Source organism: Lygodium microphyllum, chromosome 30, assembly GCF_053477565.2.
Source record: "Lygodium microphyllum isolate KBCC chromosome 30, Lygodium_microphyllum_v1.1.10, whole genome shotgun sequence".
Lineage (NCBI taxonomy): Eukaryota > Viridiplantae > Streptophyta > Polypodiopsida > Schizaeales > Lygodiaceae > Lygodium > Lygodium microphyllum.
The window spans coordinates 49,501,983-49,574,071 of NC_141164.1; the positions used below are offsets into that span (position 1 = coordinate 49,501,983).

Genomic DNA, 72,089 nt, shown 5'->3' on the forward strand with positions numbered 1-72,089 from the left:
TAAAAATGATAACTTAGCAGTGGGGAAGCTAAAACTCTCATGAGAAAGCTATAGAAAGCCCAAATCTATTTTGTGCCAAGGCGCACAAATAGCGACGTAGATGCTCTAGCAGCTGAAAAATTGAAAGAGGTAATGGTGGGCATCATTGCAGTAAAGCTTCCCTTGTTTCAGGGTAAGTTTCAACTATAGGATGTGCTTTATTTTCTTGAGCATGGTGAGGCACCTACACATATGAGTAAGAGTCAGAAAAGGTGGCTAGCTACAAAGGCCACTAAATATCGCTTGATAAATGATGTGTTGTATTGCAAAGGAAAGGATGCAGTGCTTAGAAGGGTGCCAACAGAAAATGAGATTATGGATGTGATTAAGAGCTGCCATGAGGGGGTTTGTGGCGGACATTTTGCTCAAGAAATAACTAGCAGGAAGATTCTCCAAGCTGGTTTTGTGTGGCCTAGTCTACATCGAGATGTGCAACATTGGTGCTGCACTTGTGATGATTGCCAAAAGGCCGGGACCAAGGAAGCTAGTGCATGAGGAACAAAATCCCATAACTACATATGGTCCATTTGAGAAATGGGGGATTGATGCAATAGGGCCACTCCCACGAACACAATCTGGCAAGGAATATATCATAGTGGGTGTGGACTACATGACGAGGTGGGCAGAGGCTTTAGCAACTAGTAGGATCACAGCCCAAGAAGTGGAAAAAATTTTGTTTGAAAATATTTCTTGCAGGTTTGGCACACCTTTGGAAATTATCTCTGATCGGGGTCCTGGTTTTAAGGCGAACCTAGTAGGGAAGCTAATGGAAAGGCTAAAAATCAAGCACAGGCATTCTACTCCCTACTACCCACAGTGTAATGGTTTGGCTGAAAAAGTGAATGGGCTGATTTGTAAGATAATTACCAAGCAAGTACACATGCACCCCAAGCACTGGGATAAAAAATTGAGTGCAGCTCTTTGGGCCTATAGGACTTCATTCAGAACCTCACTTGGCTATACTCCATTTCACCTCGTCTATGGCCAAGAGGCTTTGCTTCCTATAGAGGTGGAACTGGCCAGTTTGCGTATTTTGGTAGCTAGTCAAGAGAAGAATCAAGATAAGAAGTTAGAGGAAAGGATCTTGGATCTAGAGAGGCTAGAGTTAGACAGAGAAGCAATAGTCCAACACTATTCCATGCAGGCTGAAGAGAGAAGGAAGACATTTAATAAGAAGCTGGCTAGCAAACACATAAGGGAAGGATCACTTGTGCTATGTTATGATAATCGCTTTGATAACAGAAAGGATGCTAAACTTGTGTTCAAGTGGGAAGGGCTATTCATGGTCATAAGGAGATATCCAAATGACAGCTATAAGCTAGGTGACATGGATGGGAAGGTTCACAAGACAAGGGTAAATGGATGGCGACTGAAGCCTTATTTTCAAAGAAATATGAACACTTTGGAGCAATCATTCAATGAAGAGCCACCAATGAGGGGGTGCAGTCCTCCTTGCTCTATTGGACCATCATTATCAAGATAGAGGCATGAATACCTCTAGCCTAAGGGGAGGGCTAATAATCCAGGTTTCTACAACCCGGATTATTACCACAAAATTTGGCCAAAGCCCCTATCAAAAGCTTAACATATCACTTTGGGTTTACTCTTCAAGCACTATGTATGCTACATTGCTTCTCGATTATGATAACTCTAGCAAATGGGGGGAACAAGTTCTTAGGAGGCATGTCAATGTAAAGGGTAAAAGGGATGGTTATCTTAGTGAAGATGAAAATGGATTATCTAGGAGTTGAGTGAGTGCATAGATTTTTCAAAGGACTAGCCTCCAACTACACATGGGCTTCGTCTGCATCACTAAGATTTGGAATCTATCACTATCATTAGAGGACACCTCACCCTAGCACACAAGTCAATATCCACATCATGGTGTCATTTGGATCTTACATAAAAGCTTACAAGCATGGACCCCTTCTGTCACATGCTTATATGTATTTATATATATATGGGGGACTAAAGTCAAAGCAGCTTTTGAAAGTCTTTTTTTATAATCTTGATAACTCCTAAGAAAAAGCGAATTTCAAGAAAATTCTCGCGATACCCAATTGGTTTTGACCTGGTCTACAAAGTTTCAGAAGAAACTTTTTTCAAATTCTTCACGGAATTGAAGTTACGAAGGCACAGACTGCTGGCTACATGCAATTTGCTTCTCTCTTTCACCACACCAACTTTTCACTCTATCCTTGTAAATATATTATAATAATGTTCTTTGGGTACCCACCTCTTGTAATCTAGCTCCATTTCTCTATTTTGTCTACCACCATCCTTGGCTTCTTGCATGATGACCAAGGTGGGGACTTGTTCCATCCACTATTCTCCATATTTTCAAAGATGTCATACATAATCTAGGATTATGTTAATCAAGAGGATTAGCTTAATCTAATCCCTCATGGAGGCTATATAAAGAGCCCATCGAGAATGAAGAAAGGGGGAAAGACAATAACAAGCCCATGAGAGCACTTTAGAACACTTTACAAGTTCTCAAAATACTCCATCTCATATATAATTGTCTTTGGATCTGTTGCTTGTCGTCAACTCTCTTGCTCGAACTTTGCTATGATATCGCAATCTATTGTGGAGCGCATTTTGTCGATACGCTCCACGTGAAAATGCCGTTCGTGTGACCATGCCGCACTATATATTTTGTAATGTACATTGAAACACTCAATTAGTTGTCTTATATAAAATGTAGATATGAAAAATCCTAAACATATCGTCACCTTTGGACTACATCCCCTCGAGAATTTCCACTCCTTGGTTGAGACCTCCACCCCTTCGCAAGATACTGTAATCAAAGCTCCATGAAACCATTGCATTGACATAAACCGTGACATCTCCTCCATGCCCTCAAGATATCAAATTAGTCGATAGCACGTACTATGTCAAAATTCAGATTGTGCTTCTTCCCGATCTTTCTTGGCTTGCTCGTACCTAGCGAGCCACATCTCCATGAAGACATGGTGCAACATACAAAAGAGATTCACTTTCTCCTCCATTGTAGCATCCATTCTTTTTTCTAGCCCATTTCCAACCACCACATCTCCGGTCAGTCTATCATTGTCCTTCAGTGACCATAGCATACAGTTGTTTGAATCCACTATTGGTAGCCACTATGAAATATGCACTAACGCCTCAGACATCAACCAACCTTCAGCCATGCTACCTTTTGGCCGACTTTGTTGTCACACAAAGCCTTTCAAGGTTTTCATGAACCGCTCCAAGAAGAACATCTATCGCGTATGGACATGTCTAGCAATCTCCACTTCATCTACAAGATGCAGAAGAAGGTGGATTTGTATCGTGAGCATGCTGGTGGGCATGTATTTCTCAAAGAGACGGACCATCTCCACTGCTCCCCACCTTGTGGATTCAATAGAGGATGTCTTGATCTCCTTCTATGAGATCCATTGCACTAAATTTGACAACCTGTAAATCGCCCTACATATTTCTGGAGTAAGGCATCCTGTGATCGCAATTGATTGTACAAACTGCCACAAATAAGGAAGCATTATGAACAATGACTACACTCCAAATAGCAAAATACGCAGGCTTTTTACAATCCATTTGTAGTACAAACCTGACATATCTTATGCCAATCATGGGATTTTAACCTTGATAATTGGTCGCCTTTAGAAAATGCTGACCTGAGAGAACACATCATACCCGTCAGACTGCAGATAGACTTAATAATTTGCTTCACAATGTGCTCTTCTTTAGTGGACAAAACCCAAGGAGTGTGAGGTTGCTGCAAGTGACCATCAACCCTCCACTGCGGCCAAAGCACCTCCATCTTGCCTATCTCCTTTAAATCTATTAGAGTGTCTCTCTTTCCTGTGATGTGGTCCCGTAGTAAGCTATCCATATTCTTGAAAATATGCATGGGATCCAACAAGTGGTTGATCTGTAAGTGGGTCCAATACAGCAACTCGTAGAAAACTAAGAACCATCGCATTCCATTTGGATGTGACTCCATATGGACCATTTTCAGCTCGTACCAACTTTGGGCGTTCATATGTGCTGGAGGTCGTTCAAGAAAACCTTCCCTGAGTTCATGACCCTTTGGCAAGAAAGTGGCATGTCCTTGATATACCATCTTCTTCATGGTTCGTGACCTTCGCGAGTCTAACTGTGGCCCACATAATGGACATGCATGATAACCTGAGGTAATCAGACCTGTTCCAACACCTCTATCCAGTGAATACAAACTTGAATGAGCTATGATAGATATTACCAACAAGAATGAAATCCTACTTACCTGAGCACTCCCCGAATCCAAAAAGTCATCGATATTACCAACAAGAATGAAAGCCTACCTACATGAGCACTCCCCGAATCCAAAAAAGTCATGCATGGTCCACATGATAATGGCTCGAATATTGGTGGACCATTGACCATCGTGCTTCCACATATCTTCCACAGTGACCCCCTTCTCCCACAAAATCTTAACCTCATATACTAATGGATGAAGATACACATCCATATTTTTGACTTTGTAGTGGCCGAGAATGAGCAAGATAATAAGGATGAGATGTCATTTCTTTGTAGAATGCCATGGAGGGATTTAGACAAGGACTATAGGCCACACATTGTAAGAAGTTGAGTGTAGACCGAATGGGTTCATGCCATCCATGGCAAGACCAAGCCGAAGATTCCTTGGCTCTCGGACAAAGCCTGGAAAGGTAGAGTCAATGTGGCTCCATGCGCATGAATCCACTGATATTCGCACCATGCTGGACGTATGAAACATGTGGTTTATGTGGAGGATAAGCGGAAAGTGTCTAAGAACTTTTTGAGCGATAGTTTGTCCTTGCAAGTCCTGTCGATACCTGTAAGCACCACACTTTAACATGTCTCCATAGTCTCGTATTCTCCTTAAAATAGAATCCAATCATTGATACATGTATGGATGCTATTGTAGTGCATGCCAAGCTTCGTAAAACATGCCATGCATCATCACGAGACTTAGACATGGTATTTGCAAGTGGTAATATATGATACTTCAGTAACCTTTAAAAAAATCATAAAACACCTTGAAAAAACACATTTGTTTTTTATGATAGTGCCAAAAAGAAATCAACGAAGCATATGTACAAGGTACCTGAGAACAACTCGATCGCACTCGTATCACTCCACCCGTATTTTGCTTGCATACTTAGGAGTGCAAGCAGTGTCTTCAAGCGAGATACTCAGCACCCATCATAAAATGGTATGGATGCTTCCTCTCTAAGCGGATCAGATGTCTCGACATCCATGAGCATCAATGCATCGATCATTGCCTCCATCTCAGGCTCTAAGATTGTAGGAAAGTTTGGAAGGCTCCCTGTCTCCTTTAGTATTGACAATATAGATTGGATAGTACCTTCCAAGTGGTGGATTGGCTCAAGCACTCCATCCATCGCCTCGAGGGGGTCACTCATGAATATATGTATATATAACGTGAGTTCAAAATAAGGGGTTTTTAAAACACAATTTTTATAAATTTTATATATACAAAAGGGTGTCATATAAAGGGGTTACTTACAGATTGAATAGAAAATGGTTGTTTTTAATTCAAGAAAAATTCATAGACTAGGATATTTATAAATAGGCCATGAACGCACATTATATAGAGAACATATATATATAGTGAATCTCTCGAGTCCATCACACACCCATGAACTCTTCTAATTGGTCGCAAAGGGTGCACTCCTCATTTGGACAAGATGTCACCTCCCTGTAATAAATTTTTCGGCCACACCCAATGTTTTTGTATATGATATTCAATTAGTTTACGAATACAATGCATGATTGATATACACTTTTCTTACCATTTGCTCAAAATCTCAGATCGCCTGATCAATGATCTCTGATTGAAACTTGCCGAAACATCGTACATGTTCTATAGACAATCGACGTTTCGTCTAATTGCCAACTTACATTGAGAGCAAGGATATGGGACATGCTGATTAAGATATGCCTCGCGATCTTGAACATCACAACCTTCATTGTTTTCCATTTGGTCTACATTATGACAAACAATTTGTTTTTGTTATCATTCTTTTTTTCTTTCTTAAATTATTTGAGAAGGGATTTTTTCTCTTGTAGCTCAACAAAATTAATGTATATAAAGTCTCCACCCACCCACAAATTAATGTATGTCGGAGTGTTTCCCGTCTCGTGGTATTGCATCAGACCTCACCACCACCACCACCACCACCACCACCACCACTACTACTACTACTACAAACAAGAAAAGAATAGATTAAAGAACTACTACTACCACCACCACTATTACTACTACCACTACAAACAAGAAAAGAAGAAATTAAAGAACTACTACTACTACTGTTACTATTACTACTACTATAAACAAGAAAAGAATAAATTAAAGAACATGATCTTAGCCTCTCTTTGTTTTTTATCCTTTCATTCTGCTCTCTCTTTCTCTCTCTCTATAATGTTTAATGTTTTTTCCCTCTCTCCCTCGCTCCTTCTTTCTTTTTCTCTCTTCCTGTTCCTCTCTCATTTCCTCTCTTTCTCTCTCAATACACATCATTTTTAACAAAAACAAGCAAAAGAAAAGATGAAAAAATAAAAACAAGTAAAGAGGAAACAATGCACTCACCACAAAGGTCATTTGAGGATGGATTCGATGGCTCCTCTTCCCGACGACGGCTCCTCTTCACCCTCTGTACACTTCCTCCTCTTCTTCACAAATGGCAGTGTTGAGACTTGGACTCATGCTTTATAGGAAAGTAGGAAACTGCAGTAGGCACCATTGTGCATATGGGATGAGTTAGCCTGCATATCCTTGACCCTGAAGCTCTATACAAAGAGGCTGTTTTGTTGAGTGTGATTGTTGATTCTCAACACATAGCACAAAGGTTGTGAAGCACTTTCATTAGCTTCTTTCCTACTTCTTGATGTAATAAGGCTTGTAACATAATCTCATCATGATGTGCAAGGGAAGTGAACCTGTCTTGCAATGCTTCCTCTTCACCAAAAGAACAGTTTACTGAACCTTATTATTAGAAAAACTTATGATACCATAGGCACTTGTTTCTACCCTTAATGCTGCTAAGATCCAAGAAAAGAAGTTCCTGCTTAAGTAAATCAAATCACTTGAGTTTGATGGCCAAGGCAAAAACGTCGAGATTGAAGCAGAAATATGGATCGCATCCATAGAAGATTATTTCATTGCTATTAGAATTATCCCAACTAATCAAGCAATGATCGGCAAGTTAAAGCTAAGAGGAGAAGCCCAAATTTGGTGGAAACAATGGTGTAAAGACCAAGGAATCTCCAAAGCATCTATTAGTTGGGACATATTAAAGGATGCAGTGCAGGGCTAGTATCTTTCACCAACATACCACACACAAAAGATGAATAAATTCTTCGGTCCAAAGAAAATTGGAATGACAATGGAATCCTATTACTCGAAGTTTGTAACACTTCTCAAGTATGCATGGTCTATGGATATTGTGCAATAACTATCCAAGTTTTGCCACAGATTGGATGATCCCCTAAATACATGACTTGAAGCAAATTGTCCATCCAACCTCCACACTGCATTGATAAGAGCAAGACCTATTGTACATGAACTCCAATCCAAACCAAGAAATAATAAGCCTTGGAATAATAAGTTCCAAAATAGAAATATAACTAGCGGCTATGCAAAAAGAGCCCAAGGTCAATTCCAATATACTAATAGCAAGAAGGCTAAGATGTCGACGGTGGAGAACTTTACTGGTGGTAAGAAGGATAATTTCAGGTGCTATTATTGTTACGACCACATCCAAAGGTGATATCCAAAATTCAAACAAAATAAATGCCAAAGCAAGTTTTGTAATGACTAGAGCCGAGGGATAACCATAGCTAGAGGAAGAGTTGCTGGCATAACCCTCAAGGAAGTAGAAGATGATGAAGGTCCCACCTTGGAAACCAACATGGAGAGAGTGAGAATTCACGCCTCTCTCAACAAAGGACCAAATCGACAGTTCTCAATGATTCAAATACCGTCAACCTATAACAATAAACCCTTTAAAATTTTGATTGATTGTGGAAGCACAAATTCATTTATATCCCCAAGAAATGTTAGAAAACTAGGCATAGACACAATGCATGCACTTGGGTTGATAGTTGAGTTAGTTGATGGAAAAGAAGTTTCCTCAACACAACAGATAGGTAAGGTGGAGTTTAATCTAGGTGGCAATCAAACCAACATGCAATTCAGAGTGATGAACCTGGGAACCTATGAGTGCTTGTTATGAATGGACTGGTTAACTCCCAATGACACTCATATTCATTGTGAAAAGGGCCAAGTCGCATGCTTGAATCTTGTAGGACAACAAGTGACTACACAAGGAGAAGCAAGGAAACCAAAGATTCAATTAGCAAAAGCTTCTCAAATTGCTAAAGGTTTAAGAAAAGGGTCACTTATATACCTAATCAAATTAAATAAGATTAAACATGATAAAGAAGCCAAAGTTGAATCATCGTGGCTTAGGGAATATGTTGATATATTTCCTAAAGAATTAACTAAACTTCCACCATAGAGAGAAGTCAACCACGAAATCAAGCTAGTACCAGGATCTACACCAGTTGCAAAGCGACCATATCGAATGTCCATTCCAAAAGCCATAGAACTAAAAGAACAACTCAAAAAACTCTTAGATTAGGGATCCATTAGACACAGTAACTCACCCTCGGGAGCTCCAATGTTATTTTAGAAAAAGAAGGATGGGACTCTCCGTCTCTGCATTGATTATCGAGGGCTAAATAAAGTAACAATTGGGAATAAGTATCCCATTTCAAGGATTGACAAACTACTTGATCGACTACAAGGAGCAAATATTTTCTCCAAGATTGATCTCAGATCAAGGTATTACTAGATCAGAATCAAGCAAGAAGATATCCCAAAAACTGTTTTTACCACAGGTACACTCATTATGAGTTTATCGTAATGTCACTTGGATTATCAAATGCCCCTACTACCTTCAACAGATTAATGCAAGATATATTCAGACCTTATCTGGATGATTCCGTCCTTGTATTCTTTGATGACATCTTAACATATTCTAAGGATGAAGAAAGTCACGAGTCACAACTACGAATAGTTCTTGAGACATTGCAAACTCACAAGCTGTATGCTAAAAAGAATAAGTGTGTGTTCTTCAAGAAGAAAATCGAGTATTTAGGGTTTATAGTTTCAGCAAAGGGAATATCAGTAGATCTTTCCAAGGTCAAGGATGTACAAGATTGGCTGCCTCTAACCACTGTAAGTGAAGTTCGTAGCTTTTTAGGTTTAACAAGATGGTATCGGGTCTTTATCAAGAATTATGCCTTGATTGTTACACCCCTCACTAACCTACTCAAGAAGTAAGTTGCCATTAAATGGACCCAAGTTGAACAGTCTAGATTGACATGCTCAAGCTAAGTTTATTAGTCATAGCTGCGATCCTAAAACTACCTGATCTTAGCAAAGAATTTGAAGTGGTGACCGATGCGATCTCTCTTGCTTTGGGATGCATACTCATGTAGAAAGGACATCCAATAGCATATTCCTCCAGAAAATTGAAGACTCACGAGAGAAAATATGCTACTCATGACTTGGAATTACTTGCAATTATCCACACTCTTAAGTTATGGAGACATTATCTACTTGAGAAGAGATTCTCAATGGTAACTGATCATAAAAGTCTTAAATGGATCTTCACTCAACCATATCTAAATGTGAGGCAACATCGGTGGATTGAAGTCTTGCAAGAGTATAATTTTGTGATCATGCAAAGAGAATGTAATTGCAGATGCTTTAAGTTGCCAATCATTTCTCAATGCACTTATCTCAGAATAACCGCTTAGAGCTCAAACACTAGCTACAATTATATCTATGCCTAGCAATCCCATCATCGGGTTAGCCAAGGAGAAGGTGAAAAATGATCCCAAATATCAGCAAATGTTGAAGGAAATTCAGAATACAGAACAAAAATCCCAAGCTTAAGACAAAGTATCTTAACTTCTCTATTGACAAAGGGATTGTCTACTTCAGGACAAGATTATGTATTCCTTTGAGTCAAGAACTTAAGAAGAAGATACTATGGGAAGTTCATGATTTCCCATTTTCAAGATATCCTAGCTATGCCAAAACTCTCAATGCACATAGGAAAAGCTATCGTTGGGAAAAGCTCAAAAGTGATATACTTAAATATGTAACCAAATGCTTGATTTGCCACAATGAATAAAAGCTGAACAAGTTAAGCTACCAAGAAAGCTACAACCACTTGATATTCCTCAGATGAAATGGGAATCCATTAGTACGGATCACCCTCAGTTCAAGGAGAATACAACTCAATCATGGTAATCGTGGACATATTGACTAAGGTTACCCACCTTATTTCGGTCAAAACCAGCTACAAAGCCTCAGATATTGCCAGGTTATTTGTCAAATAAATCTTTAGACTTCATGGACTGCCAAAAAGATTTATCAGCGATCGTGATTCTCTATTCACTTCGCATTTTTGGAAGGGATTGTTTGAAGCTCTTGGTACACGACTTTGTTTTAGTACAGCTTATCACTCTCAAATTGATGGGGAAACAAAATGTGTAAATCAGGTCATTGAAGACATACAAGTTAGGGCATATTGTTGCAAAGAACCTAGATGGTGGATACAATATCTACCTTTGGTGGAAATTTCTTACAATGCATCCTATCATCAGAGCATTCAAATGGCCCCATTTCAAGCTCTATATGGGCAAGAATGCCTAACTTTGGTAAACTTCTCTGACCCTACCTTGAAGGTTGAAGCTTCTAAGAAGATGCTTAAAGATATGGATGAACACATCAAAACCATCAAGCAAGATATACAAGCTACCAAGGATTGCCAAAAAGCCTATGCTAACCTAGGGATAAATGAGTGAATCTTCCAAGAAGGGGAAAAGGTTTTTATTTGTGTACGCCCAAAGAGGAGTTCTTTATCCTTGGGAAAATTCAAGAAATTAAGCCCAAGATACTGTGGACCTTACAAAGTTATCAAGGCTCTTGGATGTAATGCTTATAAGTTGCAACTTTCTGAACCCTAAAAGTTCATTATGTATTCCATGTTAGTCTCTTGAAGCCCTATGTACCTAATCCTGATCATATTCTTGATGATCAATAAGTTGTAATGCTGAGCCAAGGTTTACCTAAACTTCAACCTAATAGAATCTTGGATGTAAAAGAAAGAATCCTTAGAAATAGGACCCTAAGAGAATATGTCATCCAGTGGGAGGATTATCTTGAAGAGAATGCCACTTGGGTTGATGAGATAACCCTTATGAAAGAATACCCCTAGTTTATCTCGAGATGAGGACATCTCGATTTCTCTAAGGAGGGAAGAATGTAATGTCCCCATTACTTAGTTTATTTTAATGAGCGTATACATTCCAAATAAAATCAATTTATTATGAAACTGACTCAAATTATGAAGATAATAATAATTATCATTAAGGTATTATATGCTGGTTCATGGAAGAAAGACTTGGGAGACCCTCCCAAGACTAGCTTATTAAAACTATGTTTGTAGTATAGAACAACAAAAAAAGAACTAGGCTAGTGGATAGTCACTTGGCAATTAAGCGCACATGGGTGACGACACTGCTGGGATGGGTGACCTCTCGAGAAGATTTTCATATAAGCTAGTGGGAGCTTCTCGTACGTAGCCAATGGCACCAACAAAGCCTTCATAGCTTGTTGCCAAGTATGCCAAGGCCAAGATGCCAAGGTCTATGCCTTGGTCACCGCCTTAGAGTGACGGCCACCCAACGATGCACCACACGGTGCTCCCCCATAGATTCATAAATTTTTATCTTCGCACTACAAAAATGGAGCTCCCTCTCTCACATCATCAATGATGTCATCATAAGTACTAAAAGAAAGCGTTCTCTCTTTGTCATCGAAAACCGCTAAAAAGAAAGCGTCCTCTCTTTTATCCCCCCTTACAAAACTATAAATTTAGGGCTTGGGGATGACCAGGGAAGGGGAACAAGAGCAATCTTGATGAGAATGAGAGGCTGATCGAGAAGAAGGAGACTCAATTCCACGAGATGAAGAGACATCATTCCATTCAACCCAAGGAAGGGGATACACAAAAGGTCTCTCATCCTCTTCTACTCTAACATGAGAAGAGAAGACATTGAAGAACTTTATCCTATTCTATTAATCTAGTTAGGAATCATACCTCTAATCTTATCTATTCTATCTACTGAAGAGAGAGAACTATTGCTCTCCACAATGCAAAAAGAACCATCTTCAAGGCCTACATCATTGAATCCCGCAATAACCATCATCATCATCGAGATTCTTATACCCTTGCCAACTGGTATTACTGTCATGTTCTTCTTATTCTACGAATCATATTTTCATCAAGGCCCCCCTGAAGAAATAGATTTCAAAAGAAAAAATCATGAATGACCCTACTAACGTGGAAGCAAAAGTTGAAGTTTCAAGCATGGGAGTCACTAACAGAGTCATGAACGTGGATGACAACCCTTTACCAATCGCGATACCACATGTTTTTCTAAAAATTTCTATCTGAAATCAATAGAAATTTGATAAGTCTCTTGAGAAATACTGCAATCTTAGAGTATTCACTTGGTAAATTATTAGAACATCTTATAGGCTAGAAACTGCTAGGGGAACTATGAAATCCTAGACCTCAAGAGAAATCATGATGAATTTTAATGTTAACCCCATAGAAATAAAGACTAGTAAATTCAATATGAATTTACTAAGAAAAAACCCTGAAGAAACTAGCCAAGGATATAGTTTTAATCTAGAAACTCTGATAGAAGGTTTTTTTTAAAAAATCAGAAATAACTCTAAGTTAAAGAAACTAGGCCAAGAAACTTGGTTACAAGAATAAACCTTAAACTAGGAAGTTAGAGACCCCAAAATCTAGATACCCTTAGTTAAATTACAAGGGGAACAATTCATTATGTGAAATTCAAGTGTCGATTGCTACTAGATTAATCATCACTTGAAAGTTGCATGATTGATTGAAGTCATAACTGCTTGAAGATATCAATCTTGTTTGTGATTTTCTAGATTAGATCCTGATTGAATTAAGTATTAGAACAGATAAAATTTGAGCCCTATACCTCCCCCAAGGATAGGTGTTAAATCCCCCATACCAAGAGGGGATGTTTTTACCACCCTGAAAGCATGGACCGCCGACTCCAATGGTGAGAGGTCTCCCAGTAGCAGGGATCAAATTAAGTAGGAGGAGGTTAGGGTGCGAGGGGGCTCTGGGTAGTAAATCCTTTACGCATCTAAGGACTACTTGGTCCCCTATATGGCCCAAGTTCTACTTGGGACACCTAAAAATGCTAGCTATACGTGGATTTGATCTTGGTGATATGCAGATGTGCCACATGAGGCAGCACGTGAAATTGTAATTTTTCTCCTGTATGGATGGGAGAACACACATTATGGAACATAATCAATGAGTTTACTTTATTTTGATTATATATTCGTGAGTAAATTACGCAAATGAAAAACTGTGTATAAAAGGATTCTTTTCAATTAACGAAGCTGTTTTTATATGTTTCAGGTAATGCGGTAGGTAATTAGATAACTAAGAACTTCCATAGAGGAAAGAGAGTGGATGGATTCCCAATGAATCTAGTCCTATGGCAAGGTGGTCTCAGTTAGTCGAGAGGTTTCCCAAAAAAAAAAAACGCTAGGAAGAAACTCTAGGAAGGGTCGATTCGCTGACTTATCTAGGGTTTGGTCTTAGAACTAGAATTGTATATTATCTTAGGGAAATGTATGGTGGTTGTGCTAGAGCACTGCGAGGGATTTCATAAATCCTTAGTCTGCTACTAGAAAAAATTGTTGTACTCCATGAACCAAGGGTAATGGCAGTCGCTCCTTCCAGAAAAGAAGATTCTCGAAGGACGCCTTCGAATGTGAGCTAGTTGTTGATAGGTGACTATTGGGTCAATTAGGAACCTTCACGGGTCCTCCATGGGTAATGGCAAGACACTTCCCATCCGAGGTAGACCTAGGGTTATAGAACAGAACAAAATCTAATCATTCAAGTTAGAGTATGGATGGCGATGGCTGGAAGATAAACTTTGGGTGACTACTAAAACATTACTTGTCATGAAATAAAGGCGAGTACGTTACAACCTTGCATCTTAGTGTACATCTACAACTACCCTTATACTTGACACTAATATGACATGGGACTATGGCTACACCTAGCATATGCCATGATGAAAATCCCCAACACAAACTCCAAGAAATATACATAATTTAGTGAATCACAACAAAAATTACACTTTGTGCTTCACTCATCACAATATATATCACACTTCTCCTAGCATTGTGGGATTATCCCACTTCTACACTATCTTCATGTAATTGGTTCAAGTTCCAGTTGTGGTCACTGGGCACAAGCTGGTTGCATTAACTCTATGGGACAACAAAGATTAGGAAAGGTTAGGACCCAAAAGAAGGGTTGAAGATGAAGTAAAGAGGAAGAAGGAAGAGTGGAGTGTGGAGAGGCTATGATGGAAGAAACATAACACTTCTTCTCTCATCATTTTATAGCTTCTAGTGCTTAGATGTCATAAAGTCCATCTGCCATAATCCATGGCTAATCTACTGCCTTTTATTATTATGTTATTACCATTGGTATTGATGGCCTCTTTTAGACACCATTCCATAAATGTTATTTCATGCTGCCAATAGGGCCATCTTGCACTTGACACATGGTATGCACAGAGGACTCAAACCCATAAGAGTTATTCTTCAATGGCACCTTCATCTTCCAAAGCAAGTGCATCTTTTGCATATTTTGGGAGCATGCGCAGTAGTTTAGGACTAGGATTTGGTGAAGTCGAAAGTGGTAGACTGAACAAAATGGGTAGACTTGGCTGAGGAGGGTGACTAGTTTCAAGTAGAGTGTGGTCAAGATATGGAGATAAGGGCAAGAGCGAGGAATAGTGGAGGTGGTTGTTGTTAGAGTAAATCTTGCTCAACCCTTGCCACTATGAGCTGCAGCATCATATGCTCAATCCTCTCATCTTGGTGGATAGCACCATCTTGGCCTAGGGAGATATGTATGTATCACATGGGTATAGACCTTCAATGCATGTGATATAGAGGGTATACATATGGTGAATTTCCGGAGTATCTTGGAGAGTGTAAATGCACATCATCCACTTAGACACTAGGGCCTTCACCTTTGTCACTCTCTCTCTTAGTTTCTCCACTTTGACATATAGTTTGATGTCAACCTCCACCTCTTTTGTCTCTATGCACAAAGCCTTAGCCTCTTTTACATTTGTGTGCTAGTCTTTGCCCTTGTCCTTGGACTTCTTCTACAAAGAGTGCTTCTTTGGGACTATACTAGTGTCAGTGAATGTTTGAGCTTGCGTGTGGGCTCGTAATGTGGATGTGACAGTGGAATGGGGACAAATTAGAAGATAAACACGTTGGTCCATCATTTGGTCCAAGGTATTTTGGGCTAATAGTGAAATGTGCTCATATAACTACTCAACCTCCACATTTGGATCAACCAACAATTGGCACTGATCATTTTGGTACACTTGGACCTGCTACAATGCCTTGTTATGCTATTACTCAAGGGCCTTGTAGTGCTCCATAAGAAGAAGACATTTGGAATCCTAAGAGGAAGTGCATATTACAAAGTCAAAGAAGTCCCAGGCAGGACTTCCTTGGGGGGCTTCATCATCACTGAAGGGATGGGTTCTTTTTTTATGATGGACTTTCCTTTGCCGAGCTTATCACCTAGGTAGTTCTAGGTTGTGCAAAGGGTTTTTTAGTTTGCAAGGCATGCTTCCTTTCTCCTTGTGTCTAAGCTTTAAGGATGAGAAGGGGTTTGAGACCTCCTATATCTTGAGTTGCAACATCTATGGCAACAAGACTAGGAGAAGGAGCTACTATCACCTTACCAAGCTTTATGTGCACACCTTGGGGAACATGGAGTTCCAGTGAAGGTTACAACATGTTATTGAAGTACTACTATCAAGTTACTAGTGGAAGGAGAGGCTATAGGGGTGCAAGAAGAGGGTCCCATGGCCTCTAGGTTCATAGTAGCCAATAAATAGGAGTTATCAAGGTGAGTTGGGTCAAAGGATGGGATTGGGTGTGATCATCTGGACTATCTTCTAGAGTACAAGGGTGGTAGCTAGGTGTAAGGACTCGTCTCGGGTAAGTTACTCATGAATATATGTGTTCATCAAGTGGGTTCAAAATAAGGTATTTTTAAAATACCATTTTTATACATTTCTTACATACAAAAAGGTGCAATGTAAAGGGGTTATTTACAAATTGAATAGAAAAGGGTTATGTTTTATTCATGAAAATTTCATAGATAAGGATATTTATAAATAAGCCTTGAACGCATGTGATGTAGAGGATATACATATAGTAACTTTCCTAAGGGACTTGTGAGGGTAGGAGTTGTGAAGGTAAGTTGGGTTGAAGGATGTGAATGGGTGTCAACATCTGGATCATCTTCTAGACACGAAAGGGATGGCAACTAGGAGCAAGGATCCGCGAGGTTAGGCCAAAATTTTTAGAGTGCATCTTTCCAAGAATCACATAGTTTTTTCTAAAAGCTTCCTTATAATTCTTATAGAATCTCTAGAGAACAAGAGGCATTGCACTATCTAGATTGGTAAGTGTAGCCAATCTCCCATGTAGGAATACATAATTTGTTACTACCCACCACTAGAACCGGTCCTAGATGGAGTCAACCAAGTCTAAGCAAGGCCTTGGAGATAGGTGTGGAGATGCTATTACTAATCTTGAAGCTGTGCTTGTTGCTGATGTTAAACCTAGGCTTGCAGGGTCTCATTCTCCTACCACACCTACTCCACTTCCATTAACAGGGTCTAAACATACTGTTGCAGTAGCTAGTGTTGGACCTAACACTATATTAGGGAATTTGGGAATTCTTATATAGTTTGGGAATTCCCAATATAGTCAATATTTGGCCACATGATCAAATATTTTCCAAGTACTTGAAAGTGGAGTCTATCCTAATTACTATTATATAGGTTGTATTTCCAAGTCCTACTTTGAAGCATGGGTTCAGATTTAGCTACACAACCAAATATTTACCCCTTATTTAAAAGTGGAACTTGGGATATTCCCAAATTCTCTAATATGATGTTCTTATGGAGACCTCTCACTAGATAGTTCATGTAGCACTTGCTAATGTCAAGGTAAAATTGTGCCGAAATGAGGATTTCCATTGCAAAAAGAGTCTATGGGAGCAAGGTGACTGTTGGGAGTCCCCCGATAGTAGTTGCATGATCAATTTTAGTTGATTGGGAAGTGGCTTACAATTCTTCTTCTTTGGGGCACTTTTGGGCCCACAAGGACTACTTGAGGAGAGCAATCTAAGCTAGCGGGTCTTGCTTCTTAGGTGGTGTGGGGGTAGCCTAATTAGTCCTCTAGATAGTAGGCATACCTTCTACGGTTATTTCTTGGGGATGTTCTGTAGAAGTGTGGTCTACTACCTCCTATATTGCATTTGGCTATCCATCTATGAAAGCTCATCATGCAGTAGTTTTTGGGGATGAAGGGGAGAGTTAGTCTGCATTAGTGTGGTGCAAATGGAGATGGTAGGATCCATTGTGGCAGGGAGCAAAAATAAAAATGTGAAGTATTGACCACACATGACCTAAAACAATGACATTTGCAAAGCAGTGTGCATATGCTTACACTTAGAGCAAAACAAGAAAAATACATGCCCATGCAATGGCCATGATGTTTGTCAATAAAAATATGGAGGCCACCATGCATGAGATGTTGAAGGCCTTGGCTAGCAGATACAAAGCTTGGAGAAAAAAAATTAGTACCTCTTGCTTTAACTAATGATGCTATTGGGGCAATATTCATTTTTGTACATAAGGATAGAGATGGCCTCCATCTCTCCAATTTGAAGTAGGATGGGGGCCTTTGATGCACCCTCCATAGGGATGTGAAGATGCAGGCTAAGGAGTGAGCTCGTAGGCATGGCCATTCACTTCAACTTGAGGACCTTTGTGTAGTTACAACAAGGTGGATCCTCAAGGTGCACTAGGGTGCTCTCCCTTAGAAGTGCAAGGAAGGCATTAAGGCACATGCAATATACCCACCCATGGAGAGCCTCCTTATGCTATTGGAGAAGTGGCAGAACCTTGTCAAGGTGAAACATAGATGAAAGCATGGCTATTGTTGGTAAAAGGTGAGAAATAATAGTTAGATGAAAACTGTGATAGTATGTACAAAGGGGTGAAAATAGAAATCACAATGAAGAGAAAGGTGATGAAAAATGTACTTTTGAGAGGGTAGAATGCATGGTGAGTGGGGGGCTTGAATGTGGCCAATGCATATTAACCATACTATCCATATTTACAAAATGACCTTGATGAAGTCATATGCTTGATGACCTTATTTACAAAATGACTCCCTCGATCGCTTACCAATTCTACTAGACAACTATAGCAAGTGAAGTTATCTTTGAAAAGGCTCTTTTCCACTTCCTATGCTAAATTATTTGGCAATGCCCATACTTTGATCCACTTGTGTGCAATAGTATGTTGCCATTAGAATATACTTGTCTTTGGTCTAGGATATTGCAAGTTTGATGGGTAGACAAATTTCAATTTCCATTTCTAAAAAGGCTCTGGCAATAAGATCAAGTAAAGGAGAAAGTGATCCCGAGATAGAAGCTGACCAAGCCACTTAGCAAACATTGCACTTCTGGATAAATATGTGGACATCTCCATGCATGGTAGGCCACCATAGTTCAACTTGTTAGATCTTTGTGATTGTAACATTTACTGCAAAGTGTCCTCCAGCAATACCCTAATGAGATTCTTCCATGACCACATCTTTCTCCATCAGAAGAATGATGCATTGAAGAATTCTAGACAACATTCTATGGTAGAGCTATCCTAGGATGGATTCAAAACACTGACTTTGGAGAGCCACTTATCATCTACTCTGAGCATATCTTCTCTGAAATCCAAGGCATTATCTTTCCATTATAGAATAATTTTTTTCAACAATGGAGAGCTATTTATTGGCATAGAAAATGGGATGGAACCAACCCTTGGCATCCTATTGCATGAGTATATTGCCTATTGTCATATCTGAGGCATCCACAAATACATGAAAAGGCTTTTTCCAATCTAACAAGACCAATATTAGGGCCTTGTGGATAGGAGTAATCTTAGATGTTGGAATGCAAGGTCCACCACCTCATTCCATGTGAAGGTTGCTTTGGGTGTGTGGGCTAGCCAATTGGGCATAACAGCTTCATGGGCTACAAGTGTGGTGGGGATCCACAAAAATGCCATCATAAAAAATAAGATGACCCAACAAAACACCACCTTTTACCCCTTGGGGGTCCACCTATAAGAAATCATCTATATAGCATGCATTCAAAGGATATTAAGAAATACCCTTTCTTTACATACTATAAGGCCTTAAAATGACCCCTTTTACTCTACTAAACTTATAGATTTTTTTATTGTAATTTAAAAAACTATTTTGTAAATATAATTTTGTACATTTTACTAAATATAATACCATTTATTTTGAGTTCATATGGTATCTTATATGTTCTATAAGGTGGACTCCTAACACTTTTACTTCAAAGACACATTTCATGGGATTTAGACTTTATATTTTTTGGCATCCAGTAAAATAGAGCTGAAGATTATGTAAGTGAAGAAGTGTGCCAAAGACACTCGAGTCGCCCAAGGATATATGCATGAAGTCTATCAAGTCCAAAAATTTCCTACATATCCCACTGGAAGGAAGCCGGAGCATTCTTTAGCCCAAATCACATGACTATACATACAAATGCACCCCAAGCTATGATAAAAATGGTTTTAGCTTGATCCTCTGGAGCAAGGTGACCACTAAATCCATCCAAGAAATAATAAATTTTGTGACCATCAACAATCTCATTGAGGATGTTATCAAGATAAGATATGGAAAATGAATTTGGAATGGTTACAGCATTGAGCTTTTGGTAATCTACACAAATCCTAAGCTTTTTGTTCTTCTTAGAGACAATACCCAATATATTGGAGCGATGAAGTTGACTCATAGGAGTTGGTCTGAGCTCTTCTTTGATTAACTTTGTTGTGTGGAGAGTCACATGACATCTCTGTATGTAGTTTAGCATAGCATTCAATTTTAGGGAAATCTAGTGCTGGTAAAATCGAGGATCCAATCCCTTCATTTCATAGTAATCCCACGTGAAAATATCTTTGAATTTTTTAAGGAGGGCAATGAGCTAGTCTTTGAAGTCAACGAGCACTAATTTGTACTAGCTTTGTTTCTTTTGGATCAAGGTAGACTATAGTGAAGGCATCTTCTATGACTCTTGTAACCTTCTGCATTTGTGCTTCAAATTCTCTGTCTTGTCTGAGCACATTAAAACTTTGGATTGGCTAGAGCCATAGCCTGAACCTCTTCTACTTTAGAGTCTAGATTTTGGACTTCTATATCATCAAGATTCTAGTCCTTAGTTAAGTCTAGCTCTTGGGCAGGGTGAAATGGGAAGTATGGATCCAAGTACTTTTGGGCTGATCTGTAGCACATCCATTAGACAAAATGGCTCTAAGTAGTGGGCATTAGCTACCAAGAATGTAGCTTCCTCATCATTGTCCAAGCCATCCACCATGTTGACCGTTTTTGCAACTATTAGTTTGTAGGCTAGTGACAGAGATATAATTCTATTTAGGAAGATTTAGATAGTATTGTGACCTCAATGAATAGTTAGCTAGTCACAAACCCAATTGTGACTAGCTTGCGCCAACCCAGTCCATTTGAGCAATTGGTTGTAATCTTTATTTGCATGCTCCATGTTGGGTAATACCAAGAAAATTAGGAATGACACATTGGCTACCTCCATGAGAATTGATCAAATGATACCAAGTGGCTACAAGTCTCTTTGTGGGTTAGCCATTCAGACTAAGAAGAATAAGACTAGCTTCTAGTTGATCAGCCCAAAATCTCTACAAGTGGCCACAATGATGATGTTGACTCTGGACCCACTGTCTAGCAAAACATTGTTGATGACTTGATTTCGAAATCAAAGGGTAATGATTGGAATAGTATGGTCAAACAATGGTGTCAAACAATAGTCCTAATGGAATTGGCTCTTGCTACACCTTCTAAACTTCCTCCTCCAATGTGGATGTAATCATGGCCATAACTTTACATTCTAGTAGGACATGCCGATCACTTTTGCTGACACTATCTTAGAAAGAGCCACACAAATATCCATCTATCCAAGTCATCATAGCCAAGTCAATACATTTCCTTCCTTGGACCATCAAGATCCCCTCCATCCACGAGGGTTTCCTCACCCAAACGGTCACATACACAAGACTCCTGACCATTGATTCGCTTGCAGATGATTGGACATTATGCAATAGAATGCCCTATGACACGACAGCAACAAACCCCCTTCATGGGTGAGAGACATGGTAAACCTAGACCGTGAAGGAGTGACGCAGAGCGCCAGAGATGGCATAATGCTAGACAGAAAGCACTAGCAACAACGTGAGCGTGCAAGTGAGGAACCTTGTGTATGACATGGCTGAAGGTGTAGTCCAAACCCTCGATCTATATGTGGAAGAAAGCCATTGAGGATTAGACATCAAGTGAAACTAGCCTTTCTCCTTGGATTTGGTGGTAAGCAATCTGATTAAGCACTAATTACAACAAGCATAAAATTCACGTAAACTGAAAATGCTTACTTTGCCACTTTGTTGAATCATCTATAGCAAGTGATCTTTGAATGTTGGTATCGTATTTAGCACGTCTCCTAAGGGGATGGTAATTGAGACTAGGCCCTATGCAGTCTAAGTATTTGGTTTGGTTAGAACCTCATGTGTAGACGATGAATCCTCTACTTCAGTAATAGACTAACTCCCTTCCACCTTAGCGAGTTATGCCAAGTGATAGATGCTACATCACGGTCGATACTTTGATGGTTACTTCCCATCTAAAGATGTTGATTTCAGACCCATAATCATCTATAGTCTCTACTGTGGTGCTAATGTTCTTGTGGTCCCTTCCATACATATAGGTCTTGAATCCATACAAGCTATAGCTATTATAGGTCTCTCAATGCTATCAACCGCTAACCATGCAACCAACTAATGGCAAATTTCTTATGTCCTACTTAAAGAAATCTTGTGGGCTTCTTCTCTTTGTCTTTTAACTTATTTCTTGACTAGATAATCACATTGACCTCTAGCGCCAAGAGACCTTTGATTTCCAACACATTGATAGATGGCTAGAAAGGTTGAGCTTGACTCTACTATTGCTAAGTATCATACTACCAGTCTTCAAGGCACTCGGATCTCCAATGGCCTTCATGCATACAAAATAAACATTCTTTATTTGGGGGGGGGGGGGGGTGATAATATACTCCTTTGCCTCCCTAATATCTTTCTCATCCTCCTCATCCCATGTCAGGGGATGGATAATCTTGTTGTGTGTATGACACTATTAGGGTTGCAACAAAACAAATGGTGTGAGGTGGTTCTAATGGGCCAGCTATGCTCCTCCCACACCTTGCTAGGACCCAAAATTTTCCATTTGGCTATGGGCATTATATTGCAAAATTCTATATTATGGATAGTTGTATGACAAATGTCTCACCATTATTGATTAAGATCGCACTCGGCAACTAGGTAACTTGGATAGCTACACTTGGTACAACAAAGGATTTTGATGGCAGGTTTTGAGGGTTTGTGGGCCTTGTTCTTTCTCTTGGACTTAGTTGGCTTTTAGCATTTCTCTTCCTTAGAGTCCTCCTCCTCACTACTACTCTCTTCCTCTAGGTTTGAATATGTATCAGAGTCAGTAGGTTCCATAAGATGGGGTTGTTAGTGGGTTTGGCCAATTTTCTCCCTTTTTTTACTTTTTATTGGCCAAAAACATATCAACATGGCTAGCATATTGATAAAAATAATCCAAGGTGTTAATTGATAGGTTTTCCAAAGCCACTCCTTTTCAGATATCCCGATTCAAACCTTGCACATATAGAGAATGCAACATTTCATCATTGGGTTGGGTGTTCTGGGATATACATCCTCTCAAGTCTTTAAACTAAGCTATATAGCTCTAGACTATGGCATTACCTTATTTTAGCCTATGTAGTCTTTCTAGCTTCTAGGCATAAATCTGCTAGTCTAGTTGGAACCACAAAGGAAATGATGTCTACATTGCCCACTAGTTTCCCTCCATGAGCCAGGTCACCATCTCATTCCACATAGATCACTTGAATATGGCCACCTTATGGGTGGGATCTACTTAGACTGAGAAATTTTTCATATATACCACCTCCAATTTCTTAATGAAGGCATTTGAGTAAGGTTGCTTCCTTGTGCAAGAAGTTGACTAGGATGCCTGTCCTTTTCGAGCGTCTGATTAATTTAATGTGCATGTGGGTGATTCCACAATGGGTAATTCCGCAAAATACATATCAAATTAAAAGACGTTTATGAGTTTGGAGTGCACACTCAATTTAAATTAAGGTTAGGACAGTGTTCCAACCTATTTTAATTATTTGTAGAGCTGAAGACTACTAGGCATTCACTATTATTTGTTTATTTTATTTATAAACAATTTTGAGTGCTTCAATTGATGTGTAGATCAGGTAGCGATAGCTTTGGGTAGCACCAAGCATTAGCATAAGTCTAAGCATAAATTTCATTATTAAAATTATTACTCTATTTGTAAGTTATAAGTTTAAACTTCTTTAATAATAATTAGTGTTAATGAATGGTTTGAGGAATGGTTGAGAGTGTGTTGGATGGTTTGAGTTAGTTTTGGTTTGAGCCATATAGTTTTTATGCCTTCTGTAGACCTTCTATGAAGTATTCTATAGAGCTTCTTTAAATATTTTGTTTTGTTCTATATTCTTCTATAACTATTTTGATGGATGAATGTTTAGCTTTAGAATGTTATCTAATCTTGGAAAGAGATGAATGAAAGTTACTTGAAGCTAGAAGAAGCACAAGAAGTAGCTAATGAAGACTTGAACTAAAGATTAAAGTGACAATGATAGTAGTGAGCTCTCAAAGGTCACTGTAGTGGCTGCAGTAACCCTTTATATCAAGCATATCTTCCGGGAGGGGTATCCACAACCAAGAGAGGATTATTGAGTATTATTCTTGATTATTTTCATATAGTATTGAGAGATAGCATATGTGAGAGAGATAGTGTAAGAGTGATAGTCAATTTTTATGAAGAAACATTGTATCTATATGAGAGAGATTGACAGAAAGACTATGAAGACTATGAAGATGATGAAATATAAATATTATGTGATAAATTTCATTCAAAGTTGATAATTCATTTTTTTTCTTTTGATTCCTTGATGGTTTCTATGAAGAATATGTTGATGTTGTGATTAATTCGTGGGAGATTCACTATATAATGATGTGTGAAGATTGGTTATTCTTGGTGTTCTTTTTTCTTCTTGTGATTGATTAAAGTATAAAGAACATGCTTGTTGGTGTGACAAAATATATTTTCTTATAATAGTTTTTCCATTTTCTTAGTGTTCCTCATAAGGATCCAAGAGGTGGATATATCTAGGGGTAGAATAAGTGGACTATGTGGAATAAGAATCAAAGGTTGCCTAGAAAGGCTCACTCAAGTAGCTTGCTTCTTGCCCTTCCTCTCACACCCTTAACCTATGTCTCTTCTTCACTCCCTCCTCCTCGAGGTTGCATGGGATGCACCAAACAAGCCACTTGTTGTTTTGTCATGTGCTCCAAGCGGACGCTAACGTGTGCCTAGAGCACAAAGTGGAGCCTCCTTTGGCGCAACACATGCTCCCCCTCAAGCACAAAGACCACCATAAAAGAAGAGAATATGGACACAAAGCACTATTGCCCTTTGGAAGTTAAGGAGAATCTAGTATGGATATGAGCTTCTCATCCTGAAAAGATCATTACAAAAGGTCTTGCAAGAAGCTCTATAGAAAATGTGGTTAAAAGGGTTGGGAAAGTTTTGGGTGTGAGAGGCTAATGGCCCATTTCCATGCAAGTGGATTGCTATAGCCATGGAGGCCCTACAAACAACTGCATAGGGGTTTTTTCATCAACCTATTCAATGATATGCGGCTAGTAGCCATCCATGCAAAGTGCATCCGAGTCACAAAATAAAGACATGAACTTTATCATTCATCTTTGGCATGGCAAGGGGATTTCTCCATAGGCTATGAGATTAATGATGCAAGGTTTTTCCATGAATAGTACAACACTATCACATCTTGGAAAGTCAAAATATTTTGTATATTGTGTAATATCAAAATCTATATATTTTTATCTCAAGCATGCATAGGTAATTTAATTAATTTAAGTAAAGTTATTTTGTTATGTTTCTTGAAATGCACAACTTTTATTTTTTGTTTAACATAGGTGCATATCAAAAGTATAATAAATATGAACATGAGTTATATTATTGCTATGTATGATTGCTAGTATATGTACTATGTATTGATATAATTAAATCAGATTATATGAACATATGCAAATGTGTAATTAACGTACCACACATTATTATCACACTTATAACAACCACACATTTATTTAATTAAAAAATTTATAGGGATAAAACAAACAGCCTTACATTCATCATGAAAATGTGATGGCTAATAATGATGGCAAATACAAAGAGCTAATAGCCAACAAGAAATCTCATTTATTCCTTGGCTTTTTCATCGGTGGGAGAGAAGGGGGAAACTTCTCATTAAAATAGAAGTTCCTTCTTTGCTTCAAAAATAACACACTTTCCCTTCAACTCTTCCTCTAGGAGAAGAAAATCTACCACTTTTGCAAGCTCACCTAATACATTGCTCCACCATGTGCTTGGTCAAACAAGAGTACATTGATCCACCACGTGTTTGGTCAAACAACTAGAGAAGCTTTGACCACTTTACTACCACCACCTTCTCCAAGCTAGATGTGAGAGATATCACTCAAAAAGGTCTAAACTTGGTCAAGGTCTGAATTTTTATGATTGTTTCCTCCCCTTATGGTGAACACTTCTTGTGGAAGATCACCAAGGTGGCAATAAGATTACCAGTGTACTCCTTCAAAGCTAAATCCTTTCCTCGATTTGTATAACAAGATCTCTCCTTGCCTAGATACAAAATCATCTATATACTATATATCTTGAATGACACTATCAAATCAAGCAACATGATTAGTAATTGACTAAGAGTTATTGGACTATAATGAAACTTGACCACCCTAGGGTACATCGGGTCCCCCAAAGTCCACATATGAAATCTTGGCAAAAAATGACGTCTACAACTGCCAAGTCTAAAGTCTAGCATCTTGGGTACAAAAGTGGCCCTAGACAGAGCACAAAACTAGCCCTAAATGCCAAACTTTGGATAGGGTAGCTACACACATCATTTTTTTACCAAGATTTCACCAATGGAATAGAGACCTGATGCACCCTATAATCAATTTTTGTCATATAAAAATATATGGTAGTTAGAAATCTTACATTTTTCAAATCATCTTGTATCTTCATTTTCTCATGTGTCAATGAGACACCTCTCTAGGCAATGGGATCAACAAAATCCTTAGTAGAAAGTTAGGGCATTGGTATGAACAAATCATATTGTAGTGCTTTAAACTTAGCATCCAACATAAGGTAATCTTCTTCAAGCCCAATTAAATTGCTCTTGTATTACTATGAAGGCACTACTATATCTAATCTTGTTCCATCATATCTTCCATCCTCTACCATCGTCAAATGGACATCTATATAATCATAATCGATGACGTCTTCCATCGAATCCCTAATGCTAGGATGAAAAATAACTCTTCTTCCTTCATTTTCAAGTATTGCAACATACTCGACAAAAGCAAGTATTGCATGCCATCAATTTCAATGGGCATCAAGGAGGCAAGGTTGGGTTTTATCAACTTGTGGCTCTTTAAAAGAGGATGGTACCATGAGAGCCAACCCTTGCTCTACCACCACCCGACATTCCTCTTGAACATTTATTAGCTCTTCAATCAGCTCTTCTTCCCTGTATGTGATAGTAACAACTTGTAGAGTCATATCTTCATCACTCTCCTCCTCTATGGGCGTATCCAATGCTAGGAGGTAAATCACCAATGCACAGTCATGCTCCACAAGCTCCAAAGGTGTTGTACCTAGGACATTGCCTATCGGGACAATGCATAATCTGTGCAAAGGATCCACATGGGTCAAGCATCTATTCACCACTTTTTGGTGGTTTTTTCATGCTTGAAATACCATGAGCTATTCTAGAGACATGCAAGTCAATCAGATCCCTCATGGAGTATGTGTAGATGGCAATGGTGTGAGAAATGCGGGATCTAGAGCATGGCAAAGGTGGAAGCTATGGAGGATGGAAGATGAAGATACTACTCATGTTGACATTGACAAAGAAGACAACTGTTACACAAGTGAATTAGGTTTCAAGATTGAGACTTGAACTCATAAACACAATCTTGTGTAGGACTGACAATGACACAGAGACTTGAATGAAAGAGACAAGTACTATTGCATTATCATCATATAAAAGTGATAGTCAAGTACATCATTATATAGGATTGCTTGGTGGCACATTTCATCCACTGTGCATATGGGATTCTGTCTCTCTTCCTAGAATAAACTGCATCTTCCTAACCTAGCTGTTCCATACAAAGGGGCATACACAAGGTGTGATTGACAGATTCTCAACACCCCTCCTCAATCACAACCTGAAAGTACAAAGTGTGTAGAGGCTTTAGTGAGAGCAGTACCTGCAAAGTGTGGGCATACCACAAACATGGCAAAACACCAGAGGCTGTTGCAGAAAAGGCTAAGTGTGGGTACCATAAACATGGTGGACATCCAGAGGCTGTAACAGGGGCCTCACAAAGTGTACAGAGGCTGTAGTACAAGGCTACATGAGGAGTTTACAAAGCTTATGAAGGAACATTAAGGCAGGTACAATGGTTTTAAAACAGAAAATGAGAGACAAGGACCGATAAGCCCTTGTGGTCTTTTTCAGCATATGCTATTTCTTTGTCAGCATCATGGAAAATCTTCTTATCTTTCTTCTCTTCTTCATGATCTTCTTGGTCTGCTTCTTTATGGACTTTGCTTGCATTGGTTGCGGTTGCGGTCTTCATGTTCATGTCTATGTCTATGTTCCCCTCAAGCAAAGAATTTCTTATTTTCCCCAAAGCAATAGGCATGTCTTCTAGTTCTTCAAATAAACACAAGGATGAAACTTGAATCAAGGCTTGAATCTTCCCTGCAAGTAGAATAGGCACATCTTCTATGTAGTGTAGATAAACAACACAAGTCATGTTGCTCTTCATGGAGTGTATCCACATAGCGATCTTTTTGTTCGTCATTTCCATGACCAAGGATGAGCAGCAAATCAACTCCAGATTCTCAGATTTATCAGTGGAAGGGCAGATTGCAGTGTGTCAAGAGACACAAGTAATATTAGTGTGAAAACACACTATGTAGTTTGATTCTTGATGCTTGTTGATGTCGTCTCGTTGAACTTGACCTTCACTTTGAATCTTCTGCTTGCTAGCTTGGAAGGCAAATCTTGCTGGGAACTTCAGTGACACAGTGGATCAGAGTGGCAGGGCCTTCAGTGAGCTTGGAGGAGTGAGAAATTGAAAAAAAATGAAGCTTTCAAGGTTTTGGCTATGGCTGACTTTTAGGGTTTCTGAGGCAGCCCTGGTTTTTTTACAGATTGTGGGAGCTGTGGTTGACCATTTTCAAAACTTTTTTTATGAAAATGTAGCTTATGAGATGCTCTATCAAAGCCCTAATCTCATCGTCCAGATCGCGGCCTGTACTGCATGCGCAGATTCGAATTCCGTGAGCAGGCGCAGTTTGTACAGACTTCCGCGATTTCCACAATGCTGGGCTCGATGATGACCAATGTTCGACTGTGATGTATCAGGGAGCTTCGCCACGAGTAGAAGGATGTTTCTCCAGAAGGAATCGTGGGCTAAGATGGCCTGTAGAGTAAGATATAGAAGCTCCAAGCAAGGTAGGTCCTGTCTGGCTATGGCAGACACAGAGCAGAGATTGACAGTTTAAGCAATGCTGAGCTATGGAGTGGGCAATGTCAAGATCTTAAGTGATAGAAAGAAGCCTTGGGAGTCAAGTAACAAATGGCTAGAAGAGAGTAGGTTCAGATATGACCTATGGAGAAAGATCCAGGAGCTTCAAGTTGACAGGGTGCTGCTGGCTATGGCTGCCATGGAAGCTTCAGTGAGGATAGAGGTAAGAAATGGAACCATGAGCTGGACTTGAGCTGACCTGAGGTTAAGAGAGACTGAGAGAGGCTAGACAAGCAATGCCATGCCCAACTGGGCTCTGATACCATGTGAGAAATGCGGGATCTAGAGCATGGCAAAGGCGAAAGCTATGGAGGATGGAAGATGAAGATACTACTCATGTTGACATTGACAAAGAAGACAACTGTTACACAAGTGAATTAGGTTTCAAGATTGAGACTTGAACTCATAAACACAATCTTGTGTAGGACTGACAATGACACAGAGACTTGAATGAAAGAGACAAGTACTATTGCATTATCATCATATAAAAGTGATAGTCAAGTACATCATTATATAGGATTGCTTGGTGGCACATTTCATCCACTGTGCATATGGGATTCTGTCTCTCTTCCTAGAATAAACTGCATCTTCCTAACCTAGCTGTTCCATACAAAGGGGCATACACAAGGTGTGATTGACAGATTCTCAACAAATGGTGATCACAAAATCTTCCAAGACCTAAAGGGAGGGATCTAATAGTGAGAGCTCATGTTCAAGATTAAAGTTCTTTGAGAAGGCCTCAAAGATCTTGTCACTCTAGCTAGAAAAGAGAGTCTCATGAATCCACTTGAGAAAGTAAATGCAAGCATCCATTGCAACAAGTAGGAGGAATGAGGTAGATGTAAAGAGATGAAAAGAGAATGTGTGAAATGAAACAATGAAACAAGAACTAAAGTAGTTCCATCTTAAAAACCCTAAGTTTTAACCATTAAATAAGTGTTTGCATATAATGCTTAGTTATGGCTTTACTTAATGTCTTTTTAAATTTCACATGCATATGTAAATGCATTAATGTGGTGATTGCATGATGTATCAGTTATGATTTGGAAGGAGTTCCCTTGTTACATAGGGGAGAGAGAGAGAGAGAGAGAGAGAGAGAGAGAGAGAGAGAGAGAGAGAGAGAGAGAGAGAGAGAGAGAGTGTGTGTGTGTGTGTGTGTGTGTGTGTGTGTGTGATGTATATTCTAAATATATTAATGTAGATACATACTATACATATCAAAGTATATTTCTTGAAAGTTTTAGCTTGATAAAAATCTTTTTGAGATGGTTTTAATTAGAAACACTAAAAGTATTCAATTTTCTACAAAAATAGTCTTAAAGATGGACATGAAAATATTGATCCTTTTCTTTTTTTTCAACTACTATCTTATATTGGTCATATTTCCCAAAAAGCTCTTCTTATTGATTTATCTTATTGATGACAAATGAAATTTTTTGTAAAGGGTCCAAATTGCCACAAAAAAGGTTTTTTAGTTTACAAGACTATAGTTAATATGATATATGTATACTTACTAGGTATTTTATAGATACATACACACACATGTATTATCATATCATATAGTTTATAAATATATATTTGATATATATAAATATCATGAATTTTATATCAATTTAGTAATATATTGAATAAATATACTATATATTAATTTGTTATAATGTATTAACATATTATAAATATATACATGCATACTATTAGGGCGTAAAACGGGCTCAACACTAGCTATAAGCACTAGATGGGCCTCTCTATACTCAAAAACCACACCCCTCAGCCTCGCGGCCAGGAGCATATAAGGGATACACTGCCCTCATTGCTATCGTGAATCTCACATTTGTTTTGAATTATAGTCCAACAATTAAGCCCCACACTCATCAGAGAGAGTCCCTACACATAGATCAACATAAAATACCTCGTAAGCACAAACAAAAGGAGACACCCCTCCCACTGAATGTCATGGCCCCATTGCAACTCTCCTACACCTCGAGGATTGGCCCCTCGATGTGCCGCTAACACAAATAACACATGCATTACAAACTCCACTCTTATTTTAGAATGTTTCAGGAGATAAATTATTTCCTCACTTAACAGCTTCCCAAGGAACTTGAATGCCTAAACCTATAGCTTAGTACCTCACAACTCAGTGCGTGGGCCATAAGTATAAGAAACCAATTGCAATGCATCTAGAAATTACACCATGTGATATGCAAAATACAATTGTGAATGTCATAGTGCTCAAACATTTTATGATTTATAAATCAGCATTGTGAAGTGTAACAAATATTTCTTTCCATGATTTCAGTCTACACGTCATGCTTCATTGTTAAGGGTTAGGCTCGAGTATCCTCGTGTTGCTTGATCCCTTTAAAGTTAATTTATAAAAGTCTTATATGGTGTGCATAAATAAATAGATCAAAATTTCAAATGTTATCAGCAATTAATCAGCATCAAAACCCCTCTTTCCCCCTATCATTTAGGTTATGCATCACTGATATGTATAAAGAGCAGTTTTTTGTGTGTTTTTTTTGTAAAAAGTGGTAAAACCAAACTTTAACATGAAGATGCAGCTGAACTGAGGCTTATCCCTCATGCTACAACCATGCCATACATTCACAAATATAAGGCATATTTTTTCTTAATTTTCTAATGTAAAAAACTAATTATCCTCATTTTGTCACTATTTTTTATTTATTTGAATTAAAAATTTGATATTTTTGATTTATGAGTTGAGATTGATCACAATTACTCAGAATCGATTTTATATTTTTTTCTAATCCATATGAACCCTAAAATCATAACAAAACTCTCAAAATTTATCATTTTCATGAAAATTGTATAATTGCATGTTTTGATATAAAGTATTAAATAACTAAATTTTTTGGTTTTCTTCAATATTTAATTTTAGCATTTTCAATCAAAGGCATTCATTTAAAAACAATTCCATCAAACATCTTTCATAAAACAAATGAAATGAGTGCTTATGCATAGAAACCCAATTTTAGAGGCATGTATTTAATGGTTAGGAGGCCGCTGATACTCTCTCCAACTCTGATCTACAATCTCCTTCGGTCTAGTACTTTACCATTATTCCATCAGCATCTTGCATCCAACTCCTTCCCCTTCTTCCATAGGATCATGCATGTGAACAGCCATCAAGAGGAGAGAGAAGGGAGAGGAGAGAGAAAGACTGATTTTGCAACTCCACCACTGAGCAACCATTTCTCGATCAGTAAGCGGAAATGGGAAGCAAAAAATTCAAGTAATTGATTATCTTCATTTGTTGCATTGGTTGTTTTAAGACATCATATCCCCCCCTCTCCATGAAATCACTGTAAGGGCGGGTGGCGTTTTGCTGCGCTGTTTGAAAAAATATCCCCCCCTCCAAAAAAAAAATTTAGGGGGCCATGCCCAATTTACTTATCCTTTTTATTGATCAACTGCAATCTTTGAAATAACTGGCTTCTCGTATCTCATCCTTCTGATGCCCAATTCCAAATTTGAAAAATCCTGCATGTCCAACTTGCCATCTCAAACAGTTAAGAGAGTGCCTATATAAGAGCAATGTACTACCACTCCCTATGTCAAGGGCATTAATGAAAAGTTAAAACCTAAAAAAAGTTAGGGGCCAAAGGGAGATCTCTATGACACTTAATCTATTGCAAGGACAACATGCCCAACTTTATCTTTCTAATTAGCTTAATGACTAGTAAACCAAGGGACTCAAATGTGCAAGGAGATCATCTTGAGAACCGAAGGCACGAAGAATCATCTCCAATGCATTGTGAAACTAACATAGATGATTTAAATAGACGACGTAGGTGGTGTGATTGCCTTGCATATTGTAATGGTGGGAGGAGTGTTGGTCCACAAACTTTTCTTAGGCACTAGGAGTTGAAGGCCAAATATGATGCACTAAGTATGCAAATTGGTTTTACATGACCTCCCATTTCTGGCCAAATTGGAAATTTCTAGAGCATATCAATCCTTCACATGTCACATTATGTGGAGGTAAACCTAAAGGACTTGATATTTTCTTCTAGCCTAGATGGCATGAAATTTTGGCCCATTAAAGTTCTCTATCCTTGCTCTACGAAAATCCGGAATAATCAAGCTAAAAGTTGAGAGGAAGGGAAAAATTTGTTTGCGATGAGGAAGCCATTAAGAATTCTACAAGGACTAAGTGTAGTAAGGCACATGATAGAATGCCAACCAAGAATCAGTTTGGAAATAATGTTGTATTTCTATAGAAAAATAAATCACATAACAACAAGGAAAATGTCAACCCAAAATAAGTTGTGCAAGAGTATCAAAATAACAAAGGAGATTAATATTTTCCTCTTCAATCTGACTGTCAAAAAATTTACTAAAAATTAGTAGCCACTGCAATGGCCGAATTTTTATATTTTCGTCTTCCTTGGTCTCTAAAATTGTCGAATCTTCATGTTCCGCTTCCATCGGCTTTAAATTTTCGGCTAAAATTTGCACTAATCTACTTCTAATCCACACTTTACTAATCTTTAAAAAGTACTCTTATTGGTCACCATGGGATAGGGCGAATTAGCCCGTTGAATCCCTCAAATTGATTTGCACAAACAACTACCAAAGAAAGCATCAAGCTGCTACAAAAAAGTATACTCAACAAAGCACAAGAACAACTCTCACTCTACCCCCTAACAGAATCAAGGCATGAGAATTGACAAAGGATAGGCCCAGCATAATCTGACAAGCAGTTACAGAGATTAGCTAAAAAACCTATCAAAGAGGTCATCCTAGTGCTGGTCTGAACTACCTACCTAACTTAGGACAACTGGACCAGGACCTCCTACCACGCAAGGACTTCTATAGCCTGGTCATCATATTTTTTCTTATAACACATTTTCTTCCCAAGGTTTCCATACTCGGGCATTTAAAAGGAGGGATTTAAGCGTAGAGTGACCCAAGGAGAATGGGACATCCGCCTTAGGTCTTGACTCGATACCCAAGAACCTACCAAGCTCTTGCGAGATGACACTTAATCCTTTTCTCTTGCTCACTTTTATTTTCACTCCAACCTTCCTTTTCTTTTCTTTTTGCTAGCTACTACCCCTAGTAAGACGACAAGGCATCGGCCCCGGGTCTCGGGTTTGTCCCTAGGAACCTACCAACCCTCTACAATGCGATAATCAACTCCTTGTAGGATTTTTTTTAAAAAAATTCTTATTGAGGGGTCACAATCCCTTTTCACATACTTATGTAATTTTTGTTTGTAGATATATTCAAATCTTGCTTTTCTTTGCTATTTTGGCAAGCTTCTCTAACTGCCTCACACTAGCAAGGTCTGTAAGGACAGCTGCCTAGCAAGCAGGAAGGATGGGTTTACAAGGACTACCCTCTATCATAGGTCTCTAATGCCTGACAATGTCCTAATAGGAGGTAGACAACTACTCAAATCTCCCCCAAATATACCTAACCAAACCATAGGACTTCATGCCTTGATAGCTGCTCCCCATAAACAAAAAGGAAATAACCCCCACATACACATATAACATTATCAACTTAAGGGAAAAACTCGGAAAGGTGATGATACCACCTAGAATGGCCACAAGAAAGAAGCTCCTCTGCAGTAAAGGCTCCTTTCAGGCACTTCATCAAATCTGCCTGATGCAAATACTAAAATCGAAAACCATTAAATATACTTGCACCAAACAGACATATGGTCCTCTTGGCCTTATGAAGTAAAACATTAAACTTGATAGAGATGGCCCTCTTGGCCTTATGAAATATAATGTTTTAATACCATTCAGTACAACATACTACTGGAACAATCCCTTGGTCCTAATGTTACTCTATTAAAGCACACAGGTGACTAAGGATAAGGCCTCTTAGACCTTACACCAAGTGCATTAGGATATTAGCTAACCCCCCTACATAAATAGCAAGGGGTGTGTGATGAATATGATAATACACAATCATATGCGTCTAAGACAAAGTTGGAAGATGCTCACTTGCTTCCTAACTTCTCATAATCCAAACTAACCATCGGTGGTGGAAATATGATGTGTCAGCAAGAAGACCCCAAAGTAGTCCAGGGATAATGTTGGGAGGTAATTGTAAGGGCTCCCATGGACCACAATTGAAAAAGACATCTTCCATGAAAGCATAGTTAGCCAAGGAATTTGCAAAGCAATTCCATTATCAAGGAACCAACTGACAAGTCACCGTCTCAAAGATATGCAACATATCTAAGGTTGCACGACAATACATCCATAAAATGGGGTCTCGCACACAGTAGGTTCCATTTAGCTTATTGATTACTAACTACAAGTCACCTTTAACCAATAATCAGCAGATACCACCACATTGGGCTACATTGAGCCCCATGATCAAGGCCTTGTATTTTGCCATATTATTAGTAAAAGAGGGTCCTAAATAGACTCCCATCTTCATAACAACCCTACATCGGGGATCTTTAATGACCACACCAATGCTCGCGTGTTTAGAGGGTCCTCTAGAAGCTTCGTCAAAACACAGAGTATAAACCCAAGCTTCATTGATAGGCCATGCTATAATAATCAGCTCACTCATACTTATGATAATCAAAATCAAGCTGAGAGAGGGGATGTATAATAGGCACAATCCCTCCTTCGTCATTGAACTCGATAGGAATGCTTGTCAGAAGTTGTTAACAATGGTGGCAGTAGACGTTAATTTCCCACATAAAGGATCCGTCTTGCCATGCTTCCCATCGGCTCTTCTTGGTACCTACTGCACGTTAAGGCTGAATCCTAAAGGGCATGCATAGGCATGAAGCCCAACATCAGCCCTTACACATAGTAAGGCTTCAACTTATTAAACTTAACTTTAGTCTTAAACTCTACCCCTTGCAAATTTCCTAGAAGGACCGTAGAGCCATTCTTTCTTAAACATATAATCTTGTATGGTCCATTCCATTTGGGTTCTAATTTTCCTGGAAAGAGTTCTCGACAAGCACATAATACATCACTAACTAATCTTTCACAAATTTGTACTTCTTAGCCCAAAGATCATGAAAGTCTTTCATTCTCCACTTCCCTACTTCTTGATGTAGTAAAGCTTGCAATCGAATCTCATCAAGATGTGCTAGAGATGTATATTTCTTCTTCCTCTCCCAATGAATGATTTACGGCAAAATGCACAGTGGGGAGCTCTATTGTGTTATAAGCCCACACTGCCACATATAATTTCTTATCCCAGTCATGCTTGCTTTCCGATACTATCTTGGATAAGATTCCTACCATTTGTTTATTTGTACTCTCAACCTAGCCCTTCGCTTGAGGATTATAATGGGGTATGTAATATTTCTACAACAAAAATTTAAAGAACCTAGATCCTGCGCAAAAGCGATTCAAAGTAACCTCCCGCAACAGAAAAACTTTGGGCTAAGTGCTCCGCCCTCTTGCACTAGCCCTGTGTTGAGAATAAGAAGCCGTGGCTCAAAACCGTAGTCCACCACGGAAAATCCCCTTCAAGGGAAAAGGGATAATGATTTATTTGCAAAATTTTTTACATTAACTCCCTCTCCTTCACCCGTTGCATAGCAGGGAGAGAATGTGTGAGTAGGAGATTGTGGGGGGCATGGGAGGAGGACATGCAAATAGGCACATGTGTGGCCACCCCCCCACCTTATATATGAACCCCCCTCCCAAGCTGGAGGGGAAGGGGAAGGGGGGATCGTACTACTATTGTCGTCGTGAGAAGCTGCCCGCTGTCAGTCCACTGACGTCGCCAGGCTGTCCACGCCGCCCAGGCTGCTGCCATCTTCATCATCATCATCCTCATCATCATCTTCATCTCCATCGTCATCCTCTCCATCATCTTCTCCATGTCATCTCCCTGTTTCTTCCAGAAGCTTGGGAAGCTTCTATAGGCCTAGTTCACCCGTGCCTCCCGGTTTTTTTTTTACCGTGTTCCCCAAGGCCTATTTTCCGTGCCGTGAGGAAGATCTTGGATAGTAAGCGACTTCGGAATTCAAAAAAGGGGACCAAGGGAGAGTTGCTGAGACAAAATTTACTGCGTCAATGGCTCCTAAGAAAACATCGGAGCTTCCACCCAAAGTATGAGAGTGGACAACGCCCCGATTTTGGATGCCTAAGTTTCGAAAATTATTTTCGCATGGAAAGGATGCGCAAAGCATGTTTTAATTCACATAGGAAACTTAAATGAACTTCCATGGTCAAAGGTAGTCACATTCTTGAATGTAGGATGCATAAGTTACAAGATGAAATTGTGCTAAGACCGCGTCCTTGTTGCATCACGCAAAGGATAGGGCATACAACACATATCGCACTTATGTAATAAATTCCTGGTTGTGTCTCTGTATAATGTAATCATAGACGGTCATTAAATGATGTCTAAATAGTTGCTATGAAAGGAAAAGATTTATAATATTTGACAAAAACATATATTATGTAATTCGTATGCAAATGGATAGTTACATTTTGGATTGAGAAGGATTAAATCAATGATGCACTCATTGGAATCTAGTCATGAAAGAATGATGCATCCATGCATGGAGTTCTTTTATCAAAGTTTGAATTTGGGAAAGGATGCATCTTCATTAAAATACTAAAGCTTTGAATTCAATGCATCAATGTAGGGTTTATAAGAATAGCTCTGAATGTCAATCAATATCGCATAGGGCAAGGAAAAGAAAGATCACTATAGATCCTATAGTTGCATAAAGGCAAAATGTCTATGGTCTTGAAATTGTATATTCGCATGGAATGATACATCTCATACATCTTGCAGTTATTTACATCTTTTAGAGAAAGTATTTGCATCTCTAAGGGAAAGATCACCTCTAATCGTAAGACAATTAAATCAATTAGGTCAATCGCATGTAATTGTGTAACTCACATTCAGGGGGGTTACTCATGAATATATGTATATATAACATGAGTTTAAAATAAGGGGTTTTTAAAACACCATTTTTTACATATAGAAGGGTGTCATATAAAGGGGTTGCAGATTGAATAGAAAAGGGTTGTATTTTATTGAAGAAAATTTCACAGATTAGGATATTTATAAACATGCCATGAATGCACGTTATATAGAGAATATATATATATAGTGAACCCCCCGAGAACTCACATGAGATTCATAAAGGTGTGAATAGTTGGCTTACGACAAACACCTCAATGTGCTAGGTTAGGTTAAGTTATGTTAAAATTCTGCCTAGTATCGCACTTGGGATGCCGATTTAATATTTCTGATCTCAAGGGTCCTAGCCACATTTTCGAAATGTTAGGATTATCTAATCGCCCGTGCAAGAATGCTCTAGGGTTCTCACCCTAAGGATCAGATGACCAAATGCTAGACCTCCACAAGGAATTTAGGAACTCTAGGGCCAAAACATTTATCGGCCTAGTAGGGTTAGGGTTCGGATTCGGTCAAGAGGACTCCCAAGCCCTTATCTTGATCAAAGGTATTCTTGATCACGAAAGATCGTACGAAGAAGATATAATCCCACAAGTCAGATACTAACACCTATCTCATGCTACAAGCTGCAACATCGTATGCTCTTGTGTCCAAATCACAAAATAGTACCGCTACACCTTAGACCAAGGTTGGCAAGTTCTAATTACAAATTAGCTTCTCTGAGAATTAGGTAGTTGCCCTACTACAGCACTCCCTCTTGGAAACTGTCTTGTCAATTTTAGGACAGTAGTGAATTGCCAAGAAGCAATTTGACCAACCAAGTTAGGACAACGGGGTTGTCCAGGATTTATTGACCATAATATAAGGAAACCTAAAGTAGTGACAATTTGGGTCAACAGGGTATAAACCTAACCCAAGGAAAAAGGGGTAAACAAGTAACTCAGCTTACGAAACCCTTGGGATCTTGCCAAGTCGCAATTGATCCAGGATCGAATGCTGGAAGTATTCGAGAGAAGGAATCACACCTTAGCATTTGGCCGTACGAACGACCACTGAAATGCTCGTGCTTGTACACTTAGGTGCACTGTTTGTACTTCTTTGCTCAAGGAACTAATTCAGGAAAAATAACTATTGCTTCACGTTAAAAGCCTGGAGGGAGAGGCAGTATCAGTTACCTTCGACTGTCTGCCTGACCCTATCCAAGGGGGTTGATAGCTGCGCCGGGTACGTGGACCGAACTCGCCACGAGAGGTCTCTACGTGGGTGCTATTTGGAGCAAGAGGACGCTTGGATGCCAGGGGATGCTCTGGTCGTAAATCCCTTGCCTCCGGATCCTACACAAGGGGCCGACGTGACTCGAGATGGGATCTTGAGGCCCGCATACTAGTCAACGAGGGGAACTTGGAATAGCGATCCCTGAGGATTGCTGGAATAGCCTTTGGGCAGGTTATTTGATGTATTCTGAAGACTGATAAATAAAGATCAAATATTGAAAAAGGAACTTGCTTGACTTTTTTTTTTGTGTTAGTGCCTAAGTTACATGAAGGAACCAGTGATTAATTGATTAATTAAGGAAGCTATTTTTGCTTGTCAAACTAAATGTGGTAGGTAATTAGATAACTAAGCAACCTGAGGAAAGTGTGATGGATGTGACTCTGGGTCCATCCTACGGAAGGGTGGTCCTGGTTGGCCAGGAAATTTTCTCAAAGTAAATTGACAGCGAGGTAACAATGACTTAGAATCTATAGAGCTAGAGTCCCGATTTGTGCTATTTTAGGGGAATGGAATGGGACTATGCCTTACGGGCAGAGAGGTTGAGCTTCGCATCCCTCTCGTTTCCCATTCTCCTTGAAGCAAGTGCAGTATAAATCCGCTTTGACCCTGATGTTCTATCCAACAATGAAAAAACACAGTCAACTGAGCATAAACCAAGCTCAAATCAGTTCAATACATTCTATGGTAGTGGCAAAACATCTCAGCAACAAACTATGTCCATACAAGCATCAATAGATGCATAGAACTAATGTTGCCATTCACTAGACTTTTCCATAGTTGATGATAGGCAAGCAGCATGTTATGACCAACAACATAAAACTACAGTAATCAAGGTATTCTCAGCTCAAAAATATCCTTAAACCACCATAGACATGTCCCAATACATTGGGAATTCAGTATGTGACCAAACAAGCATCAATGTTTGTAATGAATGCAAGTAGCAGTACCAAATACAGCCAGTCCACTGCTATAACCAACAATATTTTCTCTATTAAAACAAGAGTATCTAGACCTCAAAAAAGACCCAAAACATCTTATTCAGTTGCCACTCTATGTAGGAGTTGATACATGGCCAACCGGTCAGAATATATTGCATGTATGTCAAGTGAAGATGATAGGTATCCTTTCTACAGATAATAACCAATCAATACTGGTGTATAACCAGCAACACATCAGTCCAAAATTTGGAATTTTAGCACTTGCAGTATCCCAAAAAAGCATTTACCTCTGAAGTGGTATGATTCAAGCATTTGCCAGTAGCAAATAAGCATCATATATACTTCAACCCTATAGGTATATTGTTTCTAGCAACCAGTTCACTATTTCCAGCCTGCAAATAAGCTCCAAAACTAAGCATTTAACACTCCAATATCATACTCAAATGCATGATAATAAGGGCATATACATTGTTAGGATGAAAGCCACTAGTGCCCTAGAACCACCCATTGTTTACTGCAGTAAACAACTAGTCTACATAAGTCTGTGCTTATTATCTCAAAATCTGTGAATAATTTGAAAAAACTTTCTTCTGCAAAGTTATAGACCATGTCAAAATGGTCAAGAATTGCAGGTTGTTTCTCCAAAATCCATTTCTGTAGCAAGATATAGCTTCTGGAAAAAAATGGGTTGTATGCGCAGTCTCCTTTAATGACGTTTTCTTTAGATATGATGTCTTGATATCAAACGGCCACTGCCAATCCTTCAGGCTTCACGCGTTCATGCTCTGATACCATGCTCCAGATTCAGAGGGAGAGGGAGACAAAGACATGGAGCTGTAATAGAGAGTAGTGAACTCTCATTGTTCTCTTCTTCTCATTCTTCCATAATTCTTTCTAAAGTCTAATCACACATTACCGATAAACACACTAGGTCACTAACTGACCATATTACTAGCTATAATTGAGTCTGACCAACTCAGTTATTACAACGCACATATAGAGTGATAGCTAAGATGATAGTTGTCTAGATAAGGTCGGTCATGTCGGTGATAGTGATCATGAGCTTTATTGTCAACACAATGACCTCCATAGCTTTAGTAATAGTGAGTCCTGCATAGAGATTTTAAGAGTTGCTGAAGGAGCTAGAGGACTAGAGAAACTAGTTGGAGGAAGAAAGGAAGGTTTCCTTAGCCACTCTAAATAAAGAGAAAGACATTCGCTCAACATATTGGTAGCAAAAACCTAGGAAAATTTTTAATCTAAATAAGGATTTGGTAGCACTTAAAATGGACAGCATGACAAAGGAGTGAAATAGAAAGAGTTGTAAGAACAATATGAAATAGAGAGAGAAAATGGGGTGTAGCTCAATACTCAATACACAACATTAAGGAAAAAACCAAGCTAGAAAGACATATAAATATATTGAAACAATTGTAGGGGCATCTAATGAAAGATTTGGAAGAGGCAAGACTGACAACAAAAGAAGTATAGGTGGTAATAGATAATGAAATAGAAAAGGCATCTCATAATTACATAGAATGATGAAATGTTGTAAGAGGAAAACCTTGACTCAAACCTAGAAGAAGAAAAAAACTATAGTAGAAATCCTCACAAAGTGGTAGAACGAGGTGCAAGAGCAAGTAAAGGAGAAGGTTGGCCAATGAGAGAAGAGAAATGTTGACATCGAGATGATGTGAATGCAACAACAAATTTTTGCCAACATATTGCTTAAACTATTAGATCCATATGAGGTGGAATTTATTGAAAACCTTAAAAGGAAACTATAACTCACTAGAAAGATACTTAAACATAGACTAAAGGTAGAAATACCCTATCCTGAATAAGAATGACAAGGGAAGATTAGGTGTTGCGGTTAAGAGAGGTTGGATTCTCAATGAAAGACCTGAAATTGATTGGGGTTGTGATCTATAAAGGACCCACTCTAGTCGCAAAAGAATCACGACTATCGCCTCCTACACTTGAAATAGACTAGGATCCAAAGGAATCCAAAGACCTAATGCAACAAGAATTGAAAAATAGTAGATGGTCTAAAGAGGAACCTACTCCCTCAAAAGGGGTGGTAGAAGCTATGCAAAGAAGAAGAGAAAATGTGAAAAGCAGTAGAAAATTCACTCCCACTACTCAGCAAGTGCTAGATGTGCCCTTTTTGCAAAGAGAGGAGTACATTTCAATAAGTTGTGAGATAGGGAGATCACTGCATGGGAGTGATGGGAGACCCAAGAAATACCAATGCAATTCATTTTTACTTTTCCACATTGGCTTAGGAAGGTCGTACCATGATCAATACAATGCAAAAGGAGATTCAAGTGTCCTCACTAGTGGGGAAGAGATGGTTCGAGTGAAGAACTCAAGACCCTAGATTGTGGCAACAAAAACCGATAGACTAATTGTAGGACAATGTGTTTGAAGTGCCAAGGATAGTAAAAGAGGCTATGAATCTCAACCGTGATACATTTTGGGTGATAACACGGAAGCATGGTTTGCATTTTACAGTTTTCTACCTTTTGAAATGGGGGGATCATAATTACATACCTTATCCCAAAAGAAACAAGGTTGATTACAACCCCAAAATGCATAATAGGGATGACTTCCCTCTAATCTTTAACGTTAATAGTTATAGGCTAAAGGATAGCCTTAAGTTATGTGAAAGACTTAATACCCTCTTTCAAGCAATTTATGAGCAACTTTTTAGGTTTCCTTGACCTTGTTTTCATTCCCATATGCAACTACTTACGGTTACTCCAACTACTCAAGCATCCACTCTTTTTCAATATAAGTGCAAATATTGATAGATATGCCATGGTGAGATTTCTACTTTGAATCACTTTACTACTAGCATATTGTTTTGAGCTATTAGAAGATATGAATCCTAGCAAGTTGACAAGCTGCAACCAGCCTTTTCTTGGAACTACACCCTTGGCTATAAGAGCAACATTGAAAACTTACATGATAAGTAGGTCGTGACTTGGATGACCATTGCAACCACTTCCTTGGCCAATGTAAGAAAAGAAAAGGAGCCACAATAAGATACCCATAAAAATTTTAAAAAGAGAGAAAAGAAAAGACATGAAAGGCTAAAAAAGGAAAAAAGTACAAAAGAGAGCAAAAGTACCATTGTAGAGAATAGGAAAAACCCACAATCACATCACCTAGGGGCCCTCAAGCCATTGACATGGCTTGTGACATTTGTCATTATTGACGAGCTCCATTCACAACCCCTAGCCCTTTTGTTATAAGATCTGAGATATACGCTTGACCTTCTTATTTACTTAAAAGATATATGGTGAATATTATGCTGGCACAGAGAGAGAACAGATGAGAGAAAAGAAATATGTAGAGAGAAAGAGAAAGAGATTGAGAGATTGACAACACACTAACGATTCAAAGATGGGCCAGTCTCCCCCCCCTTGTGGAGTTATATTATTGACAAGGAGCAAGCTTCTCCGTTACACATAAACTGGTTCTTAACTTGTAGATCTTGAGTACAATTTCACGGTTCCTTACATGGTATACAACTGGCTAACACTTGCACAACTTGGAAATTGGCAGCTTTTGATCCTTCTTGAGTCTCTCCTACACAACATGTGTAGGGATCTCCTCTTGGAGATTGATATCACTAGAGCTTCTGCAACACTTGCACCTTCTCTCTTATGCAATATGTGTAGGGATCTCCTCTTGGAGCTTGATTTTAGTAGAGCTTCTGCAACACTTGCACATTCTCTTCTCCTCTTGGAACTTGATTTCAGCAGAGCTTTCGCAGCACTTGCACCTTCTCTCCTACACAATATGTGTAGGGATCTCCTCTTAGAACTTGATTTCAGTAGAGCTTCTGCAGCACTTGCACCTTCTCTCCTACACAATATGTGTAGGGATCTCCTCTTAGAACTTGATTTCAGCAGAGCTTCCACAACACTTTGTGAGACTCAAACCCCCTTCTCTCCTCCTCTTGCATGCATACAAAGTGATGCTTCATTTACCCTCCCCCACACCCAAGGAGAGCCTCCCCTTTTATAGGCTCCAAGAGCTTCTCTTCTTGGAGAGAGACTTGAGTGCCAAGATTGGAAAGGCTGATCTTCATGCAAGATATGTGTGTTCCAAGACCTACTCTGCAGCACCAATTTTGGAATATCTCTTTATACATTGCTCAGATGGAAAAACATCCAACATAAAAGTTGTAGATCTCACATTTTCAATAACCTTAGCGGGCCATTTTTAGAGATCGGCTTTCTATCGTGAGATATTTGAAAAATGTATTAACCATGTCTATTTTAAGAAAAGCAACTTTTTAAACTCTATTCTTAACTTATGGTCCATGCAACCATCTTGAGCCATAGATAAGGAGAGTTCATTAGATTTCCTTGGGCCTCAACCTTAAGATTGACTTCCACACAAAAGCTTGTGTCATTTTAGACCTTAGAAAGGAAAAATCACTTCTCTTCTCACTTCTAAAGGATCACGTCTCTCTTTTTGTTAGTGAGAGAATTAGCTCTCTCATCTTTCTTAGTGAAAGAATTACTTCTCTCCTTAATTCATTAAGAGAGAAAAGACCTTAAACCTTGACTTGTAAGGCAGAGGATGACCCCAAATGAATGTAATGCTCATTATACACAAGTAAACGTCCCCATGCATCCCCGGATGCACACACAAATACATATACACCAATGCTAATACACTTCCTCTTATTAGAACTCAATCCATCTTCATTTATGTGTAACTCCTTGGTTCTTGTGTACACTCTTACACTTGGCAGACACTTCCTTCCCTCTTCATAACTTGTACTGCATGTACCAAATATCCCCGTCACAGTGCTCTGATCACCCCATTAAGTGATGCACTAGGAATATTGGTCTCTAAATGGTCTCATGGCCATGCTAGATCATCATCAACACTTAAAGAAAATTGAGTCATTAGTTTATTTATATGAATTTACTAAATAGAGAATGTGTAATAAGCAATCAATTTAGTGACACCTTTCCCATTTCATACTCAAGATGCATTAAGGGAGGACATTTTAAGACCATCGATAGACCTGTCACCTTAAGCTTGGCACCACACCCTTCCCTTGCACCAAGTGGGTCTTCAAGTGTGGGATAATGCTCTAAACTTACATCTCCCATTTGTAATCTCACTTGCATGAACAATCATAGAACAATAAGGTAGGCACATGTCCTTAGGGAGTGCACATCCTTTTCTACTGTAGGGTTAGAACTTGAAGATGTGCTTGACTACTCCAACAACATTAGTGGCCCTTGTCATTCTATTCTCTTTCCTATTTTCTTGAGCTTCGAGCTAGCTCTTGAAGACCTAATCAAGAAGCTAATTCCTCCACACCAACAATTATCTAAAACTGCAACCTCTCTACCATCTACCCTCTTCATGATCCACCAACACTGGCTAGACAAAAGATTACAAAGTATCATGGGATTGGCACGTCTAGAAGAGGGAGTAATATTAACCCCTTCTAGGAAGGCAAAGACAAAGGAAAGATGGGTAAGAAGAAATGCAAAATTTTAGAATAGAAAGAGAAGCACAAAGAAGAGTGTCTCTCAAGCACTTGCAATTTTTAACAAAAATTTATTTTGTAAGGAGAGTTGGACTCACTCTCATATAATTTGTAGTATGAATAATTGTACAATTGAAAAAGATATATAAAATTAGAGTGTGGACAAAGTAAGAGAAAGCTAGTTTAGACCAAAGAGATGGGAGGGTACCCAAAAAATCAAGACCATGCATAAGGGCTAAGAACTGAAAGGATAAGCTCATTCTTATGGTATGCAATCTTGCGGAGCTCTCTTCTTACTTCTTGTTTGCATCTTGCTTGAGAGAGAGAGAGAGAGAGAGAGAGAGAGAGAGAGAGAGAGAGAGAGAGAGAGAGAGAGAGAGAGAGAGAGAGAGAGAGAGAGAGAGAGAGAGAGAGAGAGAGAGAGAGAGAGAAGTATGGGTGAAGGTCTTGCTTCCTCTTCTCCTTCTTTTTCTTCTTCTTCTTCTTCTTCTTCTTCTTCTTCATGGAGCACATGGGTGATCAAAGCTATCGAGCTAGAGCTTGCTTGAGGCATATATACCACTTGAGCCATAGAGCCATCAACAAACCTTTGTGAATAGACTACAACAAGAAGGTAAATCGATGAGGTTGCTATGCTTTTGTGAGAGCATATAATACTTATGTGAGAGCTAGCCATAGTCGTGTTGCTTAAAACACTTGAAACATCAACTTTGGCATTTGAAGCTTGCAAAAGGGATGATAGCCTTCTAAATAGAATGATTCTTTCCCCACTCACTCACTCACTCACTCACATTGTAATAGACCCAATTTCCTTCAATTAATTATGAGTGACCGCCCTACTTTCATCTCCTCCCCGTTTTCCAAAGAGTTTTTGTGTTTATATATGTTGTAGAAGCTCAAATTAATCTATTTTCTGTTTGATTATCTTAGATTGTTTTATTATAAATTTTTAAATTAAATTAGATATTTTTATTTATCATAATGTTATTTAGATTTATTTTAATTTCTTTAATTTTAGAAATTTATGAACTAAATTTTCTAATTTATCTTACTTTTTTACACTTTTTAAAATTATTATCAATTTTCTTGATTTTTTTGAATTATTAATAACTTTCTTAACTCATTTTAAACTAATATCAGTTTCTTTGATTTATTATTTATTTATTATTATTTTTTGGGTGAAAATTTACCAACATAGACACCCTCAAACTATCTTGAATTTAATTTGAATTTTGGGTAAATTTTAAACTTTAAAAATGTAAATATTTTTAGTTAATTTTCAATTAGTTTTATTTTGAAAGAAATAGAAATAAAGTGTGTGTGGGCATTTGTAGGCATCCTCACTAAAGGTGTGCTTACGCTTCTACAAGGAAGACGGGAGTGGTGGTGGTTAAAGAAAGGGGCCATGTGACTATAAACATTCTCCCCCCCCCCCCAAAACCACCCTCCCCTTTGCCCCCCAATAAAGTTAATCCCCCCTAATTACAATTGGTGTGTACCAAGGCATTACCTCTATGTTTGGAAGTGGTTACACTTCTACAAGGGAGAGGGGAGTGGTCCCCTTTGCCCCCCAATAAAGTTAATCCCCCCTAAATTACAATTGGTGTGTACCAAGGCATTACCTCTATGTTTGGAAGTGGTTACACTTCTACAAGGGAGAGGGGAGTGGTAGTGGTTAAAGAAATGGGCCATGCGACTATAAACCGCTCCCCCCCCCCACAACCACCCTCCCCTTTGCCCCCCAATAAAGTTAATCCCCCCTAAATTACAATTTGTGTGTACCAAGGCATTACCTCTATGTTCGGAAGTGGTCCCCTCTATTTCCACCTCCCCTAGACATAAGGTGTATACTAAGGGATTACCTCTATGTCTAGAGGTGGTCTCCTCTAGTTCCACCTCCCCCAAACATAGAGTCCCATAACATTATGATGCTAGTTCCACCTCCTCTAGTTCCACCTCTATGTCTAGAGGTGGTCTCCTCTAGTTCCACCTCCCCCAAACATAGAGTCCCATAACATTATGATGCAAAACAATTTGGCAAGGTTATTCATTATTCATTTTGCAAACACATGGGTACTGAGTTGTTCTTTGGGTTTTCAAAAGCCTTGAACTCATGTTGTTGGACAAGGATGTAATGGGTTTGCTATACTTCGTCATGATTAAATGTTGATATAAGCTAGAGATCATCATAACTTAAATTGCATAAGTGTCACCATTTCCAACTTAGACTTTATAGTCTTCCTAGATGTGCCTTTGTATTTCGTTAAATATACTCCCTAGACTATGATAATTAAGTAAGGCTATGCCACCTCTAAAGTAAGTATTGAAATTGCCTACCTAAATTTCACCTCTAGTTGTTGTGAGGTGATGGAAACATGAATTCAAGCTAACCCACACTCTTTATGCATGCCTATTCGCAAGCTGGTGTGCCTTTTTCATGCACCCCTACTTGTCTACACGTCACTGGTGCATTACCATGGGACTATCATCAATGTCCCAAGTCATCATTGTTTTTTTGCTTGCAACATCCCTTTCACGCACCAATCCTACCATTCTCAATTATGTGCTCATCACTATGGTGAAGAGTCGAGAAGAAAGAGAGAGAGGATAAAGTAGATGTTGAGAGGATGAAGTGCAAGCAATGCCAGAGGAAGACCAACAAATCTAGTCCTAGCCAATCCAAAGATAGCCTTGCTCTAAAGTACATCCCTTAGCATTAGCCTTGTAGATATGTTGAAGGAGAAGAAGATGGAACAACACATTGATTTATAGTAGTGCTACATGTAAAAAGGAGGCAAGTAGTAGGCGAATTCTCTATACATTGTACTACTAGCTCAACCAACCTTAACAACTACTCCTAGGCCTACCGTGTGCAACTAAATGATGGTTTCTGCAAGAAGGTCTCACTCTACCTAGTCAATGGTGGCTACATCCTCATGCTTGCTTGTCAATGTGAAATACCTCTTATCTTCATGTACTTGGTTGTAAATCTGTCCCTAATGGAATATAACTCAATTCCACCATTACCGACATGCACATGCAATGTGGATCCTTGCTTGTAGTTAGAGATCCTACATTTTGCAAGGTTGATCACGTTTGTGTCACCCTCGTGGGCTAGACTTGGACCTGTAGGGATTGAGGAAGATCGAGAAGAAGTAATTCCTGTTTTGGTGATGGCACACATGATGTTATGATGGTATTCCTACATACTCTCCTCACCATCAATGCCTTCTTCGTCCTATTTGCATCATGATTGAGCTCAAGCTACTATGGTGTGCTAGGGGGGAGAGAGAGAGAGAGAGAGAGAGAGAGAGAGCTCTTTCTCTTTCTCTTCCTCATTGTGACACCATTGATCATCCTATACCTCTTCCCTCCCTCATTGTGACCATTTTGTTGTCATCCTTGTTGGAGTGGATGTAGTAACATGCTGTCACAACCATTGTTGGAGAGAATCCTCAGATCAAGCTTTTGCCATAGCCTCATGCTTGGTCAAGAACTCGCTGATTGTCAGGCTCTAATGACAAATCTGCAACAGTAAGAAACCCTTGCCAAGGCATCATCACTATTCTTGTTAGGCGAGGGGCGCCATGGTTGCTTAGCCTAAACTCCATCAGTCTTTCTTCCTTTGTCTGCTAGTAACTCGAGGGGCAAATGCTTGCCTAACTCTAAGGACTCCCTCCTTATTTGGAGTGGCTTTCGAGTGCTTCCTAACCCTATTGCCAACTCTTGCACCAGTGATGCGCTCTCCACTATGCACAAACTCTCCTTGTATGCAATTCCCCCTACTAGTGCATACTAGGCGCGTGCACACACACACACACACACACATGCACCTTTAAGCTCACGAGTGATTTTATGTGTCCCATGTGGAGCACACATGCAATAGGAGTCTCTTGCAAGTTGCACACCACATAGATTAGAGTCATTAGACAGAGAGAAGCTCTTAACCAAATTCATCTTTTGAATTTCCATTAGTGGATTCTTGGGATGCGTGTCATGTAGGATTGTGGTAGGTTCGGTAGCAAGATTGGAACATTCGAAAATATTAGAAATACAGATAATAGACATAGATATAAAATTTTCAAAAAGACCTTCAAAATTGAAAGAAAAAAGTTCAGGGCCTCGAAAAATCACTTTTTTTTTTTGGTCTATTTTAAAAAGGTGGTCCAAAATCCCCCCTAAAAATGGCAAAAACTTGTAATTTGGAAGTGTGGAGAGATTTGAAGAAGCTTCGAAGAGGACTTACATTTAAGTCCACGGCATGCTGTCATACGCAGGCGTTAAGCAGATCGTTTCATCTCGCAAAGGTAAAGAAGACGCCAGATTTCAAGGTCAAGAAAGCCGCTACAGATCAGCTGTCAGAGAGCATGTGTCTCGTCGTGTGTGACGAGCAGCAGGAGGTGAAGGCCGCGCGGCCCATGGCCGGCTCATGCCCGGTTTGTGGCGGCCCTGTCACCGGACTCCATGTCCAAAGCTCGTGGCGTCTCTGCTTCGTCCCTGTCTGCTTCCGCTCTCATCACGACATCGCCTGTAACAGGTGCGGCACTCGCCTTAAGCAGAGATAGAAGCTTGCATACCGCCAGGCCCCATGTACAGACCTCTAGGGTTTCTGTGTATATGGTTCAAACATACTGCACATATTAGGTGCGAGATTTTACTGTGTTTCTGCACTCGGTGTATATCGTCTTGTGGCTTTTCGAAGCACCATTCCATTTTACACGGAGCCTCCTCGAAAGAAAGTGGGAATCGCCTTACTATGGCGTTATCTGACATAGCTTTGATTCTGAGGTAAACAGAGATGACCTGACTGCCCCAACTGTCACTTATTACAATTAACAGGTTGAACTGAAGTGATTAAACATACTGTGTGGTGATTGAACTGAAGTGTATAAAAATACTGTATGGTGGTTGTTGTAATCAACGTTTTATTACAGTGTGTGTTGCTATACGTTCACCTGGATTGTTTGTCAGGCATTCTAAATTATGAACGATCTGTCTTTTACCATGCTTCATCTGTTGAGATGGCACCTCAAAGTGGATTGTATTTGAAATTTTGCGTTATGTTGTCTTGTCCTATGTGCCTTCGAGACATCTTAGAAGACACTAACAACTTTATGTGCCTTTGAGACATCTTAGAGGATGTTAATTTCTCTTTCTGTTTTCCCTCGCTCCCTCAATTGTAGAGCCATGGAAGCTTAGGAGACTACTACGGTGGAGGCGTAGGCGAGAGTGTGGGAGGCAACTAAGAAAGCAATAAGGAAAGTGTTGCAAAGAATAAAAAGCCTTTTGCATACTATGTCATATTGCTCATTCCCTTGCAAGAAGTCCGACCTGTAGTGTTCACCATAGGTAGATGGGTGAAAAATAATGGGAGGAAAAATTATCGGTAGCTAGTTCTCTTGGCACAATCTAGAAAAACTTTGCTTATATTGTTAAATCTCAAAATTACAAGCTTAGTTCTATAATTAGGGAAATTATTGTCAACCTCATATATATAAACAAGTAAACCTTGCTAATTAAGCTCTAGCTATGTCCTATGGGAAAGGGTTGGAGAAACTTAGAACCCTTTCACCTAGGGCATAGTTTGCTCTTAATTGGCAAGGTTTGTTTTCAGACATAGCACACTCCCTCGTTATCAGAGTGAGCCTTTGATTTTCAACTTTGTCAAAATAGTCAAAGTTTGCAACTATGTCACATGAGAATTTGCTACAGATTGTTGATTCTCTTCTCATAATTTTTAATTAACCTATCTATGGAAAAAAGTGCAAGCCGATAGGTCTTTAAGAGATAAGTGTATAGGTTTGTGTTTGTTATATGGCACTGCACGAAGTTCTAAATGCATGTAGGTTTCTAGGACACACACACACACACACACACACACACTGATGCCAGGAGGCATATTCTACGGTGGATTCCGTGAGGTTTTACGGTGGACTCCGTAAACTTAGATGACCGGGGCTCATACACAAAGAGGATTCTTTGTGCGAGAAGTTGATGGGGACGTCTGTCATTTTCGGGCGTTTTATTAATTTAGTGTATACGTGGGTGATTCCATAGCGGATGATTCCGCAAAATGCATATTAAATTAATAAACGTTTATGAGTTTAGAGTGCGCACTCGTAATAAATTAAGGTTATGATTTATTTCTAACCAGTTGATTTATTTATGTAGCTGAAGACTGCTAGGTATTCACTTTTGTCGGTTTAATTGTATTATTTTACTAACGATTGTGAATGCTTCAATTGATGTGTAGAGATAGCAGCAGTGGCCGAGGAAAGCATTGGAGTTTAGCGAGTATTCGACCTTTGGATTATATTTTGATAGGCGCCACGCCAATATTTTGTTATGTCTATTGAGACATTGATTATTGATTATTATTTTGTATGCGTCTATGCACACGAATATGTTATTTCTATTTGGACATTGAGATTGGGCGTGCCAGACTCTATGGGCACCGTCCATTAGCTTTATTTCCTATTTTTGTAGAAAACAAACTCAAAAGCTAAAAGCTTGTCATATTTTTGTAAATTGGGCTATTATTAAGCATGAAGATGGAAATATACATAAAATACATGCTTTGTGAAGTGCTCACACAAAGCATGGGGGGAGATTGAATCTAATTGGTCTCTTGCTTCTTGTCGTTCATACTTTTACATTGTTTTTTGTGCAAAAAGATAGAGTTCTTGGGGACCTTCCGGGATTCACTACGTGAGCATTCTGCGATCGATCTGTGCACCAGTGGTATTAGAGCGGAGCTGAGATCAAGAGCTTCCAATCGCTACCAATCTCGGGCGAAGACGGAGCTCCAAGAACGATCGGGTTCTACAGTCAATCTCGCCGCGAACCGTCGATACAAGCAAACTTCTAACGATCAAGAACCCCTGTTTCTATTGTCAGATCGCGAAGGACCAGGCTTTGCAGGCGGAGGACCACGCATCCATCTCCTTTATCAAGTCGTGGATATACAGTAAGAAGTTCATATCTAATTGCTTCAAAAGCTTAGTCATAAAGCTTAAAAGCTTAAGGAAATTCCATAAATTCTCATCGAGCTGCAAGAAGGCCTCCGAAAATCACGCATCGTGGATAAAAACGCCCCCTCCCCTCATGAAATCTGACGACGTCTGATCATTAAGCTTTTTAAGCTTAATTTCCTTAAGTCAAGCAAGCTAAGCTATTCAAGTCACACAGAACAAGCAAGTCAATAAACTCCGGGTCCTGCGCACCAGAAGTCAAGGTCAGCAAGTCGATTGGAATCAAGTCCTGCAAGTTCATCAAGTCGGCCTAAGTTCTGCAAGTCAGCAACTCTGTAAGTCGACTAAGTCTACAACTCTGCAAGTCAGACTAGTCAACTGGAGTCAGAACTGACTAGCGCTCAAAACTCCTAGAAGGGCTGTTCCTATGCAAAAACTCTGAACTGGAAAGTTGTTTGTGGCAAAGTGTTTTACCTATCTATCGGTTCGCTGAAGTATTTTCAGCAAACGAAGACGGAAATATTATAGATTTTCTGAAAATTGAGAAATAAATATCCAAAAATACATAGCCTTGTAACCCCGAATTTGAGCTACGCTCATCCTACTAACCTGATTTTGAGTGAGAAAGGTTTATTGAGTTTTACAGGATGATAGCCCTATATATGGATGATCCTATGGCTGAAGACGACCTCCTTGAGCCTACCATGGAACAAAAGCTGGATCTAATCATGTTACAATTGGAAGAAGAGCGAAGGGCTAGGCAAGCATTGCAAGCGCAATTGACAAAATTACAAAGAAGGGCTAGACAAGCATTGCAAGCGCAATTGACAAAATTACAATTAGAAGAAGAGCAAAGGGCCAGGCAAGCATTGCAAGCGCAATTGACAAAATTACAGAGCGTCTATCGACAAAGAAGAACCTCAAGCTGAAGATTTGATTCGTTGTACAATCGATGCCACTCTTGAAGCACAAACTATTCGCAAGGAATCAAAGATAAATAAACGAAGTTTCAAATTTCGCACTTTTAATGGCATACGAGAAGGAAAGACTGTTTTATCATTCATTAGCTAGTTTGATGACTATTTTTATGAGGAAACTTATCCAGAAAAAGATAAAATCAAGTGTGTTACTAATCATTTGGTAGACAGAGCATCACTTTGGTGGACTGTAGTACGCAAGAGCATAGAATGTCTTGTTACTTGGGAAGATTTCAAGAAGAAGTTCATGCAGAATTTCCTTCCATCGCAATTTCATGAGAAGGTTATCAAGCAATGGGATCTACTTTAACAACGGGATCGTGAGCCTATTCCACAGTATACAGAGCGTTTTTGGAATGCACTCCTATAGCTACGCATGCTTGAAGACGTACCAGAGACGACACATAAGCGGAAGTATATGTCTGGACTTCTTGGACATTACTACGCTGAAGTGAACATGTTCAAGCCTGCTACCCTTGAAGACGCCATCTCACTAGCTCACGACACTGAAGATAAGTTACGCGGAAGAGACAGACGACCACAGCAATTCCAAGCCAATGGTAATTATGGATCTAAACAATTCAATTCCAATTTTAGAAGGTTTAATCCAGGTCGTTTCTCATTACCATCTTTCCGCAAGAATTGACCTAAACCACTAGCATTACCATCCTATGTCAATCCAAATCCTAAGCTTATTCCACAAGCAAATCCAAATGTACCCAGACTTTCAGCCATTACAAATAATGTAACCAAAGCCAAGCCAATAGTATGCTATAAGTGTCACCAACCTGGGCATCTCGCAGCAAATTGTCATTCAAAGAAACCACCAGCACATATCAACTATCTTGGAGCCATGGACGAAGACGAGCATGAGAATATGCCTGATTTCACTGAAGATGGGATGATCCTACTACTACTTCCGATACTTTACTAGGTATGCTTACTCCACATTTATTATTGACTCTGAAATGTTTGGTGTATGGAAATGAAAGAACTATCTTGCATGATGACGGTAGTACTCATGACTTTATTTCAGCAAAATTGGTAAAGGAATTGAAATTACAGACTGTACCTACGCATTATCGCATAAAAGCTACATTTTTAGGCACTAGGTACAATGGTACACAAGAAGTACAAGATTTAGAGATTCAAATTGGTTCATACATTGAAAAAAGAAATTTCTTAGTTCCATTACAATCAAGCGACATTATCTTAGGAATGCCTTGGAGACACCAGCATAATCCAAATATAGATTATTCCACGTACACAATGAATATTAAATTTCAAGGAAAATCCATACATTATATGGTATGCATGCATCTAATATTTTTCCACTGCTTTCGCATACTCAAGCAAAACGTGCATTACGAAAGAGTACTAAATCATATCTCATTTGGGTGAATGAATTGCACGTAAAGAAAAATCATATGCACCTTAGGCATAAGTAATTTTTTGCATATTTTAAGGACTGTTTTGCAGAAGACCTACCACCAGGTTTATCACCTCACGACCAGAAGACCATAAGATTGATTTAATCCCTGGCACACAACCACCTTGCAAAGCATCATATAGGCACAATCAAATAGAGCAAAAAGAAATCCAGAGTCAAGTTGAAGAATTACTAAATAGAGGCTTAATTTGATCTAGCAGTTCTCCATTCGGTGCACCTGTACTCTTAGTCAAGAAGAATAATAATACCTATCGTATGTGTATTGATTATCGAGCGTTAAATAAGATCACTGTAAAGAATATGTATTCTATACCTAGAGTTGATGACCTTATAGACAAACTGCAAGGATCTTCTATATTTAGTAAAATTGACCTTAAGTCTGGATATCATTAGGTGAGGCTAGATAAATCTGACATATTTAAGACTGCATTCAGAACACAGTTTGGCCATTACGATTTCTTAGTCATGTCATTCGGATTGACTAATGCACCTGCAACTTTCAGTAGAATGATGAACCGTATCTTTTTGAAATATCAGTATTGTGTGATTGTTTTCTTTGATGATATTTTGGTGTTTAGTCAAAGTGAGAAAGAGCATTATGAGCATTTATCATTAGTTTTTCAATTACTGAAAGAAAATCAATTGTTTGCAAATTCTGAAAAGAGTGAAATTTTTAAGACAGAAATTGAGTATTTAGGTCATATTGTATCAAAAGAAGGAATTAAAGTTGATCCTAAGGAAATTGATGCAATATTGCATTGGCATGTTCCTAAAAACGTGCATGAGTTACGCTCATTCCTTGGTCTTGCTAGTTTCTTTAGGATGTTTGTACGCAATTTTTCATTACTTGCTTTACCATTAACCAAACTTCTTAAGAAAGGAATTGTTTATCAATGGACTGAAACTCAGCAGAAATCCTTTGACTTACTGAAACGTGCATTAATCAATGCCCCTGTTCTACAGTTGCTTGACTTTAATAGACAATTCTTTCTAGTTGTGATCGATGCTAGCGGATCAGGAATAGGAGCCGTACTAATGCAAGACAATCATCCAATAGCATATTCTAGTTCTAAGCTGAAACCCTCTGAGCTGAAATATTCAACTTATGACAAAGAACTATTAGCAGTAGTACAAGCATTAAAACAGTGGAAGCATTACTTAATGGGTTCAGAATTCATGATAAAGACCGACCAGCAAAGCATTAGACATCTACTTAGTTAACCCCAAATTTCTGACCGTCATATCAAATGGACTTCCTTCATTCAAAGCTTTCATCCTATCATTCAATACCAACCTGGAAAAGAAAATGTAGTTGCTGATGCATTGAGTAGAAGACCTGCAATTCATAATATTTCTGTCATATCTTTTGATTCTTTGATTGCTATGAAATATACATATCACCAGGATATTACTTTTCATTCTGATTTTTAAAAATTAGTTCAAAATAATTTCATTCCTGTTGATTCATTGTCATATAATGATGGATTTATGTTTTATGAAAAGAGACTGTGTGTTACTATTCCATTCCGATCTTTTGTTTTGAATAAAATTCATTGTCCCCCATATCAAGGTCATAGAGGTATCATATCTACATTACGCATATTAACTGAAGATTTTTATTGGTCGCATATGGATGCAGATGTATCTAATTTCGTTTCTGAATGTTTGATTTGTCAAAGAATAAATAGACATCATGGTAAACAGTATGGATTACTAATGCCTTTGTCTATTCCATCTAAACCTTGGGAACATATTTATATGAATTTCATTACTGGTTTACCAAATACTAAATCTAACCATGACATGATTTGGACAATTGTAGATAGATTTAGTAAGCAAGCATATTTCATTGCATGTAAGAAAACTTTAACAGCATCAAAAGTAGCACAGTTATTTTTGAAAACTGTTTTTACTAACCATGAATTGTCAAAAGTGATTATTTCAGATCGTGATTTTAGATTTTGTAATAATTTTTGGATAACACTGTTTGCAAATCTAGGCACAAAGATTGATTTCTCATCTGCATTTCATCCAGAAACAAATGGACAAACAGAAGCCACAAACAGCACAATTTTAGATATTTTACGTGTATATACTATCTCTAAACCTCAGATCTGACACTCATTTGCATTTATTACAGTTTGCATATAATAATATACCGCACACATCTACAAAGAAAACACATTTTGAAGTCATTTATGGATATAGATTATCTACACTTGTTGCATCTTTGTCTAATAGAATTCAGAGTGCTGATGATATTGCTACTATGCATAACAGTATTTTTGATGAGATTAAAGATATGATTGCTAAAGCCCAACAATCAAATACTAAACAAGCCAACAAGAAAAGACAAGCCATGAATTTCAAAGTTGATTATGTTTGGCTTAGAATAAAAAAACGTAGACTGTAAAGTGTAGATAGATATCCAGTTGTCAAATTAGCTTCTAGATTTTATGGACCATTTAGAATCATTCATAAGATTAATGATAATGCATTCAAGTTAGAATTGTTATCTCATTGGAAAATTCACAATACATTTCACATTAGTTTATTGAGACCATTTAGAGGCCAATTATCTATCCACCATGTTTATAAAAACCCACATTAGAGGAAGAGACTGAAATACTTGAACCAGAAGCCATCATAGACACTGACTACATGACCACTAGAACTGGCCGAATGTATTTTAGATATTTAGTAAAATTTAAGAACCATCCTGTAGAGGAAGCACAATGGATGCACGCTAGAGACTTAAATGCTTTCCCCACTCTGTTAGCTCCACATTTAGCTAATAGCAATTGAGGTCAATTGCTATCCCACCCCAGGGGTAATGATGCTAGAAGGCATATTCCACGGTGGATTCCGTGAGGTTTTACGGTAGATTTCGTAAACTTAGATGACCGGGGCTCATACACAAAGAGGATTCTTTGTGCGAGAAGTTGATGGGGACGCTTGTCCTTTTCGGGCGTTTTATTAATTTAGTGTGTACGTGGATAATTTCATAGCGGGTGATTCCGCAAAATGCATATTAAATTAATAAACGTTTATGAGTTTAGAGTGCGCACTCGTAATAAATTAAGGTTAGGATTTATTTCTAACCAGTTGATTTATTTATGTAGCTAAAGACTGCTAGGTATTCACTTTTGTCGGTTTAATTGTATTATTTTACTAACGATTGTGAATGCTTCAGTTGATGTGTAGAGATAGCAGCAGTGGCGGAGGAAAGCATTAGAGTTTAGCGAGTATTTGACATTTGGATTATATTTTGATAGGTGCCACGCCTATATTTTGTTATGTCTATTGAGACATTGATTATTGATTATTATTTTTATGTAGCTGAAGACTGCTAGGTATTCACTTTTGTCGGTTTAATTGTATTATTTTACTAACGATTGTGAATGTTTCAGTTGATGTGTAGAGATAGCAGCAGTGGCGGAGGAAAGCATTGGAGTTTAGCGAGTATTCAACCTTTGGATTATATTTTGATAGGCGCCACGCCTATATTTTGTTATGTCTATTGAGACATTGATTATTGATTATTATTTTGTATGCGCCTATGTGCACGGATATGTTATTTCTATTTGGACATTGAGATTGGGCATGCCAGACTCTATGGGCACCGTCCATTAGCTTTATATCCTATTTTTGTAGAAAGCAAACTCAAAAGCTAAAAGCTTGTCATATTTTTGTAATTGGGCTATTATTGAGCATGAAGATGGAAATATACATAAAATACATGCTTTGTGAAGCGCTCACACAAGGCATGGGGGGAGATTGAACCCAATTGGTCTCTTGTTTCTTGTCGTATATGCTTTTACATTGTTTTTTGTGCAAAAAGGTAGAGTTCATTGTTCTTGGAGACCTTCCGAGATTCACTACGTGAGCATTCTGCGATCGATCTGTGCACCACACACACACAAAAACACAAGCGCACACACACAAAGTGAGTAATCTTCCTTTTCTTTAATGTTCTTGGTTGATGGAGGGGAGGATGCCCCCTCTCATTGTTTGCATTCCACAATAGGCCAAGTCCATCTCTCTTTCTCTCTCTCACATACACACACACACACCATTTTAAGTCATTTTCTCTAGTAGACGCTTCTTTTTCTTTGGTATATGAAGGTAGTTGAGAAGGGAAGTGGGGCCATGGGTGTGGATAAAATGCCATGTGCATTGATTGCTAGTCACTTGCAAGGATAAAGTGACCATGGCAAGGGTAGCTATAGAGTTCAAGGATAGTGGAATGATAGATGTGCATAGCTTTAAAAAATCCTTAATCAACAAGGGATGGGAATGAGCATATGATCAAGCACTTGCAAGTGGAGCAATTGCACTTGATGGACAATGGCTTTGATAAACTTGAGCAAGTGTGTTGAAATCTATATTGGGATATATTTTGGCCAAAGTTGAATTCTATGATGAGCTAGAGCATTTCGTAAAGGTGAAACAATAATGTAATGCGAGGAGATGATGTGTCGAGCTAGAAGATTAGCAACACGAGCTTAGAAATGTAGTGATTACGTGGAGTTGAAGTGTAGTAGAAGATGATAATAATAGTAGGGAGGAAGATTGGAGGCAATAGCAGGGGGAAAAATGTGTCATTGAGACCATTTGAACTTGTAGCTTCAATGGGGACAAAAGAGAGAGATTTTGAGTGCAAAGTGGAGGATATCATTGAGAAGTGGTAGGGGGTGAGGTTGATGCCGATCATGGCGAGGAAGATAATTCATGAATTATGCTTTTCGTTGGGCCTACATTGCCACCATTGTTGATTGGTCTGAGCTCAATGTAATTCTCAAAACTAGGTGTTGCCCTTGCAATATTTTTTAGTTCTCAATACAGATTAGTGGTCCCATATTACTATCAAGATATATTATCGCCCCTTCTAGGATAATTTATTGTTGTATGTTGCAATTCTCCTACTCAAGGGCATTGGTATCCTTGTGTTGCTTACTATTTACATATTTAGCTCATATTTACAACCAATTTGTGTAGTTGTCCTTAGTGAAGTTACAATTTTGTGCTTTAATAAAGCTATTGAAGGATAAGCCTTGATGAGCATTTGGTTTATACTATGGATGAGAAGGAAACTACATGTGAACTTGCTATATATCTTGGCTAATGGCCATGGTACAATGTAGTCACATATATTATTTGTGTAGTGAATTGCAATACATTTTAATTTTAATCCTTATTATTGAGCATGGATATCATATGAAAGAAGAAAACCTAGCCTATTATTAGTGTAAGGTAATTATCATGCTTAGTGGTGAATGTGCGTAAATTTGGTATACATCGAGGGATTTGAAGCTATTGATCCTTTTTTCATGGAATGTAAATGAGAAATGTTATGGTGGGTACATAGTTGTGGATCCTGGTGACTATAAGAGCATTAAACATATTGTGGGATTATAAAGGATCTTAGTGTACATATTGTGGGCTATGTTTCTAATGTTGATAGATATGTTGAATATAGTAGTGCTCCTAATGAAGAAGGGTTGCACTACGTGAGTGTTGATTGATGTATGTCCCAATCTTCATTCATGAGTTTTCCATGATGAGTTATAATCATTCAAATATCAAGGTTTAAAGATCTGGTTTGTTATATGCATGGGTAGTGCATACTATAGCAAATGTGGATGGCAAGGGAAGAGTGCTTATAGTTGGTGAAAAGATGGGATTGCGAGTCTTTCAAAGATTTTTGTTACATCATAGTAAAACCAAATTAGGGCTATCAAAATGCATGAGTGGAGAAAGTAATGTTCTTATTGAGATACCGTTTGGTTGCTTGATTTTTAGTTACTTGAAAAATTGATCATGATAACTTATGCCGATGGCCTATGTGAATTCAGTTTTGGGTTCATTAGATACATGGACAACATTATAGACATTTGGAAGCAAGTAAAAGGTTAAACATCAAAGCTTTAGGAAGCCATTCTCAACGTTGTGACAAAAGATTAACTGAGCAAATAGGGTTCTAAGCATGGTATTCTCATTGAGAATATCATGCTTCTAGTGGCATGAGCCTTCAAGGGAAAGGCTTCTTTGTATGAAGATGGAGGGAAATATTATTGATTCATAGGTAATCTTTATAATGAGAGGTGATTGACATATGCATTATGTGCATGTAGGTGGTTGCTAAAGTTTATTAATGCACCCATTTTATTAATGCTTATCTTTCCCATAACTTGCATGTGTTGAATAAGTATGTAACATCCAATTCGAGAGAGCATGATAGAATGAAATCTGTATACACAAGTCTCATATGAGTGATGACATTTGAAGCTATTCTCAATTCAAATTGTTGAACTAGGCTACAAATGGGTTGAGTGCTTGTGGTAATTGGAGCTTAGAACTTCTTCACATGCAAGGAGGCAAGAGGAACACATTACTTGCATGTGTGTGTGTAAAATTATAGTTGGCCACTTGTATTTTAATATTCAAACAATTGGGCTTAGAATATTAATATGGAATTGTGAATATTTCATCCACATTCATAAAACACTCAAATGTAAAACCGTATATTAAAACTTTGTTTATTGAAAAATGATGAGGCTCCATAGTATTTTGATTGATTATTAAAGAATATAGTGAAAGTAGTAAGCTCACATCCATAATGAGTTGATATAATTACAAGTTTGGAGAATCGATGATAGTCACAAATAATAGCTATGTGGCTATAGGTGGATGGGAAGCACATAAAATAGATAAATAAGACTGAAAAATGGTTATCAAATTTTGTAAATATCTTGGAGAATTTATTAGCAATGTGCCAGTAGAAGTTGAAAAGTATCTTTTTGGAAGGCATTTAGAAATGTAGCTCAACACAAAAAAAAAGAAGCTTTTATTAGACTATTGTGAAGGAGGTAGAATTGTTGCTAATTTGTGGGCCATGGATACATGTGTCCATTTGAGGATAAGGTAAAGGGTGTCTTGCATAGGGGCACCCATGCTACAAAAGTAATAGCCAAAATGCCAAAGGGGAGGGAGGAGGAAGGGGCCTTGAGAAGTAGCTTATTGAAAGGCTTGCAATTTAATCTTGATGGACAGGCTTGTAGAGATTGAAGCTTGGTTGAATAGAGCTATCGCAGTTGTGAGGTTGTTTCATGTATGTAAAGGTGAATGTAAACTGCAAGCAAACAAATGTTGCTTTACATCACCTTGTGGGCCTTCTAGTTGCCCATCTTCAAAAGTTGATTCAATGTCTACTAATCTAGGACCATTATCTCACCATTTAGAATTTAAAATTGAAGTGGTGGGCACCTCATTATCAAAATTTTATGAATTATGTAGTGCACAAGTTACATGAGTGTGGTGGATGCGTGGCATTATGTGCAGGGGAAGGAGAACTTGGATGAGTGTGATAAGTGTGTGCTCTTATTGCTTAGCTATTGTGCCTACTAGGTATACACGAGTATGCTCGAGGGAAACAAAGTACCCTAACTAATTGTGCACATGTGCATTCGACCAAGTTAATGGTGTGTGTAACTAGATATCCACTAGTGAATGGCTCGTAATGTATGTGAGGGAAGAAATGGTATGCACAAATTTTAACTATGGAAAACATTGTTCTTACTCAATGTGCATGGGGCGGGGGGTAATTTTATGTGTATGAGGAGGTGCTATTTATTTGGATGTGTGGTTGAAAATAAGCATGCATACAAGAAGATAAAGGTGCATGATCATAAGCATGTTAACAATTACCAATGGTATTGTGCAAGAGGTGAATCAATGGCATATATTGTGAATGGCTCTAGACTCAACATGTGTGTGATTCAATACTTGTGCATGGCCAATGAGACTTGTGCATAGCAATGTTGTGACTTGTGCAAAGTTGTTGGGTGGATGACTTCTAGTGGATGAACCATGGAGACTTGTGTCGTGAGTAGTTAGGCATCAACTATAGTGCTTGAGGAAAAGTTGATGGTTTGAGGTGCTAGTTGAGTTGTCCAAGAAAACCAAGAGACGCCTAGTGGTTTGAGTAGTGTGTGTGTATGAGCACATTGACGAAAATGCCAACTAAGATAATGGAACAATTGAAGTAAAGAGCATGCTAAATAAAAATGTCAAGATAGTAAAGCAACTAAGATAACAAGCACATTGAATGAAAACACCGATTGAGATAAGGACAGTCACTATGATGGCTACATGTAGGTCAACAAGAATGCCACAATGATGATAGACAATATCATGGCTCCTTTTAGCACCCCATTTACATTTGTGATTCTCATTCTAGCCTTTTTGTGGCCATATTCTTCCTAAATTTAGTAGCACCAATAACATTTCTATTCTATGTACGGAGGAATATGTGCACAAGTTTCCATAATAACAACTTATTGTGCTTGCTAAATACATGGGGAATTCCCATGGAGGCCACTTATCCAATAGCACAAAAGGATTTGTCTTGACTACTTATGTACTCTTTGTGTTTTGGGGCACAATTATGCATATGAATGAGAAAAAAGAAAGAGCGAGATTTGTGTTTTAGGTTTTGCATTTTCATTTTTTTTAATTTTAGGATATTTCTTGTGTTTATGGTTTTGTGTTTTGTGTCTCTCCTACTATAACAAATCCAATCTTTTTGATCCCCATCCAACAAACCAGTCCCTTTCAATTTGGCCTTCCTAAACTAGTTGTGTGTGTTTTGGAGTACTTAAGTCATGCACAAGAACGATTAATACCTAGTGTTAACATCGCTTTCCATCCACACTCAACTAGACCAGCCTCCTATTCTACCATATAGTAGGATTATAAGAACCTTAGTGTCGTTACACTATCCTTTGTCTTGGCAATGGATTCAAAAATTTTACTTTACAAGGCACTTTTTAGCAATTCTACTCAAGCTAGGAAACCAAAATGACAAGGTTAACATATTATTCATATTCTGTTTTTGTCAAAAAAATTAGTATTATTCTAATCCCTAATGTTAGAATTGTCTTAAAGAAACAAAACTAAGGTATATTTAACAAATTTCATCATCGATCATAATCTAAAAAATATGGTTAGAGAGGCAAAATCACTAATGAAAACAACAAAGTTTATAAGGACCACATTTAAACAAGAAGATCTAACAACTACGTTCTAGATTATTGATGCTCTCTTGAGTAACTTGTAGACTTCAACCACTTGGTGTTCCAATGGGTCTATTTTTAACTTGAGTCTAGATTATTAATACTCTCTTGAGTAACTTGTAGACTTCAACCACTTGGCATTCCAATGGGTCATTAGCAACGGAGGGTGTCTATTAGTAAACTAGCAATTCTCTAGTCCAAGTATATCATCGTTGTATAGTTTGTGTAAACTAAGAGGAGCTTACCAAATTAGTGTATAAGTGAATCATGAAGGTTAAACATTGTTGGCTATAAATAACTATGGTAGGTGAATAGCCTTTTGCAAATGTAAGCACAATGAAAACCACCTAAGTGCATGTGTTATGCTAATAGGAAATGGCTTGAGTAAGAAACTAAAACAACATTTGGTTTAGGGATCTATATCCTCATCTAGTTTTCTTGGAAGATGTGACTTTTAATTTGCTATTTCATGCTTACAATTGTTGATGGGAGGATTTTTACTTTCATGACATAAAGGTAATTCCTTCTATGCATTTATGAGTGCTAGTGATATATTATGTTTACATGCACTAGCCTTGTAGTAGGATGCATGGATGGGCAAATTTATATTGGGAGGAAGAACATGAGCAATCTGTAGTACATGCTAGTATTGTACTATTTACTTATCATACTTTATGTGTGTCAATACTCAACCATAGGAAGATTAACAGAGTATGAGCATTTGGTGATAGTTGTCTTGGACTTTATAGTTATCTACATAATACATTGACAACTAGTGATGTAGAAACATTCACTATACATCACACACAAATATTTGGTTATGGGTTTCCGATGGAGTATCCTAGCAACATAATATATCATGCATTTGCATCATATTTAAGTGGTAACATGTATCAACTCTACAAAAATGAATATTTCCCCTTATTGATTAATCAAGCTACTCAAAGAGGTGTACACAATCAAATATACTTGCATACTCCACAAATAATTTTCTTTTATAAGCGTTGTATCTACTACTATTACGTAAACCTTTTTTTTTTTGGAGGGGGAAATACGTGTTGACTCCATACTTTCCTCGCAAATATATTTTCGATGGTCATGTGTCATCTCCATGCACAAATGCCCAACCACAAACACCAAACTAAAGAAAGAAGGTGAAATAAGGCACATTTGTTAGAAGAGTGAAGATCTTCATTTTTTACTCCACAGTTTGGCTTAAATAAATTGCAGCAGATGGAGTTTGTTCTGATCAAATCTAATTTTGAAATTGAAGCATGGTAGCATTGACGTGTATATACATATGTACATATGTCAATTAATATAAAATAAATTTGGACATCGGACATTATATATGTGAGAGTTTTTAAAGACCGGTGAAGTGCGGATAAGGAGCAGATTAGTACAAATTCTAGGTGAGAATTTAAAGTTGACGGAAGTGGAACATAAAGATTCGACAATTTTAGAGACCAAGGAAGACGGAAATGCAAAACTAGTTAAGAATCGTGTGATGGGAGGATCTACTTGAGCTATTGCGCCAAACACACATTGTATACATAAGAGAAAGCTCACTCAAGAACATAAGAAGAGAGATGGAGGCCAAAACGTTTTCTTGCTGATTTTACTTCTTCTTCCACACACTATACAATGTACACAAAGTATAGATAACATACAACATAAAGGAAAGTGGCCTTCTAAGTCAAACAGTGCATACTCGACTACACTAATCGACTGATGTTATATCTTTGCCAGTTGTAGATAGGTGTAATAAACTAGATATAATAAGTGATAAGTCAGTAGCCATGTGAGTATCATAATGACCACCAATGTGCTAAGTGTAGACATACGGACTCATCTAGACAGGCGGTCCATCATCAATGTCCGCACGTGTTGAGCTTGCCATCTCAATACTCCCCGTCAAGCTCAATTCTATCTCTGCAACTCCAAGTAAGCTTCGGAACTTTCGAAGCTTCTTTCCACCCAATGCCTTTGTGAAAATGTCAGCTATCTGATCGTGTGTGCTGACATATACCAAGTCAATCTCTCCTACAAGAACCTTCTCTCTCACAAAGTGGTAGTGCACCTCAATGTGTTTTGTCCTAGCATGGAACACTTGATTCCTAGCTAGTTGTATGCTGCTCATGTTGTCACAATGAATGAAAACTGGACCATCTCTCTGCATGTCCAAATCACCTAATAACTTTTGCAGCCATACCACCTCACATGCTGCCATAGCAGCATCTCTATACTCAGCCTCTGTACTCGATAAAGCAATTGTAGGCTGCTTTTTGATGCTCCATATAACTGCTGCACTACCAAGGGAAAACATGAATCCACTTGTAGATCTTTTGTCTGACATGCTACCAGCCCAATCTGCATTTGTGTATCCAAAGACCTATACACTCACATAATGTGAGTGATCAGCATCAGAAATACAAGATCCAATATTGACAAGATACTCTCCAATCTTGTCAGACCATGCTCTAGGTGCTTGCTTCAATCCATAGAGCACATTCTTTAATCTACACACATATGTGGGATGCTCTAAATCCTCATTACCTGCTGGCTACTTCATATAGACTTTTTCTTGCAATTCACCATACAAGAAGGCATTCTTAACATCCATTTGCTGCAAACTCTAACCTTTGGCTGCTGCCAAGACAATCACACACCTAACAGTTGCCATCCTAGCAACTGGACAAAATGTCTTTTCATAATCTATGCCATATGTTTGAGCATAGTCTTTTGAAACCAACCTAGCATTATACCTACTAACTGAACCATCTGCATTATGTTTGAATTTGTAAACCCACTTACAGCCAATAGCTTTCTTACCCTTAGGTAAGGGTACCAAATCCCAAGTCTTATTGGCTTCTAATGCAGCCATCTCCTCATCCATTGTTGCTTCCCAATGAGCATGACCAACAGCATCCTCAAAACAAGTGGGCTCAACATCCTCAACTAGTTTCACCATATAAGCATAATGGTGAGCTGCATAACCTTCAAAACCAAATCTTTTAATAGAATATTGGACCTTGCTAGATCTGCGTACCATCGGATCACTCAATGGAGCCTTTACATTACTATGAGCTCTCTGTACACCTGGTGTCCTAACTGAAGGAATACCAAGCTCATCATCCAAGCTCTCTGAACCATTGGAATCTCCGAAAAATCCCAAATGACTGGTAGATGCATCATTACCATCTAGTACTTTTTTCTTTCCTTTGTCCTTTCCTGCAACACTTATAGATCCACTTGAAGATGTGGGGCTACTCCTTAGTCTCCTAGACCAAGGGCTCACTGTAGGTATAGTACCAGATGATGTTTCTAGTCCACTAAGACTCTGTGATTCTTGTTTTTTTTTCTGCACATAACTATCATGATCATTATCATCATCTAATACATCACCAGCATGTGCATACCAGCTGCCCATCTCATCAAAGATAACATCCCTGCTCACTTAGAACTCACTTGTGACAGGGTTATAACATCGATAACCTTTCTACTCTAAAGAGTATCCAATAAAAATACATTTTTCAGCCTTTGGATCAAGCTTCTTCTGTAGCTCATCTGGCACATGAATATATGCAACACATTCAAATACCTTCAAGTGCGATACATTGGGCTTCTTGCCAGTAAAGCACTCTTCAGGAGTCATTCCATGAACTGGAGTTGTGGGAGTTCTGTTCATAATGTAGATAGTAGTATGGACAGCCTCAGACAAAAAATGTTTGGGTATATTCTTTTCAGCCATTAATGCCCGTGCGACTTCTGTAATATGACTATTTTTTCTTTATGCAATCTCATTTTGTTGTGGGGTATACCTGCAAGTAAATTGCCTCTTTATTCCATGAGTCCTCAAGAAGCCAATAAACTCATTAGAGAGGTACTCTCTCCCTCCATCTGATCTTAAGCACTTCATTTTTAAGCATGTTTCTGTTTCAACAGCTGCCTTAAAAGATTTGAAGTACTCAAACGCATCACTCTTTTCCTTCATGAAGTATAAACTTCTTTGAACAGTCATCAATAAATGTGACAAAGTATTTGCTGCCACCAAGAAATACATTATGTGTAGGTCCCCAAACATCTGTACGCACTACATCAAGTATTTTTCTACTCACTTCTCTGTCATGCGAGAAGGGTTGTATTATCTGCTTTCCAAACTTGCATGCTTCATAGACTTTACACAATTCTGTAACTTTAAAAGAAGGCAACCTTGTAACCAATCCTCTAGACTGCATTAATTTCAGCCTTTGCACATTTGCATGTCCAATACATTTATTTTAGCATACATAGTGGTATCCATTGTAGGAATTCTAACATCTAAAGTGAACATTCGACCAACTCTACTTTCTTTTGCGACCAACTTGCACTTATCATTAAAGTCTTCTACAAAATAACCTTTTGCATTGAATCGGATCTGCAACCCCTGCTCTACCATTTGGCCAACAAATACTAGATTCTTTGTAATTGATGGCACATGTAATACATCTATCAGACTTTTTGTCTAGCCATTATACAAGGACAAGGAAACCTTTCCAATGTGTGAAATTAGGTGGCATGAATCATTACCCATCTGCACATAACATGGATTTTGTAAGTCTTGCATCTCTCCAAATCATTCAACATGACTGGTCATATGATTAGATGCACCTGAATCGACATACCATACATCATCATGTGTCCCATTTTCTATAACTGCATTCATCATATGCTACATAATAACCAGACACTCATTTTTGTCTTCATTTTGTCGTAAAGACGATATATAATTTCCTTGCTATAATTTACCACTGCGAATATCATCCTTCTTTGCATAGCAATGGGCTGCAATATGGCCTGTTTTGTCACAACAATGGCAAACAATAGCAGAAATTCTAGAACCTCTATTCTGCCTCCACCTCTTTCTTTAGAGCTCCCCCTACCTCTAAAGTTTCCTCGGCCTCCTAAAACCTGCATTTCACCAAATTGCTGATTGAACCTATTTTGTTGGTTATCACCAGCACGTCCCATACCACGGCCTCTCAAAGAGGATCTACCATGTCCCCTTCCTGAACTTGAGTAAAATGCTTGAACTTGTTCACCATTTTTTTCAGATGAGTCACTCTGCATATTGATCTCTTCAGTAATCATGAGAGAGATCAACTCATCAAAATCTGAAAAATGGCTTCCGTACATATACTAAAGTAACACATGCTTTTCATGCCTTCTCATTGTTAAGGCCACTCAAAGTGGATGAAACCAAATCATCATCATCAGGCATTGCATCAATAGCTGCTAAAGCATCTGCAATGTTCATCACCTTCAACACATACTCATTGACAGACATTTTTCCTTTCTTCAATGCATTCAACTCTTGCTCGAGTTGAATCTTTTGTGCCTTTGTATTTACTGAAAGCATGTTCTCAAAAATTGTCAAAGCTGCATGTGAAGTTTTTGCATTCTTGATATGTCCCAGCATCATATTATCAATGATTGCAGATAACTAGTATATCACATTTTTGTCTTTTGCATTCCATTCTTTCCATGCTTTTAATTCATTTGCAGTCGGAGGGATACCCAACTTTGGCTCATTTTCTTCACCTGAAACAAACTCATAAAGACCCTTTCTAATGAGGAAGTTCGTCACACGAAACATCCATGAAGGGTAGCTGTTCTTGTCGAGCTTCTTAATAATGGGATTTTTACTGTTATCTGCCATTATTACAAACAAGGATACAGCACAACAAGCTAGTATTGTGCAATCTTTCACAACACATGCCAATACTATACCAAGCAACCTTTTTCACTGATTGCTCAATAGTACATGTAATCTGCAACCTGTTTGTAGATAAACCTTATGTTTGATTCTTACAAACACCTCAAAAATTACAAATTCATAATCTGTAACATGTGCACCCACTTTCGGTCAATACAACCAAAATCACAGTATACCCTGAAACTGTTGTCCGTAACCTTGCGGCTCTAGAATGGAGTCTGAAACGGCCTTAGATGCCCAAAATAACTGTGGGAGTGCCCTGAAGGGCTGATTTGCAGAATGTTCACTGCTCTGCTCGCACACCAATTCTCACAGCAATATGAGATTTTTGCTCGACCATGCTTCCAGTGTCTCCATATGCACTATCCAAGAGAGAAAGAGAGAGTGGAAGAATGGGAGAGCTTTTTACACGTTGCTTGCTTGCTCGAACCTTGCTTATTCTCCTTCACTTTAGCCTTCAAAATTAGCCTCTTTCAATGGCGCGGCTCTGATACCATGCCAAGAATCGCATGATGGGGGAATTCGCTTGAGCTGATGCGCCAAACCCACACTGTACACACAAGAGGAAGCTCACTCAAGAACACAAGAAGAGAGATGGAGGCCAAAACGTTTTCTTGCTGATTTTTCTTCTTCTTCCACACACTATACAATGTACAAAAAGTAAAAACAAGATACAACATAAAGGAAAGTATCATTCTAAGTCAAACAGTGCATAACCGACTACATTAATCGACTGGCGTTATCTCTTTGCCAGTTGTAGATAGGTGTAACAAACTAAATATAATAAGTGATAAGTTAGTGGCCATGTGAGTATCATGATGACCACCAATGTGCTAAGTATAGACGTACGGACTCATCTAGCCAGGCGGTCCATCATCAATGTCTGCACGTATTGAGCTTGCATCTCAACAAAACTTCTGCCATTGCAGTGGCTGCGGATTTTTAGTAATGTTTTTGACAGCTAGATTGAAGAGAGAGAGTTTCTCGCAGTCATTTGAGATGGCAAGTTGAACATGCAAGATTTTTCAGATTTGGAATTGGGCGTCGGTAGATGGATGAGATACATAAAGCTTGACATTTCAAAGGTTGAAGTTGATCAACAAAAAAGATAAGTAAAATTTTCACTTTCCATCGCCGCTTTTGCTAATCAAGAAATGGCTGCTCGATGGTAGAGTTGCAAAATCAGTCTTTCTCTCTTATTCCTCCTCCCTCCTCTTGATGGCTATTCACATGCATGATTCTATGGAAGAAGGGGATGAAGTTGGATGTGAGATGCTAATGGAATAATGGTACCAGAGCGAAGGAGATCATAGATTAGAGTTTGAGAGAGTATCAGCGGCCATAAATGAGCATCACCGGTCTCCCAACCATTAAATATGCACCTCCAAAATAAGGTTTTTATGCGTAAGCACTCATTTCATTTGTTTAATGAAAGATGTTTGATAGAAATATTTGTAAATGGATGCGTTTAATTGAAAATGGTAAAATTTATCAAAAACCTTGAAGAAAACCAAAAAATGTAGTCATTTAATCATTTATATCAAAACACACAAAATCGAAAATTATACCACTTTCATGAATGATAAATTTTGGGAGTTTTGTTGTGATTTTGGGGTTCATATGGATTAAATATATATATTAAATCAATTCTCACTAATTGTGATCAGTCCCAACTCATAAATAAAAAATATCAAAATTTTTATTTACATAAATGAAGAAAAATAGTGACAAATTTGGAGATAATTAGTTTTTTACACTAAAAAATTAAAAAAAATATGCTTTATGACCGTAAATGTATGGCATGGCTGTAGCATGAGGGATAAGCCTCAGTTCAGCCGTGTCTTTATGTTACAATATGTTTCTACCACTTTTTACAAGAACAACACATGAAAAAACTGCTCTTTACACCTATCAATGATGGATAACCTAAACGATAGGAAAAAAGAGGGGTTGCTGATCAGTTGCTAATAACATTTGAAATTATGATCTATTTGTTTGTGTACACCATATAAGACGTTTATAAATTAAGTTTAAAGGGATCAA

General features: G+C 38.5%; 1 protein-coding gene across 4 annotated transcripts; it reads left to right on the top strand.

Annotated features, from left to right (window-relative positions):
• Nucleotides 1–50,035: 50,035 nt before the first annotated feature.
• LOC148009821 (uncharacterized) lies at nucleotides 50,036–58,931 on the top strand. Of its 4 annotated transcripts, none has more exons than XM_087672977.1 (2): nucleotides 50,036–50,356; nucleotides 58,628–58,931. In XM_087672977.1, the coding sequence occupies exons 1-2, from the start codon at nucleotides 50,187–50,189 to the stop codon at nucleotides 58,629–58,631; spliced, it is 174 nt and encodes a 57-aa protein (XP_087529103.1). In that variant the 5' UTR covers nucleotides 50,036–50,186; the 3' UTR covers nucleotides 58,632–58,931. The 4 variants fall into 4 exon arrangements, with proteins under 4 accessions (XP_087529103.1, XP_087529105.1, XP_087529104.1 ...); XM_087672979.1 differs by lacking the exon at nucleotides 58,628–58,931 and adding an exon at nucleotides 58,411–58,572; XM_087672978.1 differs by lacking the exon at nucleotides 58,628–58,931 and adding an exon at nucleotides 52,062–52,439.
• Nucleotides 58,932–72,089: the final 13,158 nt, after the last annotated feature.

Coding starts and splice junctions, on each gene's coding strand:
- LOC148009821 (XM_087672976.1), top strand. CDS start 50,187: ATGTGTCTCGTCGTGTGTGACGAGCAGCAGGAGGTGAAGGCCGCGCGG. Junction 50,357..52,072: donor CACGACATCGCCTGTAACAG/GTGCGGCACTCG, acceptor ATTGATGTGTAG/AGATAGCAGCAGTGGCCGAG.